The sequence below is a fragment of the Hirundo rustica genome, chromosome 8 (assembly GCF_015227805.2).
Source record: "Hirundo rustica isolate bHirRus1 chromosome 8, bHirRus1.pri.v3, whole genome shotgun sequence".
Lineage (NCBI taxonomy): Eukaryota > Metazoa > Chordata > Aves > Passeriformes > Hirundinidae > Hirundo > Hirundo rustica.
The window spans coordinates 11,115,227-11,187,315 of NC_053457.1; the positions used below are offsets into that span (position 1 = coordinate 11,115,227).

Genomic DNA, 72,089 nt, shown 5'->3' on the forward strand with positions numbered 1-72,089 from the left:
ATGTTGTTCTTGGCTTAACCTTAATCTGCACAGCGCGTTCATCTTTCTGCTCAGCCCAACACCCGACGCACAGCCAAGACACACCAATTATCTCACACACCAGATGCTGAGATCAGACTATCTACAGTATTCTGAGGCTCAGGTCACAAATGCTGTCCCCTTAGCGCGGCCCTGGATTTACAGCTCCTAAAAGCATTTGCGCAAACACAGCCCAGTTTTGGACAGCTTGGAGCTCCTGAAGAACCAGGCCTTAAGGAGGAGGTAGCAAAGAGCAACTGCCGCTGGGGAAGAGGGGAGGGAGCCAGCCCCTCCTGCCTCCACCAGCCCAACACATCCCGGCCACAGACCCTTTGCCGGCCTTAGTGGGTGCGAATTCCTCACTCTCGGCTTTACGTTTCTCACATTAGAGCTCCTCCATGGCTGGGAGAGGAATGCAGTGCAACCACAGAGTAATTTGGACATCCCCACTCCGGCTTTCTGAGCAGCTGCCTGTTTTCTGCTTACTCATTCCACGCTGCCAACTTTTGGTCTGCTTGCACGACCTGTTCCCCAGGCAGGAATAAAATGAAGAGGGAGGCTCACAGCTGTTGGCATCCTGTATCTCAAGATACCTGATATTTCCCTCCCACACGCAGACTTTCCGTGCTCCAGCTATGCCAAGTTTGTTTACGCTTCAGACGCAGGCTGAGAAGAGTAGGGAAATTTCTCTTTATCGCAGGTATAATGTGTTCTGCAGGACACAAACAGTGTCTGCCTTCCAAAGCAACTCACGTCGGGGTCTTTGCTTAGTCATCCCCTGCTGGGAAGGCGCTCGGCACAAGCCCTTGCAGAACAGCTCTCCTGGCTCCCAGCCCCGGGCTGCAAGGTGCAGGAGGAGCCGCTGCTGCCGCAGGTGAGGCTCAGCCTCGGGCCGGCTGTGAAAGCAGCCAGGCCAGGGCCAGAAACAGCGATGATCCCCTCTCTGCTGCCTTCAGTCCCCCAGTCACTAATGGCAGCACGGAACGGAACGGAATCGGGTTTTTATCCGCTGAAAAATCAAACCACTGCACCTACCAATCCCTGCGTACTGCTTCTGGGAGAATGACACATTGCAGCTATGATCCGTGGTCTACAAATAAAGCTCCGTGAGAACTATTTACTTCCCCCCCTTCCAAAATCTACCTAGAGCAATCGGCATTTCACACACGTTTCCAACTATTGCGCTGATCAGCTAAGGCGCAGATCTGGAGGAGGAGATGAATTGCAACAATATAATAAACAGGGCACGGGAATGGATACAAACATCACTTTTGTAGCTCTCCTGTGAATTGAATGGATTCTTGTAAGCTTTTATTTAACAAGCAAGTAGCATGAGTGGAATGAAAAACTATACGATGATTTAACATACTTCTGAAATACTAACGCTACTCCAAATGCTTCCTTTCCCCAACTTTTTTTTTCTTTTCTTTTTTTTTTTTCCCCTTAGTGAGCAGATTTCGGTCAGGTGGATTACCTGGTTTAGCTGCAGGCTGTATTTCATGCTAGAAAAGCAGAAAACACCCAGGATGACGTTAGTGCAGAAAGAAGTGCTGAGACTGTAATGCCCTCTCATTGTAATGGACTATTAGTGCCGAAACATTACCCACTTCCGATGGCAATCAGCCCGTACCTGCTAATTACCGGCACATATGGGTGTCATGTTGGCTTTTGCTACTTGATTTAGTTAGATATGTACACGGGGCTATGAAGGGATCGTTAGAGGAAAACAGCAAAAAGTAAATAAGACGGTTTGTAAACGTTATTTTTTTCTGTTATAGCTCATTGGCATCACCCAATTCTCGTATGTGAGATACGTATCAGAGGTGTCAAAATGGGAGGACGACAAAATTAAAAGCAAAGAATGGCTTAATGCATTAAAAAGGAGAAAAAAAATAACAAAGGCGAGAATAGCTTTAGTTTCACTGTTTTATGTCAATTGTGCCAGCTTTCTTCCCTTCACGGGATATCACTCATAGCTGTAAAAGTCTTTGGTGAGCAGTCCCATATTTATATCACAGAGAACCTGTAAGACACAGCAATCCTGCCTCAATTTCTCACATTTCCTGAATCATCAGATGAAAAGAACAAAACATTAAAAAAATGTGTGAATCCTACCGCAATAAGAAAATATCACAGGACCTCTAACACTAGAATTATTACAGCTGCAACACTAGCTGTTGTCTGTTTACATTTGCAACAGAAAAGGACAGTAAAAAGGAAGTTTTATGTGGTTTTGGTGCTGTTTAGATTTAGGCATGAAGGCTTTTCAGCTGTCATCTCTTTAGAAATGGCCTGTCCTAAAGACTTACACATTTCATTGGGACACAAGGCAGGCCAAGACTATTTATTCTTCCAAAGTGCCACAATACTATGCTGAAAGTAAAGCCATGCAGAAATGGTAACGTTAAATACAGCTTACTGCAAGTGCAGGAAATATTTTTGGATTTTATTATCTGTACCTCTGAGGATTTCTACCAGAAACCTACTGCTAGGAAAAGAGAAAAAACTTGCTGATATATCACAGCATTACAATTGTGTTAGTTTGTGAAGCGTGTTTGGTAACCATGGGTACTAAACAATTTCATAAGGATTTCACATAATCTAGGAACTATAAATAGACTTGGGAACAAAGCAGGAGCTTAATGTAATATCCACAGGTTGGGAAGCAAAATATTCTTTGTAACATCATTTATTTCTATGTGTTCCAACAAGCATTTCTAAGGCATTTCTGCAAATACCATAATTTCTTTTTTGGTGCATATCTTCTTTTCTAGCTTATCCTGCCCTTCACTTGTGCCTGGATCAAGCTAGCCTGGGTGATAATGAACTAGGGAGTAATAATAAAGCCTCACTCAATTTATTTAAATTTTAGAGGAAAGTGTGAAGAATAATGTGTATTAACCAATGCTAAGGAAATTTAACCAGGTGAAAGATACATGGAATAGAGTATTTGTTCCATGTTATAAGTTTGGGGTTTTTTTTTAACTCTGTACACTTCCCTAAAAAAAGAACCGATTTTCTCATGAAGACAAACCGACAAATCAAGTTGGCAGTTCACTACCCAAATTTTGGATGAGTCAACGTGAAGACAATTCAATTAATCAATTAATTAAACTCATGATCTAAAGCATTTTAAGACAAAGCTAACAACAAATTAGTCTCAGCATTGCAGCTCCTGAAGAGAGCTTAGAAATTCATGGTAATACAGAGAACTGTGCTTTAACAGAACAGTGGCTGCTATAATTATGACCTCTATTCATATTTCAGCATTCTCCTTCATCACCTTCACCTCTCCTTTCAGTCTGTGTGCTTTGAGAAGAAAAAGGACTTGTAGGTTTTGGGGGAGATTTTTCTGGTGTCAACAGAGAAAAGTAAAGCAGCATCTTGTTTCAGGGTTACTCTGACACCCCATGATGAAAACGTTTCAGCCTCACAAGCTGAATCTGTTGTCAGCTTTGTGAACGTTTTTGATGAGCTGCTTACCCACATCTTTATTCAGCCTTCTTTCCTTGCAGTATAGCAAAACACATCTATATTTTCTATAAATGAACTCTCATCAAATCACAGATCCCTCAGACTTGATTTTAATACAGGCTTCAAGCCTAACCAAGACAACTTAATGGGGTCTGTGGCATAATATTCAAACTCAGCTGAGAATTAAAGTACTAATGCAGTGGGACTTCAACCACAAGCCACAGTTCAAGTTCTCATAATTCATCATCTGTTACTCAAATCACTCAGGGCTCCAAGGCTGTGGCTAGGCTGGGTGAAATAGCTGGCAGCAACACTTGCGATGAAAACAAAGCCTGGGAACACACAGAGCCAAATCCAAGAAAATGCTCCAGCAGTTCTTCCCTGTCAAACTAATTGGTGTGTGCTCGGTTTTTAATGAGAAATTCGTGATGAATTTAACACAAATGGCTATTTTCTAAAGGCTAACTAGCATATGGATTTATACTTGTAAAACTGGAGCTAATTATAGATTTTTTTCATGGTTTTTGGCTAAATTTGTGATTAAAGTGGAAAAATATGCACAATACAACATTAGGGCAAGAAGTTTCAGTTATTAGATTTCTTATTTTAAAATTAAAGTCAGAAACAATCTTTTCTAGCACTGGCTGGTCCCCATCATCTGTGTAGCATTTTAGTTGTTTGAAGAAGATTTTCATTATTTACCTGTTAGTATTTCAGAAGTTTATAATGTTGAGGGTTTACTTGGACTGTGCCCACAGGGCCAGCCCAGTGGATGCCCCAGGGGCTCCAGGATACACACTGGGGCTTCTCCAGCCTCGGCACCTCAGCAGCCAGCCCAGCTGGCAGGGCTGCAGAGACCCTGCCCAACTGCCCCAGGAAATCCACTCCTGCTGGGCAAACCTCTTCTGAGGGAGAGGGGGAGCTTGCACAGAGTGAAACCTGAGATTTCACAGGAGAAGGCCGGGAGCACCACTGCCATCCCCCTCCAGAGGTGCCTGAGTCTCTTCCCAGCAGCCTTAGTGCTTCCCCAGATGTGCCTGGGATTGAAGTTTGGATCACTAGATCCAAATTGATAAATTACTTGCAGAAATTACTTTTTCATGCAACAATATCTTTGTGATCACAAAAAAGAAATCTTCTGAGAACAAAGGTGTTTAAACAAAATATTTCCATATTTTACTCCAAAATTGCGCTGGCTTTATATTCATTAATAAGCATCCCCATCAAGGGTCGAGCTTGTTTTTCAAGATATTATTGCAGTTTAGTTCCAGGACTGAAGTCCAGTGGATAGAGGGCTGAAAATAATTTTTCCTATTTTTTTCTCTCCCTCCACCACCCTGATGCTGCCCAAAGGAAGTCTGTGCAAAGGACCGGGGAAAGAGAAGAGTATTCTCTCATTGGGGATTTTGCCACTCACAGCCTCTTGGGTTTGACAGGCTATGCCACTACTCCATGCCTCAGAAAACCATTCCTTATCCAACAGCACAAGTGCAGATTTTAAGGCTGACTTCAAAATGTGAATTATTATGAAATCCAAGCATTGTTTAAAAGGAAACACATAAATAGCACAGCTTCCAGTATAGTATCATGAAAATCTGCCTTTCACAGAGCTAAGCTAACAAACCACTAAATGAAAGGAAAGAGATTACTCTCTCAGCTCTTTGACCAGGTACACAAAAGACAGTAACTGTGTGGAAACTTAGGGTTCTCTATTAAAATTTGGTTTTTTATTGAAATTCAAACTCAGAGTTTTCTCTTCCACATTATCCTCCTTGGGGTCTGTTTTGACTCTTCCAAGGGACAAGTGAAAATTCCACCACTGCTCTATTGAATTCCTGTTGCAAGGATGAATAACTCAAAAGGCTGAAGCCGCCTACTGTTGCTGTGGTTACCAAATTTTCCCACCCACTGAATCTGCGTATCAGTTCTGTTCCAGTCTGCATATTTCAAGCTTCTGTTACTGATAAATGTTTTCTTCTTTTCTATCTGCTATAATGCAAACAACAAAGTATTGTTTACCTTTAAAGCAGTCTTTGACTTCCATCCTCTGTGTAGTGTCCCATGCTGCGCTCGCTTCTCACCTGTTATTCATTTCAGGGGGTTCCACTGATTCCATCCAGCTCCATAATTCCAAAACCTACAGAAAATACCCCCATTTCTTGCAGTGTAAGGAAATGAATTACACCCAGCAGAGGACATGGAACACCTTACTACCACACATCTCCAAGGATGTGCACCCTTGAAGGAATGACATAACAGAGAAGTCTGATATACTGAGCATGTACATATTAATTGTGCAAAACTTGTAGGGCTCGTGCTTTAAAGAAGCACCAGACATTCTAAACATAGGAAATTAACTCTGAAATGGGGACACTTTTTCTTCCTCCTTCTAAAAATCCTTTTGGTGAGCACCAACACCAGCAGCAGGATGGCACTGCTCCTCTGCACTGTCTTAATAAAACTGGACATTGTTTTACACAATTCAAATCAGCAACTTTCATCCAGGGCGAATGTGTGGTTGGACCAAAGTACAAAGAAGTTATTGATGCAAAACCATATCATAAGGTCATTCCTAGGTTCCATTTCTCCACAGATGACAGCAAAACCAGTAGAGCAAGATTTTGATGATATCAAATAGCGTCTTTGATATTGTATATGCTTTGTAATTGCTCACTTCTGAAAAAAGCACTGCCAGTCCCACTAGGAAACACACACAAGTATTCATCTAACATAAAAGTGCAACAACTTGGAGACATAAAATGTTTGAACAGCAGTTCCTTGCCTGCACCCCTCCTTGTAATTTTTCTCCATAGGGCATATACGCTGTTTGAAGCACTTTCTTTGGTTCCTTTAAGATTAGCAACAACTGTCCAGAGCTTTTAAAGTGAAGCAGGCTCTCAAATCTTTTCAGGGTTTAATCAAAATTCATGTTACTTAATTTTAAAATACTGGGTTTTAATTTTCCTTTTAAAGCAGTACTTTAAATTTAAGGGTTTAGACCCACAGGACTTTGTTTAAAGATTTTGCATAAATTAATTCAAAGGGAAATTGTTGACCTTAGGTTTTTGGTTTGGCAGAGAAGAAATAATTTTAACTGTCATAATGCAAAACCTATGTAGTTAACTTTAGTGCAATACGAAGAGCTCAGCAAAATGCATTTCTGACTTTGGAATACAGATAAGCCCACCACTCCAATCACGGAAAAACACAAACCAAGACAAAGTAACCCCAAAAAGGAACATATTTTCACCACAAAATTAGAGGTCACAGAACACAGAAGCAAATCACAGAATTGCTGAAGACCTCTGTTTCCAGCACAGCTGCTACAACAGAGAAGGAACCTGGCTGATAAACTCCCAGAAACCTTTGACTGAATGAATTAGAGCCTTCAGGGTTCACACTATGTATAAATTAACGAAGTCTATACACTGTGGGGAAAGATTGGCCTCTGTTTGCCTTCTGTTGACTGAGAGTGCCGACTGTTTCCATAAGGCACTGAGAAAAGAGCACATCAATGATTTTAGGAACCTATCAGTGGACATCCTGGAGCTTCAGGGTCCCTGCCAGGACATCAAAGCAAGCCATTCTCAGGAAGAGAGCAATGAGAGACCCCTTCAGGGCCAGTGCTGCTGCCCACGTGCCCACTGACACTCGGATCTATTTACTGCATCACAGAGCAGATCCTCCACACCTCTGGGGCTTTTGAAAAGCTTGGCCTGGTGAGTTCCTGTAAACCTGTCCTTTCACACCACGTGCTGACAGACTTTAGATGAAACAACATTTGGAACAGCATCGTCATTTCCCTCGACTAACTGATACTCTCAATTGCAAAGCCAAGATGATGAGCAAATGACACAAGGACTGGTCCCAGAGAGTGAAAGCAGCTGAGTGGGACAATCACAGAGAACTACTGAATAGAAATGGTGCAAACATAAAAGGGCATTCGAGGGTTTCTAAACTGCAAAGGCAATGAAACACAAGATTAAGGGAGGTCTGATTTGGAAAATTATGCTGCTGTCATTATGCTACAAGATAAATCCTTGGGATGCTGCTCCCACCTACCTCCCACCCCTCTGGAATAAATAAACCTCTATAAATTTTAGAAACCACGTAGAAGAATTAGCAAGCGTCAATAGTTGTACAAAGAAAAAGGACAGACCAAGCCCAGGTTTCCCAAATTTTCCTAATGAAGCCTTGATTCACTGTATTCAAAGAACAGCTGTCTACTGAAAACTAATAATTTTTTATGTCGTATCTGCCACTGTATGTTATTTCACTGGTGATAAATCAATGCATTTAAGGTGACATTAGCAGAAGACTGATTTTTAATTTCTGTTTCAAAGAAAAATATGCAATTTTAATTCTGTTTATTTTTGCAGTGCCTTTTTAGCTCAGCTCTGATAGAAAGGAAATCAGACATTTGGATAAATGAGCTAGGTTGATTGAATATTGATAAGCCAATTTTTAATTTATCAAGGTTATCTAGAGGAGCTGACCTGACGCTGCATACTAACAAGAAATATCAACACACTAATTGGTGTGTACAGTGAAATATTTCTTTGGGGAAGGAGCTCTGGAAGGACTGGGATTATTAAAACTAGAACCATACAATGGGGATAGGAAGGGACTTCCTAGGGGGAAATTAAAAGCAGGTGACAAGTGTGACAAAGAGACTGAGATGGATAGATGGCAAATTTTGTATTTTGCACGGACTGCAACACAAAAACTGTAACACATGAGTCTGGATAAGAGAGAGATCCTCTGAGATGAGTGCTTCTACTTTGTGAAAAGTAGAAGCAAAATGGCACAAATAATGCTAATGTTTAACTCCTCCAAAATTTCACAGCAAGCCAGGTAATTGTTACAGGCCTGGCAATACACACTCCACATTGCCAAAAACCTGCAAGGCTCAGCAGCCTCCTAAGAAAGACAATGCCCAAACATCTGAGAAGAAACAAGTGAGCATTATTTTTCAGTCTGGGGATTCAAAAACAAGCTAAGTGTACCGCAGCAAGAATGCCAGAGGAATATGTAAGATTTTGGAAAAAAAGGGCACTGATTCCCCTCCTGAATCATAGCAGAAATTTAATAAAATTGCATTTTATAGGAGCACTGGACCAATAGCAGAAATTCACGCTTGTTCATTGTAGATAAATAATTAGAATCCTTAATTTCACAGATTTATCAATAATTTAAAAGCTATATGAGACTCAGGTGAACATCAGTGTGGGCAGGAAATACTAGAAATAAAGCTTTTTACAGGATTTCTTCCTCTTGTGAAGCTAAAAGTGCTGAAACCTAACTTAAGAGCTTTGTGCTTTATCTTCTCCTCGCTCCCAGTGCCAGCAGCAAGCACTGGAGCTGTGGCAGCTCCCCCTGACCCTGCCTGACCCCTGCCAGGACAGTCCCAGCCAAGGTGTCTCCACCCTGACTGCTGGGAGCACCGAGAAGGAATTCTCTGCATTGAGATCTGATTTCACAGATGACTTCCCTTACTCATGCCCTGCATAAAAGAAGAGCGTCTGTTGTAAATTTCCTTTGTTAATATTAATTTTTACATCTTTTCCAGCCCTGCAAGACCTTACTTTTCACAATCTTTCATCTGTCCCATGAAAGCACACGGCAGTTGGATATAGATAGCGTCCTCCAGATGTTACAATTTTACTCCTTTCAAAAATTCCTCTAGTGCATTTCACTAGCATTCTCTCAGTTCCATCATTTGCAGCAGATTAATGCTCTAGCTCCTTTATGCTTCAGAGATAGGTGCAAAAAACATTCTTAGAATTTTCCACCACACGGGAACATCATTAGGCAGGCTCAAGAGGATCTCTGGATCTCCCAGCTCCAGCAGTGCGCTGTTCATGGTTTCACTGTTCCACGTGCTCCTGTCAGAGCTACTCCCCAGTCTGAGGTACATGCTTCATTCATGGCTTTTATGATTCTTCACTGATCTAAAATAATATCTCCAGCCTCTGTTAACTTTATCTCCCGTTAGGAGTTTCCTATTCGCCTTCCAGGGGCAAACTCTTTTACACCTTGTACATTTGTCCTCGGCAAGTTTGGAATTGAATTCTTTCATCTACAACTTCACAACAGGTTACAGTTCAGCACAAGTGACACTTTACCTACTCATACTTTATCCTCCCTTTAGGACACCATCATTTGTAGTATCTGCTCTTTTACTCCCCTCTCCTTTGCACTTAGGGGACCCACCCAGCAGGACACAGACTGATATCAGGCCATTGAAGAGCTACTTTTTGATACTATCTTAGCACCAGACACGATTTCCAAAACAAGTTAAAATAGAGTTATAAATCCACTGTTATTTTTAAAAGCTTACCTTTAGATTTGCATACAGAAAAATTGCATCTCTTGATTTTTCTGAAAACACTGATATGTCAGAGGGTCACAAAGAAACGATCTGGTGTGTTTCCTACCACATAAACCCTGAGTCCACCCCAAAACTCCAAGCCAAATATTTGTAATCAAATTCTCACCTTTCAGCAAATAATTATCAAACAGGTTATTAACATAGGGAAAATTTGAGACAGATTTGTTGCACTCAATGCATTATGAATATACCCATCAAAGTCATGATACCAGACTAAATTAATTATACTATTGTAATTTAATAAAGGAAAAAAAGGACAAAAAAAGTTTAAAATTTTTCCAGTTTCTGTAAAATATTTTATATTAACACATTTTTTTTGTGCTTGCATAGGATATATGTTTTTAACTTTTCAGCTGTGAGACTTCACTGACGTAAGTTTGCATTGTCTCATTCCTTTCAGAGAGAATGCGGTGAGCGTGATGAAGCTGGAACTGACAGAGGCGTAATCTGCATTTGATCTCCTCTGAATGACCCATACTTCTGCTGTGGTTCAATTCCTTTTATCTCTTAGGCCATATTAATTGGAAATAGAAATCTGAAATATTAAATTGATAACGCACGGCTTTTAATTTCCTTCAGACATTATCATCGTGCATCGATGTGCACAGCTCGGAGGGTCTGAGAATCCGTGTGAATTAATGATGCATCTCCATATCCACAGGATAAAGACGGACGGCTGTGACCACCTTTACATCTGATACTATTAGAGCCTCTCCAGTGATAATCATTAACAAGGCTATTAATGAGAGCATATTTCCCTGAGGCCCTATGGGCGCTCAACATTGTAATCTAAATCTATACTCTCCAGAAACTCTATTAGAAAGCAATGAAGTAAGTCCCCGAACTATACAAAGGTTATCAGCCACATTATCTCACTGAGCAGAAAAGAGGAGGAAGGCTTCCTTCGGTGCTGGCAGTACAGAAAATTAAAATGTAGTATTTTCTCTTAACAAATAACTGTATCTCAAACACATTGGCTGAAAGCCGCAGTCCAGTGGCTTCAAGCAACTCATACTCAAACTCTTAACTTTCAGAAGATTGTGTTCAACTGAAATAACACAGTCCAGAAACTCATCATACAGATAAATACAATAATCTAATAATAATGTTAAAACCCCAATCCTGTTGGCTTGAAGTCTGTATCCCAACTTACACAGATTTGATTGAAATAAGAGCTACTGCAGTATTCAATTCCTCATTCGCCGGTAGATAAAACTACAGGTCAAGAAACAGAAGAATTGCTTTCATTTCAAAGTGATTCTATTATAAAAATATACTCATCAATCTATTTTCTGTGAAACTGGTTTCACCTCAGGCCTAACAGGGATAATCATTACCATACAACAGGCGTCTGAGGTGGCAGCTTCAGAGCAGCAAACATTGCAGACAAAAACAGACAGTTCCTCCCAAGTCCTGATTCTTATGGCAAGAATGAAATGAAAGGGCATCACTGCTCAAATCTCTCCCCGATCTAATCTGGGAGGAAGCACAATTTCAGACTCCTGCACTGTGTCCTTCATCTGGGTTAAATCAAAAGTTTGCTGGAATCAACAAAATATGAAGTCCTAATGAAAATGTGCTTTTGAGGAGGAATATTTTATTTCTTAAACTGCCCAAAGCCCATACTTAAATATTCATTTATTATCATTTAAAAGTTCTTCATGGAGGCAATGTTTCCCAGAATGTCAGCATCATGTAAAGCAAAATAAATTATGCCCAAAATAAAAAGGGGAAATGTGGATTGGTGTATTGAAGCCGTGGGTAGACACTACAGAGAAACATCCCTATACCCTTCAAGTTCATTACTAAACTGGCCTCATTTTACCACAAATCTGCCCAGGCCATGGCGGATTTTGCTTTTGCAGAAAAGCATGCATTTGTCTTAAGGCACTACGGAAGCTGAAAGACAACTGTTTATAAATTATGTTTAAATTGCTCGTGCTGCAATGCAAATATAAACACCTCAAGAGTTATCACTGATCATTCAGTGCTTTTAGGATTACGTCTTTTTCAGTCCTAGCAATAAAAAAAAAATCTATTGATATTTAGAAGCTATTTATCTTCTTCACTTTATGCACCATGAGAAGATCTGACAGGAGACTGTTAGCACAGGTATTGAATACTAACACCTCTTCATATTTGCATCATGCCCATAACAAGCTCTGTGCTTTCTTAGCAAACTGAGATGAGAAATAATATAATCTAAGATTCTTTGGTTTTTTTTCTATGTATCCTCTGTTAGAAACAGAAGAGTGAAATAGGTGAACCTTCAGTTCCACCCCATATAGCAATTTCTGTCTCTATAAATAGGATCTAACTTAGAAGGTCTTTAAACCACTTCTGTTTCCTCTTAAGTCTCTCTCAGATGACCTGGGAGATTACACACAATACTTGTGTCTCTACTTAGTTTCCTTAGCCACGTTAAAATTTCAAGACTTCTTAAAGGGGAAAATATGCTTTAAAAATCCACTCATTAAATACTGCTCTAAGCTGGAGGAAAAACCCATTTTGTAAACAGTCGTGTTCAGGGTGTCTTAACTTCTGAGCTATTATTACTTTTTTAGAATTTAACATTTAGGAACAGAGCTTGAAATTTCACATAATATGTTATAATTTACTCAGCGATCATCAAGGTCACTCCTAAGCAACTGCTCAAGAAATATTATCTACAGAAATGTAAAGCAAGTTCTGTGTTATAAAATACAATGAAACATTTTAAAATCCAAATCCCTTCCCTCCCTCTCCAAGGGAACAAATTATTTTTTCCTGGAAACCAGCATGCTGTTAGATTCAGACTCTGTTTGCCAAATCTGAGTCTGAGTGAATGTTTCACAGTGAAGACATAATACCTTGGAAAGAGAAAACACACATAACAAACCTGACAAGAACAGCAGTGCACACAGGGCTTAGCCATGGGAACGAGTACTGTGCCAGAATTAATCTCATCCAGAAAAGTACAACTCCTTCATGTTCATCTCTAGTGCTTGCCAATGATGCTGACAACTTCTAACATGAAGTAGTATATTAAGAGCTTTTCTGAAAACCTGCAAAAAAGATTAAAGGATGGTGATAAGTCTCCTCAGACTCAGCTCAAGCAATAAATGGCAGCGAATTTTCTGAGACACACTGAAAACACTGTATCAGCACACAAAGGTGCTTGATCCACATTTGTGATAATTCACAGGAAAACCTGAATTCCAAGTTCTCAGTGAAATGTATATTTCCTGGTATATTCAACAACCCACAGGGTTTAACAACGCCGGCTCATCCTTTATTGCACAGGCTGAGAAAAGGTCAGGCAGAGCTCTGCACCAACACTTCTGCAAACCCAGTTGAATTCAAAGACTTAACAAAAGCATTTAAAAAACCCCAGCAAAAACAGCCCAGAAAAAAAAACCCAACTTACTCCATTTTTACTATGCATAGCATATAATTTTTTCTCATAGACTGAGTGGTATTTGCTTCTTTTGGAAAATCAATTTTTTTTTATTTTTAGTGGCTAGAGGAGCCTCTGCAAACTGCCTGAAGCAAGTTTTTCCTATGTATAAGCATCAGTTTAAGATCTTCAAATCTAAAAAGATTTATTGAATCATCATTGCAAGATCATTTTACATGCACAAAGGATGCCTTCCAGTTCTATTTCAAGAAAAGCACTAACTATTGTCTGTTTGCAGGACCCAATACACCGCTCAGCAGTCGACCAGTGCATGACTTGTACTACTGAGCCATCTCCTTGAGACTTGGCATCTTCTAAACAAGACAGTCCTTGGCAGGATCTCGGCTTTCAGGGTAATAAAATAACACAGGGGTTTCTAATTACCTCTGGACAGTTAACCTTCATGGATTGTTCCACGACTCCATCACGTCAGTGTTTCTGGAAATCACTCATCACAGACAACCTCTCCAAACAGTCTGACCCTGCAAGACAGGAGAGAGGGCCATTTTAGTGACTTAGCGATAACAATGAGAATTATACAAAGTGCTGGGATGAAAAAGGGGAAAGAAAACTATATATATATATATATATATATATATATATATATATATATATATATAAAAGATGGAAAAGAGGAGAGAACAGAGAAAGTTTAAGTAGAAAGGCAAAACCAGGTAGAAAGCAGCAGGACGGGAAGAACGCTCAGGGGAAAATGTAGGAATAACTCTTCCTCTTGCTTCTCCATAAGCAGAACAGTAGCATGCCAAGTTTTCAAACCCAGATATATACCCACCAGGAAGCACTGTCCAATATCCTGTTCTCTATTCAGGGTCACTTCAGCAGTCAGGATCAGGCTTTTCCAGACTGTAAACTGCAGAGAAAACTAGTTTCCATAGACAATTTTTCCCTTAAGTGTGTAGATTTTGCTATAAAAGAAAAAAAAACAAACCCAAAATAGTTAAATGCATTTCTCTAGATTGGTCTTTCTGGAGCTTCTCACATGCTTTGTGCAAATCACTTGGCAGTCTATTTTGGCTAGAGGAGTTAGCTGGTTTTGGCAGCTCACAATCCCAAAAAAGCTTTCAGTAACTTTTGTTAACTTCCTTGTATGCAGTTGTAAATGAACCTTTTCTCCTCTTCTCAAGTCCCAGCAGTATGGGGGGCACACAGAGCTTCAGACAGGATAATATTTATCAAGGCTGTTGCTACAAATATTACTTTTACAGTCTTAAATGTCATCTTAAAATCTGAACACCTGCAAGTCTCCGATATGGTTACATCAATTTGCAATTCCTTCAGACAATGATAAACTGCCAAATCTGTTTGGTTTGTGCCACTTTCCTCTTATTTTTTGCTTTTTTAGAATCTGTGGCAGCTTTATGGGAATGCATTATTCCTTGGGAAATGTAAGATTTGCACAGCCTTTTCAGTGAAAGACAGCATTCACGAGTTCTATAAGCAGTAAAAAAAGAGCTGTAAACGGACTGAGCAATTTTCTTCCCAGTTTCAAGGTAAATAACAGGTAACAGGAGACGTGCAAAACTCACTGCAGATCCCCACATTGTTTTGCTTCTGGCACACACTTGCTGCTTTGTACTGGGGAAATGAAAGTTGCATCATCTTGAGTGCCTGATGAAATCACAAGGCAAGAGTGGTTCTCTCTTCTGTGCTGGGTTATTGTGATATCTTCCAACTCAGTGGTGGTCTGGAGCCACAGTTTCTGATAAGCTCCTGGCCATCACAGGGTACATATAAACTTTTGAATCTCAGAGTTGCTGCTATGTTTAAGCAAGTATTCCAGTTAAAATATTTGTCTTCACTATTTTTTCACAGTAATTTTCCAGGGAATTTCAGATACTAATGATGGTGCACCTTTCCAAGTCCAACAAAGGGAGATGTCAGACAGCACAAATCCCTCTACCAGATTGTGAGGTATGAAAACTTGTAACAGCCATGACTTCTGAGCCAAGAACTAAGCTGAAGTTTACTTTTGTCCAAAATCCAACCTTCATGGTACCCCAGAACTAAATCAAGTACAATGCCTATGTGAAAGTCTCCTGTGATTGCCCTGAAATTCTGAAATCTATAATGCAAGAGAACTTCAGAGAAGGATTAGAGTACTAATCTGGATCTCAGAAACACACTCCAAATACAAAGAAAAATATTTCCCTGAAGGCAGATGGCCTATTTTTCCATTCTCTTCCCATTTTTAATTATATAACTGATGCAAGAACTGACTCTCAAAGAGGACATAAATGCAGACCTACAGAAAAATGTCTTTTCTAAAACCACTTCTACACTTTTTCGAAGGAATTGGATTTCAGAGGATTTCTAAGATGAGAGCTACTTTTTAAAAATGAGGGGTTTTTTTATTCAACATACATCTAGAATTCTTGAAAACCAATCTTCACCCTAGCAACAAATTGCATCCCAAAAATAACTTCCTAGATAGGTAGCTTCTAGTGTTTCCAAAGAACAACTACAATGTGGCATAATTGCAAGGGATAGTTTGATAGTATACAGGATATAATTACATGGTATTTCATACCTGAGTCATCCTAGGAATAGAAATGGAAGGAAGCAGTAAAAATTATTCAACCACAAGCTTAAAATATTCTTGCCAATAAATTTAAACAGGCAACAATACACTTAACATATATGTGGCACAGGCAGCTCCTGGTAAATTATGAAGGACCTGGCAAATACTGTTAATTCCCTTGCACCTAAGTTAATTGCCGATTCCAGCAAGCAATCAGGTATGATTAAATTACATTTTTGGAAACTACCACATGGTTCAGGCTGAAGGAAGACAGCTTAAAATAGACCTTTGAAAGGTAGCACTAATTAGGCAAAGTCTTAATTCTACTCCTCTCAGCTTCAAAATTGCAGGGACAAATTCTCCTTTCAGAACACAGTGTGAAAAGCAGCTGTAATCACCAGGACTGTAAAGGTATACTGAATGCAGGGTTTAGCAGCTGTAATCACCAGGACTGTACAGGTATGTTGAATGCAGGGTTTATCTTCCATGGGAAAATTTATTTTGACTTCATTAATGCTCTAGAAAGAAGTATTCCATAAGCAAGAAATCAAGATTTTTTTTTTTCTTTTTTCCTTTTAAATGGGGTTTCCGAGTGCCTTAGAGCAGCAATCCTAATTCATTCAAAAGGCACTAACAGAGTTAAGGAATGCTGGAATATTCTGAAAGAAGGATGTCTAAGAAAATAGCTAAGCAAGCCGCATTACTTGCGGAGAGATAACAAGAACAGAGAGTAAGAAGATGGGAGGTCAGGAATCATTTGGAAAGCTGTTGTCAATAACTCAAAATACATGATGCTCTATATCACCCATTTCATAAATTGCCTCATCTCTCTATCTCTAACATCTCTACCAAGCCCGTTTTCCATTTTGATTAAAGTAACCTGTTCCTCACTGACTTTCTTAACACCCATCTCATTCTTCGAATTTTTCATAGTACCAAAACATGCCTCCCTTGGTCACCTCAGATCTCCCTCATATCTCTCATTTCCATTTCTAACCACATCCAATAAACTACTAATCTCAAAAAACCTCAGTTTTCACCACAGGAACCTAACACACGGCAAAGCCTATCCTGAACTTGAAGGAGCTCTTCCTTCTCCTGCTGTAAAAAACCTCAAGCTTCTGTACACACAGCACCAGGAAACGGACTGGAAAAAGATCATAGAACAGAAAAAGTGGGGTTTATGTCACTGAAAATCACGGAAGACAGCTTTGTAGGCCCAAGCTAGACAGTATAACCATGCTGTAATTATCATTATTAATAACAACAACCACATTTTACCCTGACTGGTGCTCCAGGTCACTGCATCCTACCTAGAAACAAGTGGCATGCACCTGAGGCAGAGAGAACTCTCAGTTCACACTCAGAATCTATCTAATGCCATGAGGTCTTTCAGGCTTTTGTAATCGCCAGGAAAATTAAAAAGTATATTTGAAGCCTTCAAAAAATGTATATGTTATGATCAGCAGTACTGTGAACACGGTGAACATTGAAGAGTTATAGAAAAAGCCAAGTGTGTATTTTTAATAATATACTGGTAATACCTTTCCCATTTTTCTCCCTCTGTGGAATAAAAGTTTTACCACACCAATACTTTGAGTAAGAGTTCATATAATTTAACATAAAGAGCTGGGAAATGTTAAAAGAAAACTGAAAATCTCTGGTTTTATGAGTTGTTCTAAGAGCTCAGGCATTTGGAAAGCAGCAGCAACCAACTCATTTACTTCATATTATATTTTCCCTCTTGCAGCATATAATTTGTTCATCAAATTTGTATTACTGAGCCCCAGAGTGGAATATTTCAGATGAAGACAGAAAGGACAAAGCGTGGGTGGATAGACACCAAGTGCTTGTACATGCCAGACTGCCTGATCGGTAAAAAGGCATTACTCATAAATGGGACTTCTGAGACAAATATTAGGCACAACTGCGCTTCCAGTCCTGTTAAAAGACAGACAGCCTCCACTCCATTCCAGGTAGGACTAACCTAAGTAGCACATTAAATTTTTTTCTGATTTCCATGACTCATCTAGCACTAGCAGAGGGCCTGATCTTGCAAGATATATCTTTACAAGCTGTGAACTTCATCCTGATGGGTCACATGAAAAAGCACTGATACTCCTACATTAAGCAAGATCAGTTACTTAACATAATTGATATGCTGGAGAGGGATCTAGAGGAATTCCCACGGGTCCCTTATGAAAATTTATCCATCAGACTGAGGGAAGAATGGATGGTGTCCTTGACTGTGGGTGAATCATTTTCCTTTGGACGCTTCTGAATCTTTTTCAGTACGAAGAATTTGTAAGTCCCATGGGTAAAAAAGTATTTGTGAAGACCTTACTCTTTGGGGTTTTTAATGGACTATTATCATCAAATGCCAGCATTTAGAAGCCAGTTGCTAGGAGAGAAAGATCTAGAGTCCCACAGGAAAATATTTCACCCTATACCTGCCTTATCTGCTAGAGGTTTAAATTCTGATTAGACCAAATTTTGATATTAATGAGGAACTTCCCTACTCGAGAATAAGCGTATGTTATCACTACAAATATATATTGATAGTGTCAATATACATTGATATATGCTAGTCGCCCTTCTTTAAAGGATATATAAATACAGACACACAAGAAATGGTTACACACATGCAAAGATACAAATAAATAGAAATAAACCGAGGGTCTCTTGCAGTGACATCATCTCTTTCACACTCTAAACCATTCTCACTTAACTTGTTGGCTAAACACTGTGAAAGTATTTTGGGCTTTAAAAGGTGTCCTGATCAGAACAGGAACAGCAACAGCAGTGGATGTGCAGTGGCATGAACACCATCACCAAAGAGAAATTAATCAAAGAGTCTGAGGAATAAAATTGATGAAGATATTTATTCAAATGACTTCTCTTTTTTCAAGTGCCTTCTTTCTACCTTCATAAGAAATACAGCATACCTCAATGTGCATGTGAAAAAGGGTGGAAGGGTAAAACATTCACATCCCTTTCTTGTTTCAAAGCCGATGTTCCCACATTAATTTTAAAGAACGCTATATATCAAAGTATTACGTAACTGTGATATCTTCCAGAAACAGCACTTGCTGTCAAGTTTACACACACAAAACACTATGGAAACTCAAAGAGAAACAGACAGAGAACGTTGCAGCTGCCTAATGAACAGGCATGTGTGATGTGTGTGCCCTCTGTCTCGATGAACAGCTCAGCCACAAGAGCATCACCACAGAGCGAGGCCGAAATTACAGAAAGCAATGGTAATCTCCAACAAAGTCTCCTGCTCTTCGAAATGGAAGTGATGGTATAAGCACAAGTTGCCTCTTGCTCTACCACAGTGGCTTTTGAGCCATTCATTGACAGCTAAAGTTAAAATTATGCATCCAAGCCAGTGAATTCCCTCTAATGAACAAACCGGACCAAACCAGCACAGTTACAACACTGTCTCCAATAAAGGCATGTCATAAGACACATAACTGCAATAGCAGCTTTGTGGATTCCAGAGGTACATCAGAAACATTTTAAAAACACACATACATGTTTATATAAATTATTCATCCTGTCATTTTATACCATGGGCTTAATGTTTGCTCTGCAGCAACTTCCTACGTTTTCCATAGTAATCTTATATCCCTATGAGTAAAACATCTCTAGGAAGTGTGCTTTTGAATAGGAAATGCTTACTGTTCTCAGTTTCTTCAAGGAACCCAAGAGACTGGAAAGTTTTACCGCTGAACCATCAGTACACATCTAGATGACATTGACCAATGGAATTTGGTTACCAGGACATTAAGGAAGTTGTGAGTTGGGTCAATCACGTACACACACCCACCCCTGCAGACTGAAAGTATCTGTACCTGAAACCAGGGTGTTTGCATTGCCAGAAAGCCCATAAGTGGGTAGGAATGAAAAACAGCTTGAGTCTTTCCTTCAACCTTATTTACAAAGAACACAGGCACAACAAAGAGGAAAAACTTGAAAGGTTGGCTCCTATTTTAAATCAGATTGTGCAACAAAGCCTGTAGAATTGCTATTCCAGTGACTTTCCTGAACACTGAAGCCTTGCTCTGAAAGTTAAGATCAGTATCTGTAGCTTGTAGCTTTTTTTTTGCAATTTGTGTTCGATAGAGATACCAGAAACCACTGCCTTGAACAATACCTGGTCTTAAAAAGGAGGATAACTCATTTGACACGGGGCTACTCTTCAACAATTTTTCAGTCAGTCACAAGGTTAGTCCACTTTATCTACACAACACTATACCTGAATTATAAATTAGGTCATACTAATTAAAAAAAAAAAAAAAAAAAGGCAAAAAATCTATTTAAAGCTAATGTCTAAAATGCAAATGTAACAGAAAGTTAGACTTCAATCATACATGTATTGTCTTGTGAAATACAACCTCCTCTCAGCAATTATTTTATTTATATTAGCTTAAAACCATTTATTGTGGACAAATTATCAAATATCACAAAACTGAAAGCAAACATTTGATTAAAATCATGGCAAAGAGAACTCTAAACTCTCCTTGCATGGTTTCATTTAAAAGCACTTTATCCCTATAATACAGGGGAATATTATCAGTAGAGCTCTTTGCTTAGGTAAATAACATTATTTTCCTTGAAGGTCCTTTAGGAACACCCCTGAATACACGTACATCCAGAAAGGCTTTTAAGTAAACAAGAGTGTAAGAAAGGAGTGGCTGGTGTCCCATGGCAGAAAGGTGTGGAACTGAACTGCAGAGCACATTTCAGTTCCTTGATGATGTGTGACACTGAAAAATGGCTTGTCTTAGCAAAACCAAGTTTCTTATCTCTTAAAGAAAAAAAGTAACACAATGACTAAGTCATCTTAAAAATTATTATATGTCATCTTAAAAAATCTCCACCAATCTGAAAAATTAGACTTCTGGAGAGGGTTCCAATTTTTTTAAATTCACTTAGAAAACAAACAAACAAAAAGACCACCAAAAAACCACTCCAAGGCACTCTCTTAGAAAACTGCCACCAGCAACTTATTTATCAGAGCATGACAAGAGACAAATACAAATATTAATCAGTATCAGACACTGATTTATTTATGTAGCAGCATACCAAAAAGGAATAGATCACCTAATAGCCACAGGTACTGCTTTTTGATTTTCTCCTTATTTGTAATGCCAAAGAACAGATAAAACCAGCTGCTTGAATCTATGCCATGGCACAGGGAATGAGGTTTAGATCTGTGTCCTTTCTAAAATATGTGCATTTTTGTCCCAGACTCCCATATGCTATCCTATTTGCTACCCAGTTAATCAACAACATCAATATATCCAGCCACCCAAAACTGATGCGTTTGAGAAAAAGAACTTCAGAATAAGCCCTTGAGCTAAAACGTTTGCTAGCTAGATAGTACTACGACTTGACAACCCACACCAAAATCGTGTGCAGTTTCAAGCTCATAAAGTGAATTAATTTCAGAGGAATGAAAACTTCTACGGTGAGAGACATTACAAAAGGCAGAAAATCCAGAAGGGTTGGTTTAAGCCCCAAAATATTTATCTCGCCTAGAATCAAAGCTAAACAAAAGATTTCTTGCCAAATCCCACCATCCAGAATTTGCTTCCTCCACACAACAGCCCCAAATTCAGGACATAAAATTCAGTGTAAATGTGGTTAGTGAACCAGCTGGCATGTGCACTGAGAGCCTATAAAGCACACACAAAGCTAGGCTCGATGTCAGGCAGGTGTAAATCAGTCCAGCACCCAAGGCAGTGGCAGGACTCTGGCAGCAGACAGAAAGGGCTGGCAGTGCTGACTTCACAATCCCTACTTCCTAGGACTGATAAATTCAACTTGTAAACAATCAAAAAATCATCAAACAAGAAATTATTTTACCTTGACAATTTTTCCTTTTCAAGTCAAACAATGAAAAGAACTAGCTGATATAACTGGTTGTATCTATGTTTTTTAAAAATACAGAAGTGGGGAAATCCTGATAAAAAACCTGCAACATATCAAGTGGAAGGGAACGTGCCAAAGAAACACTTGCATGAGTTGACTCACTACTAACAGAAAAAGATCTTTGTCTTTCCCCTCACCACACCCCTTAAAACACATTCCTGTCCTTCCCAGCTTTGTTCTCTCCTTAAATGATTTCCTCCTTCACTGTGGCCCCTGCTAGAGGGGAGTCTTTTATTTCTTCACTGAGATCAGCAGGCTACAAGAGGAAAATGAAGAAGTAAGGGGACTGTTCTCTTCAAAATGGTGAGGAATCATTTCTCTCTGGCAAGTTAAGGAAATGAAGCAGGTAGATTTAGGACATGCTTCCAGCAAGGGCCCAGCTGCTAACATCAAACTGTAAAGGTAGGACTCTGAGGGAGATGTGATCACCCCAAATTATGGGAGTGGAGAAGAAGAGGAGAAGAACTCCAAGGGCAACACAGAAAATGGTTTCCCAGGAGGAAGAAACATTCACAACATATTGACCTCTCCTCCTCCAGCCCACGGAAGGTGTTTACCCAGCTAAATGCCAACAGCCCAGGACTCACTCGCTTCGTGATTCAGTGAAGCACTGATGTCAATATCTGGACTCCAAGTGTGAGAGAAATGTGTGCTCCTTAATAAGCCCGACTTTTTACAGCTGACCTACTGCAAGGTCCCGGAGTGCTGTGCCCATTAGTCTGCAGACAACACGGTCAAAACACCTCTGCTGCCAGCAGAGCACTCACAAATTTCCATCTAGTAATTTCAAAAGCAAAACATTATTTCCTTGAAGCCAGTGGACATCTAATGCTTTGACCCCCAGAAAGCATGGTATAACTAGAAAGATGTAGCGAGAAAACTGGTGTTTCCAGTGCAGGGACAGACTGACCCTTGTCCCTCATGGAAGCGCCTGTGCTGTCCCACTGCCCTCGGACGGCAAAGTGACAACTACATGTCTGCTTGCTCAATTTGCAGTCCCTGTGGCAGCCACTGCTTCCTACTGTATTGCAGAAAAATCATAAAATAACGTGGTAAGTAGGAAAGGCAAGCAGGTTAAAAAGGTTACAGCGTTTTCAACGAAACAGCTTCATACTGTAGCATAAATACATACACCAGAGTGTAAATAACGCAATGAATAATGGAAGATTTACTGCAGGGCAGCAGCAAGGAAAAGGCTATTAGACACTTAGGCGTGACTAACAAACCTCATGGCTTATTCAGGCTTTTTGCCCCAGTGTCAAATGGGCAGGTGTCCACATCTCCAAATTTTTAGTAACTGTTACTCAAATTCTGGGCAGAATTAGGATTACAGCCAAAAGCTAGATGAGCAGGAGGAATACAAGCTCCATTTCCAGTGCCAGAAGCACAGATCCACAGAAGCACAAGGGTGTTTCGGGCACGGAGGCTGCACACCAGCTGACAGTCGCCCCCCAGGGCGCTCAGCCTGGCACCTCCAACGAACACCGAGGTGTCCTGCTCAGGAACAACAATCGCTGGACCACGAGGCCTCTCCAGCAAGCTGAAGCCCATTTCCATGGTGCCCATGCCCAACAAGGGCAGCTAGGACTGCCTCAGGGTCACAGCCTTCGTGAGATGTCAACCCTGGACCCCGTGCCTGCTTCCTTCACAGAAAGGTTTTTGAGAAATACTGACACACAATGCCAAGAGGAGTTTGATGGACATCTACCCCGTTAGCCTTTCTTTGTGTACATTGAGTGGTGGAGAAAGTAGGAAATACAAAGTTCCGAAGACTTTTTTCTATGCAAATCTCATTTTTTTTGTAACTTTAAATGAGTTTTAAATAAACCTGTTATCAACAGGCATATTATACATGAATTAATGCAGAGCATTAGAATTAAATGCAAAATGTGTTTGAAAAGATAAAACAGGGCACTATTGGCTGTCAGTGGTTTCACTGAGATACTGCACTCCTTATACAATACCATCAAAGCTCATCTTCTCATTGCCTTTTATTTGCTTTACTTCCCTATAATACATTTACATAAAGAATAAAATGTCATAACTTCACACATTGTGAAGGGGATCTAGATAACAAGGCAGGGAGAGTACCTTTGCACTTCATAAAGGAGAGCTCAAAAAAGATTTCTCTGAAGAGGGAAGTTTATTGTTGCATAAACTCTTCAAATAAAGTGAAAACAGTATCACATCTCACAGGAAGTGGGCAGTTCTGGAACATTTGTTGGGCTCTGGGCCAGATTTTATCTTGTTCACTCTGATGAAATCCACAGCAAATCTATTTAACTCATTTTGTGTCGCCTTACCCACAATCAAAATTTTATTCAGAGGTGCAAGCTCCTCATCAAAATATACTGACTTCTTTCCTCTGAGATGTGACCTACCAAAGATGACACTAGGTACAGCTTTCAAGTCCAGTACAATGCTTAGGTATGTCACCAAACTCATATCCAATTCAAATTCCTTCTCAAATGAAGAGCCTCTCCTTCTCTTCTTAAAAATTTACTGACACACCAGAATGAGGTGCAATACACTAAGTGCACAAAATTTTAAAACTTAATTATCAACAGTTTTAAATAACACTGTAGAGCCTCACTCATATCTCCATTTGTAAGTTTACAAGACAGTGAAAATAACGGTGCCACCACTATCAATTCAAGACTAGTTTTGCAAAGTGAACTGGCCAATCCCCAGGTACTGATCAGGATCTTGGTTTGACACTGCACGTGAAATGCAATGGTACGAGTGGACATAACCTGGTTTATGGAGCAATATCATTAAACAAAAAAAAAGCATATCAACCTGAATTATTCAACTTCTTTCCTGTAGGACAAGGATGTCCATTCCAGAAAGATGGGAAGCCAAATGTTTCTTTACAGTCTTAGCCACAATGAAGTAAATAAACACTGATAAGTTTTATTTCACAACAGCATAAATCCTTAAAAACTCCGCTGCCTCCAGCTGTAGAAAAGTGACTTGATAACAGAATCTTTTTAGCTTTTTGCAGAGCATCAGTGATAGAGGTCTTCAAAGATTAAAAGGGTAGAATTTTGTTACTGCTTAGCTTGCACCATCTCTGTGCGCAACACTACCCTCTGCATCAGAAGGGATCTTGAGAAAAGCCTCCTCACGCTGAAGAGTTGTGTGCAGTAGATGAATTACACACTAATTACTATGGTGACAGATGAGACACGGGTGAGGTTTGTTTGGTTTTTTTCCACTTGTTCCTAAAAGCCACAATTAGCCACATGTCCAAACAGACCAGTGCTAGACTGTACACTGTAATCGATGTACAGATATCAGCTCTCACCTATGATGCTGGATTTGATATTTCAGGCATGACTGTTTGAATTCCTTCTTTTTCCCCGTGGAGAGATCAAAAGAGTAAACCATTATCAGTCTGGATTAGTAGCTGTTAACTTACAAAAGTATATCCATAGGTTTAAATATGCTAGAAAATCATTTGCATTCATACGATTTGAGGACAAAATACTCTTTTTCTACCTGTGAAAATATGCATTTCCTGAGCTGAGCTGCACACCGGAAAAATTTCCCAGAACCTGCAACTTTTCCTTTTTTTGTTTCTTCTTCCTTTGGATGGCCAAGCTGTCAGTGTTGACTGCCTTGTCAGACAATGAGCAGTGGCTGTGGTTCTGAAGAGAACAATTACTTTGAACCAAGTTCACAGAAGTCAGTGGTCGAGGCTGACGATGCAGAAAAAATGAAGTGAATACTCTCATAAATGTGGTGGGCTTCAAAACCTTTCCCATTCACGAGATATGGTGTGGGCTGGCAAATACATGTACACCTACTTCATATGTCAGCTTTTACATTTTAATGCATTTGTGGCCACAGCTCTGTAGACTCATTTGGTAATAAATGAAAACCAAATGCTTGTTTAGACAAAATTCCATTATGCAGACCCTAAGTACAATTTTGTTTCTGTTACAACATGGAGGTAATAAATGTCAGAAGACTAAAAGTTCTACAGAACAGAGCTGTCTTCAGGCCAACATACGTGTCTATGCCACCAGATTCAAGAGGCGATGAGGTTAAAATAGTTCTAACCTCGATTATCCAAACTGCAGGAAAATGAGTTGGTATGACTGGGGTATTAAGCACTTCATTAAAAATATCTTCCTGAATAAACACATTTGTAATTTTCAAGGCCACATTCTCAGAAGCTTTGCTCATTTTCTTCTACTCTTGCTCCTTTAATTTCCAGCTAGCACAGACATTTTGTACCTACCACAACGGGAAGGTTCGATTCACTAATGAGAATTCAGCTTTAACACATTACCCTTTGTGCTCCACTGCTGGGATTTAAATCCCAGCTGGATGTTCATATTCATGTTGAGATTGCAATTTATGGATCTCTGCTGCCCTAACATGAGAACTTCACTTTAAACAATAAACAAAGATGTTGCAATTATCCCTATGAGCATCTGAGACAGTAAGGCTCCAAAAGAACTGCAGTTGCTCATCATCCATAGGATCAAAAACTCTGCATTCACTTCTAAAAGACATATTTCCAGAACGTAGACTGGATTTTGCAGGGCTTTTATAAATAATAGAAATATTCAGGTGAAGAACTCTTCTATATACAACTCATTGTATGTAATATTTTGTATGAGTATTGCTTTCCAGTGAAATTTCAATAACATGAACTTGCCTGGGTGGCAATGAGACAAAGATGCTCTGAAAGTCTTGGTAAATCCTACAGATCTAAATCTTATAGATTTAGAATTACATTTTCCATAAGGAGAGCTGATATGCTACAGTTACTCTGGCTGACAGCTTTTAAGTTACTGATGTATAAAAGCAGAGTTGTGTTTTAATTTTCAGACCTCACAAACTAAATTGTAACTATAAATTATAATTGGTAAATATTGAAATTTGGGTGATTTATTACACTGAAATTCTCAGGCTGAAACATTCAGCTTAGAGCTCTGTGTTTAAATTATGTTAGTGCTATGCCCTTTCTTCTTGAAAGAGCTGAAGTAGCCTAAAATTAATTATTATGTGAAAAAAAACTTCTCAAATACCAAATATTTGTAATCATCCTGCATAAACTGAAGGCTGTAAAGAATCTGCCTTAATTATGCATCCAGCAGTCACTCGTAAGAGCTTTCAATCAGAGATCTGATTGCCATTTTTTTTTGTACCTGATCCCTAATGACTTACCCTGTCATATGTCACTCCTCTACTCAGTTAATACATCAAATTTACCTTTTCATTTTGAGGATTTAACACACTTTATATCAACTATCTATATGCCTCATTTTACAGAGAGAATCACAGACTGGATATGTTACTTGTGATGAAAAATTGTGACATTTGTGTTTCATTATAATATCCTTGCCAGAAAAGCAGATCTGGGAGCAGAAGTAGCCCAGCTATAAAAACACAAAGTAAATTCAGAGAGGGCAGCAGCAATTACTATGCATAACACAAGAGCCAGTATCTTGTCAGAGCCATGGATGTAGGTGATAAATTACATTACCAAAGGGTTGAAAAATTGCCTTTTTAAAATACAGTAGTAGCTAAAAAGGGAACTGATCCTAACTAGATTAGATCCAAACACAACACTCTTCCTCAAATTAATGATTATAGCAGAACACAACATTATGCTGACCATGTGGACCTTACTAGAAATTAAAACTTTCTGTCTTCTTGCTCTTTAAAATCAACAGCTACAAAATATATTTGATTTCCTCTGCCTAATATTTGCCTGGGTGACAGCCTCTTCAATATACTGGGGAGCTGAAAGGCTGCATCTGAGCTGGTTTCATCTTCCTCTTCCAAAAGCTTCAGTTACAGAACACCCCATTTTCCTCCTTCCTGTCTCCTACGTGCTCAAGATGTCACTGGAGCCTGCTGGGTTTGATTGGTTGGTTTTCCTTTTTGTTAGAGAACCACCTGCCCTTCTGTCCTGACTTTTTTTTCTTTTTACAGAACTGTGCTTTGCATTTGGGCTGGTTACCAGGGTGATTCAGCAGAACATTTCTGCAGAATGTCCCTGGGTCTATTATATGAACTGACGTAATTTCCCATATATCCTTCTGAGCAGAATGATCTGACAGCTCCATGATGGGAAAATGCTGCTCGGTCATCACTGTAGAGTCCCTTACAGAGACAGACAGGTCCAAGCCACAATCCCAAAGTGCTGGTGGAAAACACTGCAGAACTGCAGTGTGTGACCATTCCTAGCTCAAACATGACTTCAGCAGGCGCATAATTTTCTGTCCAAGGAAATCTGCAATTGATTTCCCAAAAGCTGCTTGCAACCTTTCAGCAGTAGTAGTTCAGTACCACTATCATTCTATTAATAATGGGAAAAGCATAACATTGATTTTTTTAAAATAATTTTTGCCACTGCAGGCTTAGTGCAAAGCCCTGGATTTTCTTGGCAAATGCAGAGCATTAGCTTTATAGGGAAACAGTACTGGTAAATTATCAAAGAGAAAAAATGTCTCCCAAATTCTGCTAACTCATCAAATTCCATCCAGTAGGTATCTAAACAAAGGGCTAAAAAATAGCATGTTCACATATGTCCACAGAGCTACAGAGCCTCCTCTGCCATCCACAAATAACAAATCTGCCTGATGATGTGAAATTTTGATATAATTTCATTTGCTGAAAGTAAATCAAAATAACAGTCCAACTATTTCCTTTATGATGTGTGTGTGTGGGTAGGGAGGTTCCTTTTGACACTGAGCTACGCAGTAGGATGGACTCCTAAAATGCTGTATTTTTCCTGGTCTTTTGGAGTTCTGTTTCTGTGTTCTGCACACTAATTCAACCTTCCACCCTCAAAGCTTTAGCAAAGCAATTGAATCATATGGCATATTAAAGGGACATTCCCCAGCTTAAAATACTTATACAGTACAAAATGTCCTGAAAATAGCAATGGTCATTCTTTTTTTTTTTTTTTTTTCTTCATTTTCATTAGGAAAGTCAACTATTCCTAAAGAAAATTCTCCCAAGTACTGCTGCCTGAAATAGAGGGTGTAGAGCATTGTGACCCTGATAGAGTGAACAAAGTTCACAGAGACAGTTGTGATAAATTATATGGATTATAGCAGACAGAGGAAGCAATGAATCATTCAGTATCTTGGATCTTAGTTTCACTGTAGACCTCTTTGCTACACACTTGTGAGATCCCAGTCCAGAAAATAATGGGGACAGTCCTAATGCTCCAATAAAACCCTTTTTTCAATAGCCTTTGCTTCCTCTTCCTGCTGCTTAGTCAATTATACTGAAAAACTGTATCAAATCAGAGAGCATTAACAATTTTGACAACATATATAGTTTTGCCACAGCATGATCAGACCAGCAAAACCCGAACTATTTTAGAATCACACTGAAACGTGCGAACTAGTTTTCAAGAGAACAATCTTAATTACCTACTAAACCAAACAAGCAAATCAGTGCTTAAATGGCATAGAGAGTAAACAAATCAGACTCCTGTGTAAGATGTAGCATGTCCCAACAATAAACACAGTGCAAAAAATAAATGAGGTCACTCAAATCACTCTGACACCACATGGGGTGAAGGAGACCCAAAAAAGAGCTGTGTTGGTTCTTTAAACTCTGCCCATCCTCAAAAATATCAGGGTGCTGAGACAAAATTTGGCAAAAAAGGGTGTATTTTGGACTCATAGACCCCCATTAGTGCAGAGCAAGATGAGTGGCTCTGGGAGGCAAAGCAGCTGCTGCCAAGTCTCATGGTCCATGAGCTGATGGCCCACTTGTGGCTGGGGTACACATTTTAGCTCAGCTTCATCCCAAAGAAACACCAGTTTTGGGTTTGTGACTCCTCTGTGGCATGAATTAAAGTACAGGGAGGGGAAATTCACCTTAAAACCCTCAATACTCATCTCAACTACTTATGCTGACACACCCATAGTGGTATAACGGGGAAAATCCTTTGCAGTTGTGGTGGAATCCAACAACAGCAAGTTCTCCTACGACAGAGCTTCCTTCTCCCACTACAGTTTTGCAATAAGTCTGCCCAGATAAATTCCACCCAAAGGTGCAGTTTTCTCAAGGACAGGAGACACCCATCTGATTTTCTTTCACAGTGCACAACTATTTAGAATTGGCTAACAAGGAAGGGCAAAGAAATAAAATATAACAACTATGTGAAAGAAAACCAGTAACGCCTAACAAAAATTGGAACAATAACAAGGAGGCTATGCACAAATATCATAGATATTTTGGCTGTGAACAGATATGTGCAAAGAGAGGGAAAAGACTAATCTTCCAATGCAGATAACCTCAAATAACTTCGCATTTCTTTAATATTTCTGAGTTTGTGAGTGGGGTAAGCTGAATGCCTCCAATTTTGTCGTGAATATTTCACACATTTCTAAGACTAACAACACTTACATACATCAGAGGGGTGCTATGAAACTTAATGTTTGCAAATCACTGTGAGACACAGATGAAAGGTGCTACAAAACAGCAATATCTGCTTGGTAAAACTTTCAAGCACAAATCTTCAGCTGGTGTTAATTGTCTGTTCCACTCTAAAGTCACTGAAGCTATCTAATTTATAAGCACCTGCTCCTCACATCAAATGAGCTTTGTAAGAGGACAAATACCATTTTGATTAGAAAGATATCTGCAGAATAAAAGACCAGTTTATCAATATTGATGTAGCACTGACTCAGAATTTTAAGATATGCTTTACTTCCGAGAGGTGACTTTCTTAAACCGCAATCAAGGTCTTCATGTTTGGTTTTTAACAAGTGCCTGACAACCTTAAAAATGCAATACTGTAGTTGCTGACAGGTTCTGTCTTGTTCTCCTGTGTATCAGGTATGGAGACAGTGATCACCACCTCGGACAATGCAAGTGCAGAGGAGGAGATGGACCCTTGGTGGCTGCGCTCTCCCCCTGCAGTGGGAGCAGGAGCCCTCGGCCGTGCCCACCCAGCAGCCGAAATAACAAAACAAAGCTCTTCTCTCTTCTCTGTGGCTTTGTCGATGAAGGATTTCTGATGCTCAGGAGACTATTAAAAAAAAAAAAAAAAAAAATCCCCCTCCAGTTCTTCAGCTCTTCTGACTCATTCTTGCAGGTGCTGGTGTTACCAGGGTGACACATTCACAGGCTCCCGGCTCGGAATCCTGTGCGATTTCTTACCACATCTTGTGACAAGCTGCTGCACCAGAAGCCAGGATTCCTTCTGTGAGAGCTCAAGCAATTAACCCAGGAGACGTGCACTGAGAGAGCTTGTAATGGGAGTTAAGTATCAAAACCATGTTGGTTCCCTGCCTGTGTGTTTAATACCATCTGTCAGCATTGGCTATTACAGCTGCTTTCTGAGGCCAGAGTGCTTTTAAAAAATTGCAGTTTTCTGAACAACAGGGAGCACTTCTTGCTAAGCTAATATGAGGATTTCTGTAACGGCCAGCTTTGAAGCATCTCACAAATATTTCTTGAAAACAGTTTTTGTGTTCAGCCTCCCTCACACCTGCCCCTCCACAAGCCAACAAAAACACAAGATTTCTTTCAAGTAGTTACTTTTCAAGCTTAAAAATCAAATATAACCCATAGTGCATTTAAGACTAAAATACCAATCCTTGCACATTAAAAGAACAAAGAACAAATGTAAGAAAGCAGGTGAACAAAACAGACCAGCTTGCCATATTCATTCCTAAAGCTCTTTGAAGACCCTGTGCAACTCTCCTTGGGGACTACATTTGAAAATCTGTCACAGATATTCTGTGATAGCTATCACTACACCTGCAAGCCTAAATTTTTCCCAATTCCCTTAGAACGGCAGATTCAAAACATCATTAATACTGTTATCTAGAAAAAGGTATCTGTTATTTTACTACATCTAAATGCTTCTAAACTGACAGAATTCAGCAACACTCGTGCACTTTAGAAGATTAAAATGATGAAAAAATAAATAATCACATTTATACACACCCTTCCTTAGGAGATCCCCAAGCACTTAGAGAAAATTTGATTTAACATCATTGTGCCTTTCTGCAGTCACATTATTCTTATTTTATCAAAGGAGAAAATGTGTAAGAAGAGTAAGGGCATTCCCTAAGGTCACTCAACTAGTCAGCTGCAGCACAGAGAGCTTAATTTGTATCTGAATTCTAGTTGACAGTTCTGTCCCCCAAAATAACTAAACCCTCCAAGTTAATAGCACTATATGTTCCTGCACCGCCTCACACTTTTCGTTTTGGTGCCATTTGGGAAAATACCATATACACATTTTGACTCATTACAGCACTGTTCTCAACTTCAAAGAATTTTGAGCATAATTATAATGAAGGTGATTGCAATAAAATGCAATGCAGCTAAGAGCCATGGGACAAAAGTCTGGTACCATTCTGTGGAGATTCTGCAGGTTAAGAGAGACACACCAAATCATGATCATAAGTGCAATTAATTAAAAAGAAAAGCACATTTGCATTTGTCTCAAAAGACCATTACGCTAGAGGTACTGTCCCTTTGTGGAAACAGTCTTATCACCGGATTATTTTTCCCTTAAGACACAAATGATAAAACCCCCAATCATTTCATAGATTAAAAGATGCACAAGATGTAAAATACATAATCAATAATCTCAATTATCACCAAAATAAATGCCTCCCCACCCTCTAATTTATTAGCAGAAAACATGCTGTAAAAACCTAGGACAAAAAAAAAACAAAAAAAAAAAAACCAAAAAACCAAAACAGGATAAGTTAGCTGCATTTTAATTCAGACTTTGACAAGTCTTAGCACAGATTGCTTGAATGATTCCTTCTGCTGAACAGGGACATATGCTGGCCAAGAGTCAGAGTGCCAAAATACAGCCCTAAGAGGAGCAGACTCAGACATTCTTGATCTGCCTCATTCAGACCTGCAGTCTGTTTCTTTCCCTCCCAGTCCTAGGCTCCTCTTTGCAGTCCTGGTTTCTGACAAGAAGTAAAAAGATCGGTGCTGTTGTTGTGACACGCTGGGCTGAGGGGAATGGGAAGGATTCTGGGAATCCATTCTATTCTGCCATAGGAACAGATAGAAAGGTTTAGACACACCTAATACCACAATAATATCCCATTTGAAGAGGGGAAACCAATAAACCTTACCTAATAAAGCCAATGAATTCCAGACCAGCCAGGCCGCTTGAATTCATCTTTCATCACAAAACGATGGAAGTCAAGATGGTAAGATGGACATGAGATCATCTTTCAGGAAATCTGTACAGATTTCCTAAAGAGTTGGGGTTTTTTTAAAGCTTGGAACAAATCTTAGCCAGGTTTTGAGCATCCTGGAGTCAGCCTGCAGCCTAGGACTGGAAACACACAGTACTGTAGAATTAGGCAAGCTTCTACCAGGAAAAGTTACTCTGAGGAGGTAAAAGCTTGATCAGAATGCAATTTCTTTTTCCCTGTACAGCTCCCATACAGTTGAAAGAGATGAAGGGATCCATTTTATAAGAAGCCACAGTAACAAGGTCAAAGTTTTAGGCAAACATGTCAACTTCCTTTGACTGATAAATTTCTTAGCATGTTCCAGTTATGCTGGACTCCCGCATGATAATCTTTCAGCCTACAGACAGTAGGCTTTACATTTTCTTTGGGTTTCATTACACTCTTAAAAACAGTCTGCAGATCTGGAAGGATCAAAAATGCCACCAAGGAAATTTAACAAACTCTTGTCTCCTGAGAAGGTAACCAAACAGCTCAAAGCAAAAACATGAAGAGAAGAATTTGGTCTTAGAATTGAAAAGAGGTCTCAATTAGGGCACTTTATAGTGTGACTCAACAGGGCAGAGGTTTCACCTCATGCATACAAAATTTTGCAAAACACTACCCAGTAAAGAGCTTCATAAATGGGCGGCAGTCTCCTAAAGGACAGCCTTGATAAATCCTGTTCACAATACAACACATACAATACAGGACATAAACTGTACCCCCAACAGAACACCAGTGAAATCCCTATTAACAAATCATTTCGATAACATCTCTAATATGGCTTTGACTTTGCAAATCACCTGGTGCACATACCTAACCTTAAATCCTGAAATTAAAAAAATCAAATTAACATATTTAAACCAATGAGATCTTGACTTGCTGAAGCACTTTGGTAGACTCAGGGCTTTACTGTGATTGACATAGGCCTTTTCATTTTTGTTTTTCATAAATACATTTAGTATCAACGTTAGGAAAAAAAAAACCAAAAAAAACCAAAAAAAAAACAAAACAAAACAAAAAAAAAAAAAAAAAACCACAAAAAACCACCACAACAACAAAAACCACCAAATACACAAACCAGAAGAAATTTGCAAAAGAAATCAAGTGTGCTCTACCACAAAGTTTGTAGATAAATCCCTACCGGAATACATTCTGTATTTCTCATCAAAATACGAAATCAAGTTTTTCCACAGTAAATATTTTATCTATAAACAAATAGTTTGACATGTTTTGGAAAGAAAGTACATTTTTTTCAAATTCTGGTTTTGTTAAAAAACAGATCACTGCTGAAATTATGCAAGAATTGCCTCCAACATCTGCTCTTACTGATAAATTTTGAAGGGCTTGCTTAACGTCCTCGTTGCCAGCATAGCATGACCTCCTTGTTTGTTCTATGTTCAGATTGCTTTTTGCTGGAACTAAAAGCTAAAAGTTAGAACTGAATATTCTAAAAGCTTCAAGGAAAGCTAAGATTCCTCCACTGATTCTGGAGCTTTATTCCTTTTCAAATGAAAAGGGAGTAAAGACTGTCCTTTTTAGACAGCATGACCTCATACTACTGACTACTGGTTGACTTTACACATCTTGTTTTTCAACTCTATACGATGGCAGTAGCGTGCCAGGCAGTCTTTACACAAATGAGAGAAAAAGGGCTTGTGTTACTGTTTACATCTTTCAGGTTTGATTTTCCTTGTTGCTGTAGCAGTCATTTGAATTATTTTTACAAGTGCAGAGACCAAAGCAGGGGCTTTCCAGGTATACTTTAAGCACTGTGGGGACAGCCCTCCCACACCAAGTTCTGCTGTCTGTGCACTGCAACGTTGCAGTTCACAACGCTATTGACTCATACAGCCAAGTTCAATTTGATGCTCACCTTAAACTACATCTTCCCTTCCATCCATTCTTCATTTCCATCTCCTAATCAGCACATTCCAAGTTTATATTTATACATTTGATTAACTGCTTCCAAAGGGATCACTGTGGTATTCCATGTTTTTCAGCCTCATTCTTCTGATTTGCCCACTGCCCTCTATATTTTCTAGGCCTCTTTGTCTTCCTCAAAATTAAGGAATGCCTCCCATTATTTGTTTCACGAGTATATTTCAGTGGATTTCCCTGGAAAACTGCATGACACTGAAATAAGAACCATTGAGCTGAAGTTAGAATTTCATATTTGAAGGTTTTTATTCAAGGTTTTAATTTTTGCTCTCAATCAAAGAGAATTTCTCTGCCAGAGGAAGCCAGACGTCAAAATTTGGCTAACTTACGTGCAAAAAGATTTGCATGGTCTTTTCCTTCTTCCCAGAGAAGAGGAAGCCTCTTTTTCCATTATGAAACCACAACTCATGAGAAATGATTCCCCATGAATAATTCAAGACTGTTAAAAACTTTGAATGGCCACTTAGGAGGCCAGTATTTTCCCCAGAAGGATCACTTTTCATAAGGTAGAATTGTTTACTTCCTTGCTACTGAAAGTACTTGTTTCTGTATACATTGTCCTAAATTTATAACAATTCAGGGTATACTGCAAATGTAAATGGGCTTGTACAGGGATCTTTGGTTTATCAGTGATATTTGCCACAATTTGACATTGTTTTTTGTTTTTCAATAGCAAAGCTACCAGAATTTTTGATTAAAATCGATCCATGTCTCTCTGCCTATCTGCTGCTATTGTTTTTTCCCTCCTGCTACAGACAGGAAATGGGTACAGTTACAGTTAATGTTAATATCTTGCCCCATTAGACAGATTGCAGAGCATGCCAGTTCAGTCAGTTTTACTACCCCCCTGTGGGTTACCCACTTCTATCATCCACAGCTATCTGCACCTGAATTTTTCATAGCAGAAGTTTGAAATTCAGTAGCAAGCTGTATAGAAGAGATCTGTTTCTGACAGCATGTACTTGTACCAGAATCAAGATTAAAGATGTTTTGGTGCCTAAAATGTGCCTTGGAACATTCTCAGCATAAAGACACCAGCTAAGGAGAATATGCAAACTCTGTAAGACTCTACTGCCTGGCTCTGCTGGAGAAAGAAAGCAGAATTTTGAGATTATATGTCCATTTGATGTATAATCTCTCAAAGGAGGAGCACTATTAATCACAGAGGTGAAGCATATCCTACCACCTTCCTACCTAAGGAGGACATGAACTTCCTCATCAAACCTTAATGGTGCAGAAATTTCCCCAACTACAGCAGTCCAGAGCACACATTAATTTATTGCATTTAGGACTATAAACCCATGTTTTACTGCTGAAATTAATTGTGCCTGACACTTCCATCACATTAACACACATTAGGCACCATGACCTTTAGATGATCAAGAAAGACCTAATTTAATAATTTAGACACAGCGTGATGTCTGAGTAGGCCCCAAAGGGGAAAGAAAAGTGCTATGAAAAATGATCCTATTTCACTAGTGGGGATATTTGCTTACTAAAGCCTCCAGATGAACTTTGGCTGCTACTTTACCATTTTCTCTGTGGGTCACATACAGCACTCCACGTTCTCACAGTATGTTCCTTCTGATGCTGGTCACGTAATCTTCCACCAAATATCCTCTAAATTCTTCTGCCTGCAAGGCTGCAAACTCACAACAGAAGTTTTTTTAAACAGCAGCTAAAATAGCAAACACACTAACAACTGCAATTAAACAAAGGCAGCTATAATTCACTTTAGGCTTATGATACAAATTTGGCACCTTTAAAGAAATAATTTTGTCATAAGCAGCTAAATCAAACATGGTCATCAATTATAGATGATTGATTCTAATCAGTGTAACTCAGTGTGAAGGCAGATAGAATTCAGTATGAATAGGCAAGTTGACAGAAAGCACGAAGAACTAGGAGATGAGCAGACAGGACAGACAATGTGTCCAATCCCACCCAATTTCAAAATCATGAGGCTCCAGTACAGCAAATACTCATTTTCCACAGGGTACAGGGAGATAAAGGGTCAGAACCTAAACTCATGGGTGTTTATACACAGTATTTGAAGCAAAATGCTCTGCAGTATTAGAGCTTCAGTGACCTGCAAAAACAGGCTGCCAGTGCCTTGCAAGGGAAACTGGAAATCTACATAATTCTTTTTTTAACTTCAATATTATTTTTTTTTGTTGTACTGGCTTTTAAAAATCCTATATTCAAGTATTATTTTAAACATAGTATGACAATTGTAGTATGGTAAACTCTTAACATGCTTTATACTGAAGATTTAACAAGCATCTAAGGCAGAATTTAATCTGTATGGCTAGGAGAAGGAAAAGAAAACAGCCACAAAATAATTTTCTGCAATAAAATTTAATACTCAAAACTGTGTCAGATTAAACAGAAAATGGGATATTATTTACAGACCTGAGATCTTAGGCCACATAACTGTCATCAAATTGCATTTGCAAAATAGTTCCTCCTTGTTTCTTAATTCTGTTTAGCTTTCCTTTTTCATACCTGGACAATATTTTTTGAAAAATCTCATCACAGCACAAATATTAAGTGTCACTTGTACTCAACTGGTCAGCTGTTGGCGTCTGAGGAGCTGCAGCTCTTACCCGTGGCCCAAGAGGAAAGAGCTGAGTTATGCTGCTCCTGCCCTGCCTGCTGAGACCAGAGTTTTAAATAGAGTAAATTGGTGCATCAGCTCCTTCTACCACGAGCTGATTTTCACAGCTGTTAATTGCCAAGCAGACACCAAAAAAAGAGTCATAGATCTGGAAGTGTGAGAGCAGTTTTTCTTTGTCTAAAATCAGTTCCTAACTCTTTTGCCATGAGGATTTTAAATGTGAAATTAGTAAAGTCTGGAGCAAAATAGTTTTCTTGGTATATAACAAAAAGCTCTTTTAATGATTTCTGTGTAAACTAGCACCAATATTAAAAACACGGTCTATTTTCTCCCTTTGCAATGAAGTCAACACTTGTGGGCTGCAATAAGGAAAACATGCTTTAAAAAGTCTGTCTAAAAAGGTAAAATTGCACTTCCTCAGCTGGCATCATCTGCTATTAATCCACTTCATCTGGGTTGGGACAAGAGGATGAAAATGGTTTGTTTACCTTGGTAAAACACAAGGTAAGCAAACAGGTAAAACACAAGGCTAATTCAGTTTCTGACTACCTTCATGGAGTGAATGTACCACGAACATCTTGATAAATATATAGCCTGAGAACAGTAACTTATTGATACAAGAAACAATTCACCATATGAAATGAACAGCAATCAGACAGATTAATTTCATTTCTTCTTGAAAGAATAAAGTTTCAGTCTCAGGTACTAACAGGCATGCATTTACTTTCTGCCGCAGCTGCAACATCAAGGCTCCTCTAAAACAATTAGCAAGGTGACAAGAAAGCATTTAGATTCACTTTACAAGCAGTGGATGGCATTTATACTTATGTCATTTTCACACCTTTGAGAAGAGTATCCCAGTTCTTGCCTCTCCACACTATTTACGATTGTGTCATGCTTCTCCCTCTTCAATGCAAGCAATTTTGGTTTTGACGCAGATTTACAGCCCTCGGCATTTTGAATACTTTCATGAAAAATTTCTGTGCTGGTTAGACTCAAATTTCGTGCAATTTCCTTGTAAACAAGTCATCTTTGCTCACGGTGTTTACTAAAACAGAGTTGCTGAGACATCTTCATTCCTCAGCACTAGAGTGCGAGGCTGTGAGGTGACGCAGGACACACTGCCTTATCATTCTGCTTCTGAGCCCACCCCAGGCCTGGAGAATGAGCACCACCTCCACAGCAGAGGGTTCATTTGTTACACATCATCATGGACGTGTCATGGGCATGCTCCAACTATTTCCCTCCCCTAATTCTTCCTTTTCCCAGCTGGCTGGCTGGGCATTATTTGATTATTTATGCACTACCCTCATACTTTGTAGAAAGAAAACAACTCGAAACTAAGATTTCTACCCTGTGAAATTTTATTTTCTATCATGCCGTGCCCACTACCCCCCTGCTGTGACACCCTCTGGTACACAAAGGCTGCTGAGGAAGAAGCATGGATGTGCAGCATCCCTCCTTTGCACAGCATTTCCCATTTCTGTTCGTATTAGCTGCTCCTGTTTTGACACATCAGAGGACAAGGGAAAGAGCTGCTGCACTTAAAAAGCTAATTGATTCTACTACCACAGACCCTGCAGCAGCTGATTTTTATGCATCCAGATCCTTGGCTTGCACGGTGAAACATGATGCTGTGGAATGATAAAAATACAGACAAAATAGCCATTTACTTCTGTTATAAAAGTTTAGTAAAGGATTTAATTTAAAAACCCATTCTTTTGTCCCTCTTCCCTGCTGTTCTGCTGCAAATTATATCATCAATTCAAACAAACGGTTTTTCTGTCATATAAATTTCTGCTTGGAATGCAAACACTTATCAAAGTGAACCATGAGGTTTCTCTGCGATACAAACTTCTGTTGTAGGCATCTTTTTCAGTGTCTCTGCTCTGTTTTTTTCTAATAGGAAAGGTGACAAAGGCCTTATTCTCATCTCCTTCATTCATCCCACTAGAGGTGCTTCTATTAATTTTTGCATCTAAGAACTCATCTCATCTTTACTGATCAAAAATTCATAATTCAATCAGCTGTATTGAATTATGAGCTGTATCCCAACCCACTTTGTGATGAGTTTAAGAAAGCACATTAACATGCTAAAACCGGAGTCAAAGGGGATGCATGCTCCCTTTTCAGATGGTTAACCTGATTGCTTTCAATGTAACAATACATTTACATTCTTTCAATAACACACAGCAAAATTCCACCTGATGTGGTTTTAAAAAAACACCTGATGTGGTTTAGCATGCAGCACTTGCTATTCTATCACTGGTGTGTGGAAGCACAGCAGCTGTCCCAGTCTCTGCTCCACTGTTTGCTTCCCTTTAGGGTTTGGACCTTCCCAAAGTGAGGCCTTTGCTTTACCAGGGAGGAAATGATGACACAGGGTGCACAGCATGAATCTGTGCAAAGCTCCCGTTGCTGCACAAGCACTCCCTGCCCTGGATACCAGGCGATTAAAAAATGTGCTGCTAAAACTACGGGGCTTGACAAGACCAAAGCAAAATTATATTTCAGTGAAAAGCCTCTTCGTCTTAGGCAGAAATTATCAGTATGTAGCTGTTACTCTTGGAGAGAAAAAAGAAAAATTATAGCCTAAAACTTCAAGACCTACCTCTGTCTCTTGAAGGGAAAATTTAATCTACAATTTAGACAAACCACTGAACAGAACACTATCCTTCCTTGAAATTATTTTTATGTGCTCTAGTGCCTCACCTGCTTTTGATGTGATAACTCAGCCAAAAAGTGCTGAATATCCATCTATAAAGCAATGAAAGAAACTTTGATCCTGCATATGTTTTACAGAACAATTTGGAGAGGAGAACAAAACTGAGTGTGACATTTGGGACCATTTTGTATATTTGCAATAGCAGACAAAAATATCCCAAGGAAATTCCTCATATAAAACTGCAACATGAATTCTGGCTACATTCACCAAATGCTAAGTAACTGGGCTCTAAAAATGGTGATATCAAGTACTTGGGGGAGGAATCAGGAGAGAGAAAAAAGAGTAGGGAAGGGCAAGAAACTTTGGGAGCAAAACCATTTCCATAAATTCATCATTTTGGATTATTCCTTAAGATTTAATGCAGCTAAAAATAGACCAGAAAGCAATTCTGTCCTGCAGTACTACACCGCTCTTAGAGCACAAAGGCATCCTGTCTTGAAAAGATGCCAGCCAGCATAAATCCCTGAAAAGCCACTTAAAACCAAATGTAAGCAGCACTGTGCCTTTCACCCATTCCTCTCATAAACACTTTTGTCTTCCAGGAGTACTGGCAAGACAGTTTCTGCAAGTCATTGCACCTTCACTACATCAAGTGTTTTCAGAAATTCCTTACCATTGGTATATACAGATTTATATTTATTTCACGTAGCGATCTTATGATATAGATAGTAATGAGAGTTCTACATAGAGCATTTGGACTTGACATTGGAGATTTGGAAACAAACAAACAAAAAAATACTGTTTCATTTTCCAACTTCACTCTTTCAGACTTTACATAAGGCCAAAATTTATACACATCTGTCTTGGAACAAAGAAATGTCGCAAATTTTCATTTTATTTATTGTAAAATATAGAAAACGAAAAAATGTGGCATTTGTGCAAATATTTTCATTTTCCTCCCAGCTCTGAAAAGTATCTCAAGAACAGAAAAGAGTTGTGCTTGGGAAACAAAAATAAAGAAGAGCCAGTCATGAAACAAGTATAAGCCCTTATGGTTTGCTTGATTTCAGTAGCAGGGCTGAGCCAGGTGTCTGCAGACAGGAGGGATTCCTCCCATCTTGGGACAAATTCCTTTATCACATAAAAAAGTGAGGCTGAAAAAATTACCTTACCCATAAGAGAAATCCCGCGGGATTTCCCGCTTTAGATTCCTTGGTGTGTTATTTACACACAGCATCAGTTCTAATCAAATACGCAGTTACTAAATTGTGAGAGTTTTATTGAAAATCAGAAAGTTCAGCAGCTTGAGGCAGAGCCAAGGCTTGCCACGATTGCAAGAGGTTGCCTAAGAAACCATCACGAGCAGTTTTATGGAGACCCTGGTGTGAAAACTTTTTTCATTGGGGTTCTCTGCGCCTCCCAGACCACTTCATGTCAGATATGGTCACACAGAAAACATCTGAGTTTCACTGAAGAGATAATGCTTTGTGTAAACATACAATCACATCAAGGACAAGAAAACCTTTTTCCAGAATGACTAAGCAATGCATGAAATACGTTGTCAAGGAAATATTGCATGCAACAAATCACCATAGCTGCACTGTGTGTATTAGAAGTCAAAAAAAGTACATGATAAAATTTAGATTTCAGTGTGAAATCCTTGAATCTAAGTCAAATATACACCTGACTCCTCACCCTTTCTTACCACTCTCTACAGATCCTCCCCTTGCCCTGTACCCCTTCTTTTCTTTGATTTTTTTAAAATATATTTGATTCAATTTACAGAAGAATTCCACCGACTCATTTTAAACAATTACAGTTCCTCCTTCAGCGCTACTCATTTTCCTGGTAGCTTTCCAAGATGTTGTTTCCAAGCGTTCTAGTCATGTATCAGGGAGAAACGAAAGAAAAACAAGATAGAGGAGCAAAGAGGTTTTCTTTTAGCAGATATTTGGAGTGACAGACCAATGCAGGTGAAGACAAACAGGGAGCAGGGAAGAGCAGGGAGAGGGAATTCTCTTCCTGGGAAATATCTGGGACCAGTGAAGAGGCGAGGGCCACAACAATGCCAGCCCAGCCTGACCAAGGAGAGGTTTTCCCCATTTAAGTGTTTTAAAGTTATACTTTGCTGCAGCACTGCTCTTACACAAACACACCCATGTAATCCTATTTATCTTGCGTACCCACAGGAACCTGAAGCTCACAATCATTTTCTAAAAGTTTCTGCAGTTTCTCAAGTGGCTTTTATCACCAACAACGTGCCTGAACTCTTGTTCCTCCAGAGCCAAACTGGTTTTGAGCTGGATCTGCTGCACTTCAGTCAGTGCTTCCTGGACCAGCCCTTGGAAACCCCTCTGTGCAGAGCATCTGGAACACATCAGGGCTCTCTGTCAGCTCACACAGCTTTGCTCTCACCAGCTTCTTCCTTGGGCTAAGCTATGTCCTACAACTGTAACTATTTCCATTGAAATAGATCCGTTAAAGTCCTACAAATAAAGGAAAACGTGGAGTTCATTACCTTCCAAGTCCTCCAGCAACCGAAAGATAAGGAGCCAGAGAGTGACATCTGCATATACCAGAAATGTAAAAAATACACCAAAATAAGAACTAACTAGGAGACTTTCAGCTTTACCTGTTGGGTTTGTTTTGTTTTGTCTTGGGGGAGATTTTGTTTGCTTTCTTTTTTAAAGTTTAACAGAAACTGTCGGTTTGTTGAAATCCTAAACTTTATTTATTTAGTTTATAAAGTTTATTCCATGTTCCATACCACCAAGAAAACAAAGTACACCATCAGAAGAACAACAACCTTGAAAAGCCTGAAAAGGCTGAAAAAGTTAATAAATACCCCATTTAGAATAAGTACCTAGCAAAGAGCTCACATAGTGACCATGTTTAAAAGGATGTGATTAACCTTGCTCAGTATTAATCGTTTTTTAAAACCAGACCTCAAAGATGTTTCTGATCTGGGGAAAGTCAGCAGTGTTTATTAAAAGTGCTGTATTTTGGTATTGGCATAAAATGCATTGTTGGACTTGAAGTTGTTTAAAGGGGAATTCAGCTCATGGCGGAGAGTCCAGGCTTAAAGTATCACCAATTCTCATGGGAAGGACTTTTATGAGATAAACAGCCATCTGAATTTTTTTTTTTTTTTTTTTTTTTTTTTTGGCTGGAATACACACCCTCTGGTTTATTTTGCTTTCCATTTCACATATGTGGCTTTGTTTGCTTTGGTGCTACATATAATGCAAATTTCCCAGAGTTTGCTTCCTAATGTAGTCAAGAGTATCAGCAACTCAAGTGACAGAGAAGACAGCTCACACAGACTCTACCACACTCTCAAAACCAAGCAAGAAAAACAAAACAAAAACCCACCAAGTTGTGTGGTACATAACCTTGGTTTTAAGAAACCCTGAACTGCTCCTGCACCTGATGCTTTAATGGAAAATTGTTGTAATCTGCTTTGACTAGAATCTGCTGTTCAGATTTTACCTGGCCCCTCCCTGTGGGTAGCTGACAAAGTGTGAAACGCAGAGGTGCAAGCAGCGTGCTCAGGAGAAGACAGCACCCTAAGGAACCCTCAGCAGAGTGCAGGTACCTGTGTGCCCCTGTGCAGATGCACCAGCCCTGCCCCTGAGCAGCAAACATGAGCTTTCCTAAGAGGATCGAGTTTACTTCTGAGCTCATTTGGCAGTCCCTGAGAAAGCCTTGCTGTGTTCTACAGAACTGTATCTTTTCACGCTCCACATTGAGGAAAACCATCTAGAAAAGCAGCTCTAACCACAGACCTTCAAAAATGTGTAGAGGCTGCCAGTTCATTGCACAAATTCAGTCCCATGCAAAGAGCAGAGCTCAGCTCTCTCCTGCTCTGGCCAAAGGCAGGCAGCTCCTGTCAGTGCCACAGCAGCTTGTCCCAACCACAGTGGCAGAAAGGAGGCTGATCCACGTGGGCTGCAGGAGCAGGGTGGGCACACACCGTGCTGCACACGTGGGTTGTGCACAACAGGAAAACAGGAGCAAAAGCACACGTAGCTGTGGCTTTTCAGTCAGAAAATTATCTGTTTATCTGCTATGAGGAAACCTGAAGGAATAAAGAACAGCAAGCTCGGTTTTGAAACAGGAAAAAGGAATGTCAAGACATAATTTAAAATCTGTATTACTGTCAATTACCCACCAAGAGAAAAGTCCCTCAGGCTTCCCTTTGGTATTAATGTAACTATTAAAATATTCATTGTTCTTTTCATATACAGCATGTTTTCTTTTGTTCTTTTCTTCAAGAGAGTTACTGAGATAATTACTTAATTACATAAGCAAGAACTTTAAATTCATAAGGGCTCTATTCTTGCAATGTTAATGTGGGAGATAATCTCTACTCTTTTGTCATAATATGTCAGTATTTACTTACAAGCAGCTATTTTTTAATCAATTAATCAATTGTATTTTAATCTGTCACATCATTGGTTTATACAGGTTAATAAAATTCCCCATCAGAGATCAACTAGTCACAGAGCTCAAATTAGGAACCTCGGCAACAAAACTTAATCCATATGTATATTCAGCAAAGCTAGAAATGTTATTAATGTAATCGTAATCAGAAAGTAAAATGTCCAGAAATGAGTGTATTTTAGTCACTCATTTGAAGAGATTCCATTTATTCAAGCAGACTCGAAAAAAGGGTTGTAATTTTCAATAGGAAAAAATTTACATTTTCACCAGTAAAGTAGTTTGCAAAAAAATTAAATTTTAACATTGCTAAAATTTTGAACATTTCCCAGATAAAGGACTTTTCCTAATACTTATTCATGTAAGACCAATCCAATTAAATTTTTAAATAAAATCCAATTTGCTGCAATGTGATTGATTTGGCCTATGGAGTGCTTCAAAAGATGCACAGCAGGATGGCAGAAAACGGGCACCATCTTTACTGCAACATTAGCACAATGAAAACAAGTCTGTTTTCCCCTCTTTATCTATCCCAAGTAAAGTTTGTCTCAATCCCAACACCACACCACAAACACCTCTGTCTCCCAGTGAGGTTCATCAGTGTGCCCCAGCTTATTACCTTATAAATCCAGCAAGCACAGAATGCATCACCAAACCGCAGTACATTGCACAGCCAGTAATTGAATGTCTACTTAGAGCAGGTTTGCTTTGTCCTAATACGTCCTTGTAATGGGACAGAGAGAGTCAGATAAAGGCAGGCTAGAACAGAATGATCTTTGAATTCAGTAATAAGGTCCCTGGTTTTTACATGCACGCTCTAGAAGCTTTCTTTAGTTCACTGACAGATGACATGGCCGGATGGCAAACATGGTATAATTACCAGTTACTAACCATCTAACCTGAAAAGAGGGTAATTTTCAGTTTATGGGTAATCACTGCAGACTTTTGCAGAATGATGGTGGCTACCAACACAACCAGGTCACACCCGTTGGGCCCTTCCATCTCACACCCCTCTGACAATCAGTTCTGAGCATGACTGGTGCTTCTTTATTGCAGTTTGATTGCTACAGCACCAAGCCAGCGCAAGTAGCACCAGGCTGCTGTTCCTACTCTTGAAATACTAACTGAGGAGATGCAGACATTCCACTAACTTCAGCAACATTGTTAGATATTCTTAATATTTTATATAGCTTGCTTTACTTAAAGTTGTACAACCAAGATAAAAGTAACTGCAAGGGAATATCAGCTCCATTTAACAGTGGGAGTGGTGATAAGGAAAAGCGTATTTCAAGGGAAAACTAGAGAGTGCCCAGAGCAAAGCTAACAGGTGCTAAGAAGGAATGACAAGAAAACCCTAAAGTTTTATAATTGTAGATTACTTTCAAGGTGTTTATTGATACCTGTGTGGGATGTTTTTCATCATACTCTCTGATCAAAAGCATCTTTTTTAAGGCTGACTATCCCCTTTATCCCGAGGTAAAAGAAGCAGTTGGAGAGAACAGAGGGGGTAAGGGAAAAAAGGAAACCCTGAGGTATTGCAACACTGGCAAATATTCTGCTAACAAAAATAATACACACTTAATTTGTTGTCAATGAAAAGAGCACTATCTTCCCAAAACTCACTGGGTTTTTGTTTTGGGTTTTTTTTTTTGGTGAGCTATTTATTAGGCAATGAGAAAAAAGCGCAAACCAGACAGACAGGCATGGAATGACATATGAGCATCTATATAAGTGGAGTAGATTGAGAAGAGGAGATTTAGTGGTAGAACTCAATGGCAGCAAAATAAAAATAGAAATAAACCAATCAGGGGGAAATATTTAAATTAACCTTATTTGCCAAATCAGACCTTGAGTCATGGATCCCTATCTATGGCAGTACTGGAATGCTGTCTTGCATAGAGGCTTTCTTCGAGAAGTGTTATGTGCAAACAGCCCTTTTCATGTCTTCCACCCTTATTTCCAGAGGTGGCAGTGCACGTAGCATTTCCCAGTGACACCACTAACCTGGCAGCAATGTCCTGCAAATAAATGCAAAGCCACCAAATTACTTCTCTGTACAGAGAAGAAGGAACAAAAGATAAAATGTAGATTTGGACAGGCTTAAAAAATTGGCAAGTGAGGATGAATGGATTAGGCAATAACAGAATATGTTCTCTGCTCCATTAAAGCACACCAATCCACAGATGATTATTTCAAGCTGAAATATTCAAATAGCAGTTGGAAGCCTTGGTAATATCTTGATTTTAGTATCAGCTACTGATTAAAATTCAGGAATATTGCACTATTTAGAAAGACTGCAAGATCTAACAATCTAACAAGATAATGCTTCAATTCTTCTCACCCTAGCAGTCCAAGGGCAACCGATTTTATCATGGGAGGGAAGAATGTGACCATATGCCCCGAGGGAAGAGTCCAAGATAGAACAGAATATTTCTTTCAGAATCACATGAGCTAAAGAGGAACAGAAGATAGGATATTTTAGTTTAAACAGATAACACAAATTAGTGAACTGAATTTAATGTAGTTTAAAGTCCTGTTAGAGCTCCAAAGATAAAGCTGCCCTAAACGGATGCAGCTTTGTATGTATTCTGTGTTTCTGATCTCTCCAGGACAGAAGTAAGACACAAGCATAAATATATGTTGATTTTTCTTATTCAAAAATTGCCCAGTATTGGAGCAGAATGCCAAATTGGATTATTATTTCTTCCAGTATCAATAGCAGCTTCTGAAAACCAAATTATTGTTCTAAGTTTTAGCTCTGCGACAGGGCTGCCCTTAGCGTGTACCTTGCTGCTGCAATGGTATATTCTGCTGGCAGCAAACTGCCACAGCATTACTAAGCATGTAATTTGAAGCCATTACAGTTCATCAAGCTTTGGATTGAAACATTATTAACACCTGAACGGGTAAATCGTTACCACCAAGGCCTCTCTAGTTCACCCAGCTCAAGGTCTGCTTATGCAGGGCTGGCAGTCACACATTTCATTTTAATGACCATTAGGGTGGATAATAACAACAGACTGAGGGGACAAGCACACCAGCTGAATTCACAGGTGTTCAGGAGGATTCTCCTCTTTCCAAGATTCATCTTCTCTCTCACAATGCTCACACCTAACGATAAGAAAAACAATCCATCTTTCATCAGGCCATGGAGAAAATCCTTCTCTGAGTGCTTATGGCAAACCTTAAAAAGCCTGTTCTCCTTTTAAGAGTAAGGCTTCTGCTGTGCACACTATTTTAAAACACTGCATTCTTGAAAATAAGTTTGCTTCTTGCTGCAATATTCCAGATTTAGAGAACTACCAGGCCTCATCCTTTCATGCCATAACTGCTCAGAAGGAGGCACAAAGCAGTGAAAATCTGGTACATAAAGTGTTCTATTTGTAACTGATGGGATGTTATTTAATTACCAGAAATATAAGAGAATTATGATTAAATTAGAATATTCTTCAGGGTGGGAATATCATATTATAAGGGAGATGATGTTTTACATCACAATAAATCAAGATGTATTCTGTCATTTTGAATTAAAATTGATAGACTTTTTATTAACTCCTGTATCTCTCATAGCTCCGAGAGTTATTGCTGGTGTATCAACCTAGAAGTTTTATTAAAGGTGAAAGTGTGTAAATATTATAAATCAATTTTTTTTATTTCTGAAACATAATTAACTCCTTCCCCAGCTAAAAAATTTATCAGAGAACTGCATGTAGGGAAAAGATATTATACTGATGAAAACCAGATTCTTTTATGTGCTATCAAGGTACACAGGAGTTCTGTTTCAATACATTTCAGTCAGCAACAAACCCCTCCCTAAATTTTTTTTTACAAAGTTCCTTTTAAAAGTTTTAGTATTTTAAGGGGGGTGGATGGAAAGTGTTCCACAGATGAGGCACGACTTCTCCCTTGCAAAACTGTGAAGGGCAAAGTAAACTGCTATTACTCCATGCCTGACTTCACTCTTCCAATTTTTTTTTCTGTATCCTAAGAGATCACAGTCCTGGTCTACTGATCAGGAAGGGGCTTATTGCACAATTATTTGCTTTGGCCTCCATCCTCGGGCACAACATCTCCACTATCGCATTAACGTACGTTAAGATTTCATTGCAGCAGAGATAATGCAAAAAACATAGAGCCATCTAGGTGGTTAATGAGTTCTCCTTAATATGCAGGCTATTTATCTCTAATGACAAACATAGATAATTCACTTAGGAGAAGTGTGACAAGATGCAGGATGATTTAAGTCCAGTACAACAACACAAATTGTCCTTGCTGTTAATCATCCAGCATCTTAATGCCTTACCCATTTTCACACTGGTATTTCAGTAGCTCAGTGAGATTGGCTGCAGGCAACCAGCACTTGCAGTCATCCCAAATATCCTGTCCACTGACACAAATCTGTCTAAACACCCTCAGCAAGAGATGTGTCACCTCTTGTTAAAATATTTCAGTATTTCATTGATCTGATGTTTTAGATCATGAGTAACAAAACCATGGCAGATAAGCATACCACTAAAGCAGACTCCACAACAGGTTTTTCTGCCTAGTGTTTCAAGGAAAATGCTCACAGCAAAACTAGCTTTCAACACTACTGACCATCATTCATTTCAAAGTGTTAACTGAACAGACTTTTAAAAATGAATGCAGATTATCACTAATATCAAAAGACCCTCCAAGGTATAATTACAACAGCTATAGGTGTAAAACCAGCCTGCCACTCTAAATTCAGACCAGACTCCCTCCTTTTCATAGGAACTTCATCTAATACAAAAAAATAACCAGACATATCTATTTTGAAAAACCAGTTTGAGTCTCTGCAAGGAGCCAAGAAAATGCAGCACTTTCTGAAAACTTAGTTTTTTAAAACAATCTTTTCCATGACAATTGAGATGAAAGCAGTCATGTTCACCAAACACCTTTTTAAGTCTTGCCCTTGAACCTACAAAGACACAGTACCACAAAAATTCTTCTGCAGTCACAATCCAAACTGAAATTCTGATAGTACAAGGAATGTTTAGGTCCTGCTGGACCTTCTGTGCAGAGATGATGAAGCCACTGCCTTTGTCAGTTTGCTCTGGTAAAGTTTGTTCCAATTTCTAGTGAAGGTCACTGTCTGTTGGCAGGATAGTAATGCACATGGGGCTTCTCCAAGGTGTGCACAGCATCCTACTGAAAACTGCAAAGCTCGCTCCTGCTGGGTTGAGATCTTCTGTCTCAAAGCTCAGCAACATAAACAAGACCATAAAGGAATGTCTTGCAATTGAATATTGTTCTTGAATAAATACACATTATTTGATTTCCAGTACCACAAAACTTATATCTTTTTGAGGTAAAATGTTAAAAAAAAAAAAAAAAAAAAAAAAAGAGTAAAAAAAGAGGCATCTCTCCTCTCTAAGCAAAGAGGAATTTCTCAAAGATTGGCATAGTATATTGATAGGATTATTTTCTCCTGGGATTTTTTTTAATTCATCTGGCCTACAGCATAGTGCCTTCAAAGTTCTCCACTTCTTTTTAGAACATCATCCATTCTAAAGCATATTTGTCCTGTTACCTGATATGTGTCCTCAAGCTAAGGAGTCAGAAAGTATTTCATCTAAAATATTCTTCTTAGTCATTTTTTGCTGCCAAATTGTACAATGTCTGGCTTTAGCATGACTCACATACCCAGAACTCCGCAGTCTGGGTTGTACTGTCGCTGCTAAGACGATTACAGAGCTGCAATATTTTGGATGGGACCATGCTAAGGTCAGGAAAGCAAACTTCTCTAGTGTTACACACTAGAACACACTTGTCAATGGCCCAAAGATTCCCACGCAAAAAAAAAAAAAAAAAAAAAAAAGAAGTACTTTTTTTTTGTTTTTCTAACACAGTAGATGAGAAATGAAAGTGGTTTTTTGTTACAGGAATATTGTCTTCAGGATGAAGAGATATTGACTGCATAACCCTTACATCTCTTTCATGCAGATATTTGTTTTGGGGCGTTTTCTGCTCCAAGCATCACCTCTCAGTATTGCAAAACAATTTGCTTTTTCTCAGACTCCACTATAGCATAGGAAATTGAATAGATCTGGGAGATCAGGATGCTAAAAATCTGAATAGAAAGATTTGTGTAATATTAAATACTGATTTAAATGGCACAATTTAAACAGCCTAGTCAGAAAGAAGCTGAAAGAGATCCATCACCAGCTGGATAACAAAAACTTCTTAATCAGCTATTTTGATTAAACTAATGGTGGATCACCAAAGGCTTTGACACTTATGGCTGTTTTTGTGTTTCTCCCCCATCCTATGGTCGGAAAATGTCTTATCTCAGTAACATGACATTAATTCCTCTGTTTCAATTTAGGCTTCACTCTATCTGTCCAAACACTGGTTCTGCAGCACCTTTTGAATTGTTTTCAAATTCTCCACTTGTTAAATAGAATTCATTGTCAGAAACCATAGAAACTCCTCTGATAACAGCTCTGCTGAGAAAAATGGGACAAGTTTTGAAGAGAAATGCTAGAAGAAGAACTGAAGTTGACCATTGGTTTTGCCTTCTCACTTGTGACCAATACATTTATGCAGCAGTTAGCAGTAACCCGGCTGCATGAGCGTTGGGTTTTGAGTTACGTGGAGAGTTCAATGGTTTTTTCCAAAACATTCCCGCATGTCCACCTGAAAGAAAATTTAATTCTCTATTGAAGGACAAACTATCATTTTTTTTAGTTTTAAACCTTCCCTCAACTATCATCCTATATATTTGCAAGTAATAAAGAGATTAATGGCTTCTTAATTCAAAGAATTTAGGGTGGAGGAGATCTAATCTCTGCACATAGAAATAAGAGAGAGTGTTTGGACATGTGTCATCTGAGGACCAAAACTTCTGAAAATTCTCAGGCTGAGGTACTGCTACCCTCAGATTCCACACATAAAACCAGGGAGCCACAAGTGGCTTACCTAAAGATGATAGGGGGAATAACCATTAATAAATAAATGCCAATGCACAATGCAACAATAAATCAACCAAAATGTGAAAGCTTAGGCTTGCATGTTCTGTTTGAAAAGCAGGGATATCCAAGAAATACTTAAGAGCTAAATTGCAAGGTCATTATTTACAAGAAAGGCAACAGATTCTCCTTTTCCATCCAATGAATAGCTGAGAAAACCCCCTCACTCTAGGGCATATCCTCAGCTGCAGTAAATTAAAATAGCTAGGGGGGCACAGACACAGATTCAACATAATTTTAATTTTTCCCCATTGGGAATTTTGAATCCTCAAAACTCATCCCTCTACACCCATTACTAAGAGGGTTCCTGTTATAAGTGTATATTATAAAGTTGGCTTTCCTCAAGATGCGTGCTGTATGATTAATAACTTTGTTGTAAGGATATAAGTTTTTATTTCTGCTATCAGTAAATAATTAGGCATAGTGGTAGTATTTGAAATATCATGCTTAAACTGCCTGTTTGGTCAGGATAACATCCAGTGAACACGTAAAGAAGACCCTGCTATTGATATACCAACCAGCAGCATCTACCATCTGAAGAAAGTATGGACCAAGGCCCCAGCGGGAGGTGATAATGAAGACACAGCCAGGAAACACACATGCTCTAAAAAGGCAGACCCAAGGAGAGACCATGCAAAACAGTTCCTGAAATATGGAAACAAGTGTATGGAAAAATATGAGTATGCAACAGACTGATGCAATAGAAAGGGTATTTAAAGAACATCTCTGGAATAGCAGGTTGTGGACATGACTGAATGCCAAGTCACCTGGCCGGCCATGATTTTGCTTAATCTGTCTCCTAATTGTCTTCTTTTTATTTTATTAAACCTATTTCTTAAAATTTACCAGGAAAGGGAACCTCGATTCGCACACTTCCCACCAGTGTTCTCTAGAGCATGCGTAGCACAAAATATGCATCTAACATTTAATTCCTAAAGTTCTTTCAGCCCAGAGGTGATTTCTGCAAAGGAAGCAGAAGTCTTGAGGTCTTTGGAAGAGCTTTCAGTCAACGGAGGAAGCAAAACTGGACTAAGTGAATGCCAAGAGGACCCTGACAGGACTGATACTGCATAAAGGATCCCTCCCTGACTGGGCAAGAGGAACATCTGCCCAAAGAGTGTCTAAATCCATGCAAACAGGAGTTAACTTCTTGAGAGCCCAAAGCGCTGAGATGTGCAGACAGCAAAGTGAACTGCTGGGGGTCACAGAGAAAGCAGAAATTCATGCACACCCAGGTCTCCTCTGCCTCTGGACCAGAAGAACACCAGGGAGCCTCTCAGGGCTTAGTGGAAAATGACACTGCTTCTGAACGAGCAACAGCTCCTCTTTTTAATTGCTGACATTTGTTAGCATGGTTAGAGGCTTATATTTGACCACGCGGTTTTAAATCGCTACAATTTTTTGTTTGAAAAATAGCACGGTAATGTTTCCCAGGAGCTGCAGAACACAGAGCTCAAGTTTTAAACGAAAGTCAGCTTCACGGATTTCTTCAGTATTTCCCTCACATAACAATTAAAGCAAAGCAGAAAGCTGCTTGCGTCTTTAAGCAAACTGCTGCGGGGGAGGAAGGGAAGAGGAAACCATGTAAACACTCTTTAAATGTTAATTCCTGAGTTTAATTGTAGCCCACTGCAAGCCTATTAAACCCTGACTAAGTGCACCTGACAGACTGACAACAGCATAATGCTAATGCATGCCGGTGAAGAGCAGTAATTAGCTTCTTTAAAAGGGTGAGATTTGGGGGAAACTGCTCACAGAACAAAAGAAAATGGGGGGAGGGAGAAGGAAAGGAACGAGAAGTTTTTTCCCCGTTATACCTTTCTACATCTTATGTAAATCTCTGTAGAACTCAGGTGCCTCTCAGAACTGTGCTCTGAAAGCTTATGAAATGGCAAAAATATCTCAAAGTGCTGCGCACAAGTCAAGGGCTGTTTGATTTTTACATCATGATTTTTTGCATGGACTGTGTGAACAAACTAAGGTAACAGTGAAAGTGATGTTAAAAAAAGACCCAGGAAGAGGGTGACTGGCTAGTCTGACATTTCTGCCAGCTCCAGAGTGCTGGAAACTTGCTTATAATCTACAGAGCAGTCTTTCTTTCTTGCTACCTCTCCTGTGTAAATATCAACAGACATCAACAGACAGAACTCCTTCACCAGAATGGAAGGGAAGCAGAACTGGTTCATGTCAGTCAATTAATATCTCATAGTAGGTAATTTATTTTCCCTGAGTAGTTACATTACATTTAATTGGACATCCAACTTAAAAGCCAGTGACTGTGCTTTACAATACAAGCTGATTTGTCTAATTCTAGCCAAAGATCAAATCCCTTCTCCAAGAAAAGGCTCCACAGGATTAGAGCACCAAAAAAATTTAGAGCGTTAAGTGTAGCTTTTTAAAACTATACAGAAGTATCCATTGTTACCTTCACATTGCATCGAGCCTGCTTTAACATTGAAAATGTGGCAAATTCTAGGAGTCTGAGCTAATCTTGTTTAATTGTACGTTTTATTAAAACTTTTCACTCTGTTTTTATTTCAGAACAAGAATTGAGAATTTTATATTATATGTGTGTTATTTCTTTCAGACTGGCCATTACAGCCTTCTTCTTATTGGATACACTCTCAGGATGCTATAACTCTCCATAGATAACAAATACTCCTATAAAAATCCATACCACTTCCATGATTCCAAATACAAGAAGTATTCTTGGTCCTGAGACTGTTTAAGGCTACAACAATTCAGTCTCAAATCAGTACATGAGTGGTCTAACAAAGTCATCAAGCTATTTTGGCAAAAAGCTGTGACAGAAATCTGTGGCCGTGAAGAAGCTCCAAAAAGTCAACAAGCTGAGACCAATGAGAGCATAATTTATCCTCCATTTACAGCAAATATTTTGTTAAGACCAAGGAGCATATCTATGAAAAGCAGTTCTAATATCTTAAACCACAGTAGATTTCCCGCTGCATGAACATTTTTGAGCATTTGCTTCCTTATTTAGTTACCTTAGTGGAATAAACTTAAACCACATTTAAATGAAAGAAGTTAGACTCCATGAGCATTTCTACCTTTGTTAATCCTGCTCTAAATTCTTGCACATATCAAAGCAAACTGTCAATGAACCTTCAGTATCACAAGTTATTGCTCCTCTAGACCATTGTCTTTTCCCTGGCTCTGAGCTTCAGAAGCAGAATGAAAGCAATTAGCTTGCATTTCCTTGGAAGAGTACTTTGTGCACCTGGTGGGAGACCTGTCTCTTAAACGGCTGCCCCAGGAAAGGGGGCAAGTCCAAGAATTAAAGTGCCTCAGTGGCAATAACTGCACAAGCTGTTCCATTGGCTCTGTGCTCGCTCTTTGTTAGCTACAATCTTGCAAAAGAACAGAAGGCAGCAGAACCCTAAGAGATTAAAAATAGTAAGGAAATAAAGACCTAGATTGTGTTCTACAAGAGGGGATACTAAAAGCTCGTGAAGAAGGGTTTCTGGTTTGTTATTTTTAATACCCCACTCTACCTGTTTCAAATTTTTCAGTTCACTGTAGGAATTCCACATTGGAAGATCTGTTTCTGAGTTTGAGAATTTTTATACCAGTGGATAATACATGTGTAGTTTTCTGTGAGATGTACTGCACACTGAAAGGCACTGAGATTTTTGTGGGTCCATATGCCTCCTTCTTTCTCTGGTTGGTGGTAAAGCACATCTGTAAGCAGGAATCAGAGGACATAGTCTGCTTTTAGTCGTAAAGAAATTTCCTCTAAAACTGATCCTTTTACTGCTGGACTCATTTTATGTCCTTAATGACGCACTAAAAATTTTTGGAAGATTTTGTTCACAGCTGCCTCTGTCCCTGAACCTGGATCTCTTCCACCATCTCAGATACCTTGCAGGGGGCTGTGGTAATTCATCTGTTCATGCCAACTTCCTCACTGTGTCACCATGTGCCCATGGCAGAGCTGCCACTTTGCAGGCCTGGGGTTTCTCTCCCAGTTATCACTGGAGCCACGTGGCAAATTGGCAGAAAGGTGAGACATCCAGCCTTAGGAGAACCTCTCCGTGTCAGGTGCTCTTTGGCATGGGTCACCTCCCTAAGAAAAGTCTGTGCAGCTGCCCTTGGGAAACTGAAAGGCTCCCTAGAAACAGGTAGAGAAATTTCAAGTGGGGTGGCAAGGCTGCCCGCTGCTCCTTTTGTCCCTTGCTATTATTCCTCGGCATGATTACCATAATTCTCTCCAGACAGCAGCATTCAGTGCCCCATCCTAAGAGCCAGTAACCAGCTTCTACTTGTCACAGCTAGAGGGTCTGATCAGCAGGGGCACCTAATACTTCCAAATGGGAACTCTGCAGTAAATTACAGATCGCCACAGTAGACACAGCCATTCTGCCAGATTTGTGAACATAACTCCTGATCAAGTCAGCTGACTTTCACCCACCATGTGCTGTACTCTCACTCAAAGCACCAAGCTGAGAAGTCTCACAATCTCTCATTTCCTATTTTATTTTCCCATGACACCTGGGAGGGCAGCCAGAGAAATCTAGCCAAATTACTAGAACTGTACAGGAATAGCACTGAGGAGTACTGCACTTCTCCAAAATATGTCTAAGGACAACATGTTACAGTTTTCTGAGCATGAAGAACTTAGGAAGCTTTGCCTTTTCTCTTCCTCCTGAAGAATTTCCCCATTTCTTTTTTATTTAAAATCACCCCTTTAAATAAGCTGTGACTTCTAGCCTTAGTCTTGTAATGAGACAAATCTCTTGCCAGGTTTTCCTATGTACACCACATATTTATTCAACTTTGTACTTTAGAGACCAAGGAAGAATGCCATTAAAAAAAAAAAATTAAAAAAAGGTACCAATCTGAAAATGAAGACTATAATCCTTTATAAGCATGAGATCTGATTTCTGATATCACAAAGTATGATATCGTCTGGGAAAAACTGACAAAGTGGTTGATGAGAACATAGTCAGTTTGGGGAAAAATGTCTTCTAGATTTTTTTTTAATGAGCTCTGCCTTTTAAAAAATATTTTTATAATGCTCTAGTGCAATTTGCAGACAATACTAAATCAGAAAGAGTTGTGAATATCAGTCAGAGCTGAGAAATGTTAGTGACATTAGTGACTCATGACACAGTATAGAGCCAGAGGCACTAGTGGGCAGAAAATGACAGCATGAGTTTCAACTTAGAAAAATGCACATAAAAAAACACCTAGGGCCATAGAAATCAACGTGTGGCTGGCTATTCACTGAGCAGAAGAAATCTAGAAAATATAACAAAAGGGAAGTGTGAGTTATAGAAACCCCCACATTGCAGAAATCCCAAAAAACAACACAGGATTAGTGCAGTTGCAGATTAAAATCCATGGAGACAATGCATTGCAGAAATGATAATTGCTTGACCTTTGGCCAGTTTTTTGGCATGAACACACTACAAAGAATTAATTCAGTGCAGGAAATAATGTTAGCTGTAAGACTGACAAATCGCAGTGTGTTAAGAAAAGACCAGCAGAACAGATTAGAGCATGGAAGAAATGATTTATGACAGAAAATTTATATAATTAAATATTTATCAACCTGGGTAGCTGAAAATGGAGACAGGATGGGAAGACATAACAGCCTGAAATGGCATTAACACTGAAAAGAGAAGATGAATTACACGCTCCCATGTCCACAGTATGCTGGCATGTGGGATTGGGTTCCAGCATAAGTTTTAAATACTGAGCCCCAGGCTGCTACTTAGTGAGGCAAAGAATCCCTCATTCCTTGAACTCCCACCATTTGTTTTCTCATCTCATTCCTCAAACTTCATCTAACACCTTCAGCCCTGTTCCGAGTTATTTCACTCTCTCTCAACTCTTTTGGTCCCAAATTCCCAAGGCTTGACACTATGGACTGGGGTGGAGGGTTTAGACCCTTACAGCTCAAAATTTGCTCCATTGAAACTGCAGAGCAAACTTCTGTAAGGCCTCTTCAGTCCTGTCCAGATGGGATAAGTCTCTCCATAACCAAGTGCAGGAAGGACCCAGGCATTTTCCTGTCCCCAGCAGGTGACCCAGCAGAGCAGAGTGTCTGAATAGCGCACCTGGAGATGAGAGGGGGCAGCTGTGGCCAGTGTCACGTGCAGCCCCTGTGACAGGATGACTTGCAACAGATTACTCAGTGGTGGGCACAGAAGCCATTGGCCCCAGAAGACAGTGCAAATATAGCACAATTCCATTCTTCTACCTCCTCTGGTAAACCTTTAACCAGCTGATGGAAAAGCTAGGAAAGGTAGCCATGCCCCAAAACCTTCATCAGATGCTACATTAAATGTGCCAAGGCTGCTCGACTTGAACATTTCTGATATTACACTCCAATATTTCAAGTTTTCAATTATTCTCACATTTAGTGCTTTCCTGTGATAATTCAGATGTACCTTCTCAAGGTATGACACTAACTTTCTCGTCTTCAGCTGAAAATCCCCTGCATTTACACATATATCTTGGAGATGTCCTAAAATAATTAGGTTTATTGAAGAATTTACCCAGGGCTGATAATATTTGCTCAAGAGTCACAAAAATTTCTGGGAAACTTATATTCAATATCTGAGAAAACTGAGAAGTGACGATGCTATCTTCAGAAGGAGAAGAAATTCCTGTTTCATATAGAAACTACAAAAATCCTTGCACTACTCCAAGAACTCTCATAATGCTCACAGTTGCAAGTAACAAATCCTCTAATGACATATAAAGTACTTTTGATTATCTTGCTCACTATATATAGGATAAATAATGTCCCAGATTGTAATTTCCATTTTTTAAAGGCTCCCCACAGACATATTCCTTGGCCATCTGTTCTCCTCTGGACCTGCTGTAAATGGAAGTCTGCACCGTGCCTGACCTGCTGAGACAGACAGCTACCCCTGGCTTCATGGCACTGCACTTGCCTCCCAAGAAGGGCATTTTTCAAGGAATTAATGACTGGGAACTGTCACAGAAAGCTATAAAATTATGAATAACACCAAGAAAACAAGTGGGAAATTAATATTTACTGCTTCCCATCATACAAGACACACAGGCAAATCAGTGTTATTGTGAGGCAGCTCGCTAAAACAAGCTAAAGAATGTACAAAACATGAACATTTTGAAGCTCCTTATTCAGATAGCACCAAGACCCAAGATACACATTGATCCAAAATGGAAGGAGAATAACTAATGGAAAACAACATCCATAAAAAGTTATTCACATGCAGCTTCTGATTTGAGATATCCCAAAAGTATTTCACAGAAGCAAGAAAAATATCCCAAAGACACATTTTTATATACATGTAATGTTTCTTACCTTCACAGGTTGCTGTCACAAGCAGGATGCTGAACAAGGAGAACTTTTAACCAAACCCAGGATCTCAGCAATTATATTCTGTTTGTTCTCAAAATCCTATACTTCAGAGTGAAATACATTAATTATCACTCCATCACCCTCCTCTGTCCTGGGAGTTAAAGTGCTTTACCATACAATTACAGAAGTATCAATCACTATACAGAACCACTGTATTTAGCCTGGTTTTGGGCAATTTTACTGATAGTATTTGACTGATTTCCTCCCTTTTCAAGCATAACCAAGGAGCTCTTTCCTAGTCACACAGGCCACGTTAATTACAATGTCCACACCTGAATTCACAGCTGAATCCAATTCAGAACTACATTACTGTTTCCAGACCTCTTGTTGTTTCTTGGATTTTGAGTGTATCTTAGTCTTCCTTTGATGCACTCTATTTTCTTTAGCATCTGAACCTTTTCCACATTTAAGAATTTGTCTTTTGTTTAATACCTTGAAATTACCCACTTCCAAGTTCAATCCTATCCTCCCTTATGCTTTCAGCCTACTGTTCTTATGCTTTAAAGAAATTTGGCCACCAGACAACTCAGATTACTGAGGCTAAGAAGTGAAAAGAATATTAATTCAGCAGAAAGTATCATCCTATAAATCTAGTTGTCACTTGATAAAAATCATCTGGGGAAGAAAAAAAGCTGAAAACACTTTATTTTTTTTTAACAATAAAAAGATTAATCCAAATGATAATACCCACTGCAATTTATGAACTAGTATTATGTCAATTGACAGGAATTATTTTTGAAGAATACAATTTTTATTAATTACCTTTTAAAAACTACTATACATGTACTAATTATTAATTATTGTACATTACTAAGTTATATTAAAATGACAACACAATCTCTTTAAAACAAAGGTCAAACTCGGTTTCTTGCCTACTACTAAAATTACATTTCACTTCATATGCAGAACTGTAAGAGAAAATTCTAAATTACGTGTTCCCATTAGCTGCAGATGCTGATAGATTAGCACTATCAAAACAAGAAATAAAGATGTCAGTGTTGCTAGACAACCACTTCTCTTTTTAACCCTACCAATGACGCAAGCTGTAAGAGCAGAGGGAAAAATTTGCTGTCATGCTTTAGGAACCTCTGCAGTTATATATATGATGAGACTAATTTTTCTAGTTTTTTAAAATGTAAGAACAAATATTCATGATCATCTTAAGTGACACCTCAGATTTGACACTTACTGATAAAAATGTTATGCATAAGGTTTCTCTGCTCTAACAATTTTAATATGGTATTAAATTGATGCACTACCAATTAAAAAGTATGGTGCTTAAAAGTCAGTTTAAATCTATTTTTATTAAAACATATGTATGGGACTGGAAAACCTGTATTCTGTATCTATCTGTACTATTAAATCTATTTTTATTAAAACATATGTATGGGACTGGAAAACCTGTATTCTCTATCTATCTGTATTATTTCTGATTATCTAGCTGATAGTAAACTACTGATTTTGCTAGTAGCCTCTCTCAGTAGATAAAGAAGTGTGCTAAATTCATAGGTAAACAGAAATCCTGACACTCTCCTGGGTTATCATATTTATTTTTAGCTCCCTTAATAAAAACCCTGTTAATGGAGAAACCAAATATTCAAAAGCCAAGGAATGTTAAAATTCCATCATAATAATTATTTTAACTCTTCCCTGCTTGGGTGAAATTTCTACTGGTACTATATACTGTGTAATCATTTAAACAGTGGTAAATGTATTGAGTAAACAGAGAGTCAGCTCTGGAGAAAATGTTGTATGTGATCTACTACCACAAAAGATTCAAGTACAGGTATTTTGTTCTGTGGCATAGCTTTTTATACATCACTAAAAATTGACTAGAATTTTCCTTTTTGCTGCACTCTATCAGCAGAGATGTGTGAAAAAGGTGTCCTAGATCAGTAAACTCATTCCTCTACCCCTCTTCCAGATTTACACTGATTACAGTTATTACTGTAGGTACTGGATAAAAAAGCACTAACACTCCTTCTCTCCCACAGGGACACACAATAAAAATAATTATTTAGGTAACTCAAATGCTGATGTGGCCCAAACAAACTTTTAAAAACAGATTAAGCAAAGTATTCAAAACCAAATGATGCAGCAAATGTCTCACCAAGCTTGACAAATTCTGTGTTTCAGCCTTTTACGATGGAACTAGAAAACATTTTACACCTTTGAGTAAATGTGAGGGCAGAAAGGATTGCAAAAAATTGGTTCAAAGTCAGACAACTTTTACAGCTTTTGCAATACATCTTGAAGTGATAATGGGGGAATACTGTTCAAACCCCTCATCTACAAGAGCAGATTCCCTTGCTGGTTGGAATCTAGGTAGAAGGAGGCACAAAAGCAAAAGGACGGTGAGGTCAATTTCGGAGGAGGTTCTGATGTCTCAGACGAGCGGCTGAAGAGTCCAGCACCCAGCCATGCTCAGGCCAGTTGTACAGAACCAAAAGTTTGGCTTTTTCAGCTGAATCAGGTCTCTGTGCAGCTGAGGGCAAGTAGCAATACAGAGGAACTCAGAGCAGTACTAAAAAGATGGGAGAAGAGACCTCCTAAATGGCTCTTAGTTTCCTCCACCCCAACATTTGGCAACAGTGCAGCGCACGTTCCAGAACAACGTGCAAAAGGGAAGATGTAAGACAGTGCTACATGGAGCCTATGAAAAAATTTAGACTCTGTGCTTGTGTTTTTTCCCCAGTCTCATTTTGCATTGAGACTGGATTAATTTGGTGCAGGTCAAATCATTCAAGCAAGATTTTATCATCTTGCTGCTCGTCTGTCTCATGAAAATACTGAACACTTACCTCTCCTGCCGCAGCATGTGAAATGACCCCAATGAACAGTTTAGAAAAAGAGATAAAAGTGCATTTTCATCTTGAAACTGGCCAAGCAAAATCAATTCTGCATAGATCATGTTTATTAGACACTGGGAAACTGATAGCCTGTGGGTTTAATCTATGAAATGATACGCAAACATGCATCCTCAGACAGTAAAGCAGCTTGGCCAGGGTTCACAAGTGAGATTTGCACATGCAGATTTTAAAGTTCTGTGCTCATATCTTCTTCCATAACATCAAAGAAAAAAAAATGTTTTCGAATTGTAATCCAAGAATCTATCAGTTATTGCAGTTTCCAGCCCATATTCCAGAGTTGTGGAAGGTTTTTCACAAGATCAGCTAGTCGGGTTTCAGCTTTCCTTTTGTGAAGAGCTGCATGCTCGGTACTAATGAGTATATAAAGATTCAAAAATTTCATCTGGCTGAGACAAGCATAGTAAAAAGAGAGGTAAGCAGAATTTTGTAATAAAATAATTCATCTATTGAATTTCCAGGGTTATTTTTCCTTGTGGAAATAGAAGTGAGGGGTTTATTTCTCAGCAGGTAATTCTGAGATGCTTGTTCTCCCCCTATATTCTGGTTCTGTGAGGTCACTGGAAGCCCTGCCAGCATCTTTCATAAAAGCAGGTTGTCACCTTTCATGTTTAAACTGATGTAATAGAGATAGCAAATAAGGGTCATTCATTTGACTGCATGACTGGAAAAATGAACATCATAGCCTGTAAAAGGCTTAATCCCCTAAACATCAGGTACCATTTTCAAACATATAAATTGGCCTTTCAGTTTGAAGAAAGGATTTAGGTGTTGATTTCCTCAATATTATTCATAAATCACAAAGCAAAATTCATTACAAAAATCAAATTCCCAAATTTAAGATTTAGTGCAGTTTACATCTTTTTTCTATATATTTCTTTAATATCATATATGAAAAAAAACAAATTTTCTTTAAGACTCTTTGATAGTTTTTAAAAATCTGTATTCAGATGTTTTACGCTGTTTGCTGATGAAATGGAAGATATACATTCTTGTGAAGCAACAACAACAACAAAAAGGTAGCTGACCCTTAGATCTTTTGGAAAAATCTCTTTTGTTCATCAAAGAGATTTTGAAACAAAGTGAAATTGATAAATAAGCAAACCAAAACTATTGCTATTTTCTGATATTATTAAAATGAATTGAGCATTCATGTATTTGAAAAGAAGCAGACGCCAAAAGAGAAATAAAGTGATGGGGATTCTTGAAACCTCTGATTCAAACAGGGAAAGAATATTGAAGCAGAAAGAAATGACAAAAACCTCCCAGCCAAACTCGCTAATCAGTTAATTGAGAAATACTCACAGAGGAAACAAATTATTCCTTCTAATCAGACATCATTTGCAGAAGAAATGAAATCACATTTAACTGAAAAATGGCACAAAACCAGGTGAACAAAAAGATAAATTTGAGATAATTGAAAAGATAACTGCAAAGTCAGGGAACAGAACACAGATTTGAGGTCTAATCCATTTCTTGGACGTTTTGAAGCATGGAAGAGTTGGTTCAACAAATTAACACACTAAGGTGAAGTACATGGAGGCTAAGATTGGTAAATTTTATACCAATGTATTTTAAAGTTTCACACACTTTAAATTCATACAGGTCCTATTTGGGAAAATGGCAATATTTATTGTACAGGAAAATATGACCATATTCTTCCTTTTCTTTAGGAAGACTGTGTCTCTGAAGTCTCAAATGCTGATATTGTAAAGAAAATATTAATGATATGTTTTGTTTACAAAATAAATTTTCTTTTTAGTAAACAGATTAAAACTTTCATTGCATGCTGGAGAAATAATAGCTAGTTGGGGAATAAAGAAAAAAAAAATTAAAAAACCAAGCCAAACAAACAATACCACAAAAGCAAAAGAAAGAACTAACCTCAAGTCCAGTTTCTTTGGGCTTTTTTAGAAAGAACCTCTCCTGATTTATACTAACTTCAAAGCCTCTCCTTTCTGAGCAGAAACTGTGAAATAATTTTTAATGCAAATGGACTGAACCTGGAATTCAATGAAACAAAGTATCAAAGAAAAGCAATGAAAAGGAAATGCAATAAATTTTCCAAAAGCCCACCCTGAAAGAGATTACCCATGCAACATGTTTAATTAACTTCTTTTATGAAGTAAATTTACTTAATAAAGTGAACTGTTCACAGCTACTGCGTGCCCTGTTCCCATGGGATGCTGATTCCTGTGCACAGAGCGAGCACAAACAGGACAGCAGGCTGGTGGCTGGGGCTACAGCCTGTCTGTCTGTCTGTCTGTCTGTCTGTCTGTCTGTCTGTCCCTGGGGAGCAGCACAGCCAAAATTCATCAGGACTGCTACAAGCCTTACAAACTGAGCTGATGTGTTCAGCAGCTCTAAGCACAGATAGTTCAGGTGGCGACACTAAAAGCAGCACTGATAAAGGGTTTTTCAGCAGCCACGTGCTTTGTCTGTGGTTAATGAAAGATGGTTTGGTTCAAGTGGTTCCCTGGGTGCCCCCATACACCTGTTCTGAGCACTCCCTGCAAATAAAAGGCCTGCTGACAACTGATCTTATCAGCTGGGGTAGCAATACCTTTTTAGCCATAAACCAGTCAAATTAATACCTAGTATTTCTGAGTTATGCGCCAAATTAAAATACTATAAATCTAGCACACGGAGCTGTTGAAACAAGTCCAGAGGAGGCCACAAATATGATCAGGGGCTGGAGCACCTCTCCTGTGAAGACAGGCTGGGAGAATTGGGGTTGGTCAGCTGGGAGAGAAGCAGGCTCCAAGGAGACCTTATTGCAGCTTTCCAGTACTTAAGAGCAGCTTACCATTAGAGAGGGAGAGAGAGAGGGATTTTTACACGTGCGGATGGTGACAGGACAAGGGGGAATTGTTTAAAACCAGAAGATGGGGGATTTAGATTAGAAGTAATGAAGAAATTCTTCATTCATATGATGAGGTCCCAACTCTGGAAGGGTTCAAGACCAGATTGGATGGGACTCTGAGAGCAACCTCATGTAGTGGAAGGTGTCCCCGCCCATGGCTGGGGGGCTGAAACTAGATTATAACTTTAAGGTTCCTTCCAACACAAACCATTCTATGATTCTATCATTCTATGATAGCTCTGGAAAGAGCTCTAGGCTGGCCAGACAGAAGGACTCCTCAAGTAGTTCCCAAAGCTGGATGGAAGTCCAAAGTTACTAAGTTTTAGTTATTCCTAACCAGAATAGTGAGAGGAAATGGGAAATATATGCCTCCACTGCAAACTTTGGATTAAGAATAGCTCTATGTAACACTAATGTTATGATTATTTTTCCGCTACTTGAACTATTTTGGAAAGAAAATACAATGTTGTTGCAGAAAGAGTGGACAGATGTTTGGGTTAAACTTCTAAGACATTGAGGCATGTATAAGTTATCAACATTTAATTTTACCGTTTATTTTTGTGATCTTTATTTGCATGATCATCTCAGTGTATGAAGGACCAGGACAAGACAGAATTCAAACTGCTGGATGCCTGAGAAGAGTTAATAATTGCTTTGTTCAGTTTTAACTGCTACATCAATACCAATGAAAGGATGCATTTTAAAAATTATTTCAACAACATCTAAGCATGGACAGATTTCAAATTCTGCTGATATCGAAATTAGCACATGATCTGAGAAAACTCCTCAGGTTTCTGCTTTTAGGGAAATGATCCAGATTATTTATTTTTCAACTTTAAAATCTTACCATACTTAGTAAAACACTGATTGCAACTTCTGCATTGAAAAAAAAAAAACCAGATGCAAACTTACTCAGCAGCCAGGGGAAAATACTTCTCTCTGGCACTCAAATATGCACGACAGGAATACAATTGCACTTAAATATCTCTCACCATTCAATTAGGTAACTAAAAGGAACAGCCGGGGTTTGTCTAACAGATGTACAGGTCTGGTCTTCATGAGGTTGGAAAGACTCACACAAACAAGTCTTCTAGTTCAAGTTTGTGAAAATTAAAAATGACATCCAAATGTCATAATTGGGCAAAGCTAAGAAACAGCACACTCAGAACTGTCATCATTAATCCAACTGTGGCCCTCTTTACACCTCTCTCCATTTCTTCCATTACATAGAATTATATTCCTGATACTACAAACCATTTCTGACTAATGTATGTAACAGTTGAGCATGAAACCTTTCAAAAAGATTCACAGTAAAATTCACAATTCACAGTAAAAACAGATGAATTGCACTTGGTTTAGAGTTAATTGCGTAAACTCTTACCAACTTTTGCTGTCGTTCATATTTGTAATAGGGTCACTGACTTTAATGCTATATTTTAGAGGAAAAATTATTAGAAAGACAGAAAGAAAGTTTTCCTACAATTCTCTTTTTTGACTTTACCAAGTTCTAAACAGCTTGACCATGATTATCTAGGCTGAGCACTTTTCTCATACAGAATTAAACTTGTGTGTGTTCATATGTAAGGGGGAACAAAAGGAAAACACAGTTTAGGATTTACTACCATATAAATAAAAGCTAGAAGTTCTAATTAGATCATTCATTAATCCATTTAGATTGTTCTTGAAAGATATTTTAAGAGCATGTCCAAGGAAGTTTTCTCCTTACATACAAGTTTATTTAGGCTTAGAAACAAACTCGTGAATTTGCAATGAACAAAATATGAAATTATTTTGACATAAATATCAATACCGAAAAAGAAATGATGTAAAATATTGCAAATATAATTTGATTTGTAAAAATATTAAGGATGAGGCAGCATTTCTGCTTGTAAAACCACAGTATGGGTACACCAGAATCAATTTATATCACAGGCCCTTAGGGAATGATTGTATAGAGGTGCTTCCAGAGGGAAACTGAGACAGCTTCACATATCATCAGGACACAACATAAGCAGCTGGATATCTCTGGTTTGTAACTACAGACACAAAAAGAACCAAGATTCCTATTCTAGAAGAATAATTTTCCAGGTGGAAAATAAATGAAAGAGCGAGGAAAAAAGGGGAGGGGGGAATTAGCAATGATAATATAGACATTTATTGATTTTGAAACTGAAAAATGCCTTTACTTTTTAGTTAGACTGGCTTTGGAGAAAAGCAGTCTTAGGCTGGAAAATATTATTGGACAGAGTAATAACAAGCTGGTTTGGAAAAAAAGAAACAATAGTACACTTTGGATGTTAAAAAAAATAGAGGCAAATACCATGTATATTTTAAATTGCCACGGGAAAGGTAATAATTGTTGAAAATCAAGCTAGCAGAAGTCTGGAAATTATACTGAAACAAGTATCAGTAGTCATCACACCTTTGGAAAAGTTAAACAAATCCTTTGCCTTTTTTCCATGCAAGACTGATGAAACAGAAACTGAAGGATCTGTGTTCTGAAATGGAACCACCCACATGGATGTGGAAGCAAAACTTAGAAAAGAAGCATGAGGATAACAGTCCAGGATGACCCCTGGCCCAGATTGCAAAGGAACTAATACGTGAAATTATAAATGCATAAACAAGGTTTGCAAATAACATTAACTGACATGCTCTACAGGTCTCTAGCATGACTAGAGATGAGAAAAAAATCATACACTTAGCAAAGGACATGTTAAGAAACTGAGATTGCATAGCCTGGCTTCAATAAAATGTAATCTTCAGGGGAAAGTAGATGGATTTAGGAGAAAATCTATAATTTAAAAGGGTGAATTATTTCAAAATTCAATTTTTACCCTAAAACCAAAAAACCTTATATCACTGTGACTTCAAGTAAGCTTGAGAAAATAATCACTTCTTTCATGAATACATGAAACCAATTCTAAGATATCCCATACTCCAAGCAGAACTTTCTCGGTCCTGTGTTTCCTGTTCAAAAATCAGATTTTAAGCAGGTAAAACCAGAAGTATCTAGCACTAAAAACTTTCCCTGAAATTTTACGTGCACTGAAAAGGATAAGCCCGGAGCCTGATGCCACGGTGACTGGGCTGTGCTGTCACTGTGATGCCCAATGCATCCAACAGGAAGGCAGGAAATCTTTAAAAGGCTGAGCCGCTGGGAGGGGTGGAGGCAGGGGCAGAAAGGGGATGAGTCAACAGAAAATAAATGAAGGACAGACAAGAGAACCAACGTGAACTTCGCTAAGATTTTAAAACATAGTCACAGGTAAGTTTCTTTATCATTACGAAGGATGGGTTTACTCAGAAATAACAGCAAGCTCTAAACCACTCCTAGTGTTGTAAAAATAGCATATCTCTTTCTGCTGCTTTCCCTGTTTCTGGATTGTCTTTATTTTTTTTTAAACCAAACCCAACTGTTCTGTATTGCTGTGACCTGAGAGGCCGGACTTCAGTCAAATCAGGAATCCCTGCGTGATTGCTCGAGCCCTCCTCAAGTCTCATGCAATTAAAAGCATCAAGACTGACACACATTAATGACAAAAAGTTAATGCAAGGGCTAATTGAGACCATCTCCCTCACAGGCCATTTCACAACATTAATAGCACGGAAAGCAGCCGTTAATATGTAATTAAATTTCCGGGATGCATGGGCTATCAAAACCAGGGCGCTGGAACCCTACTTCACACCTTTTAACCTCTCGTCACCTCTCGAGCCCGAAATAGCCACCGTGCTTGGCAATGCTGTGTTAATACCTTCCCCTACAAAAGCAAACTGGCTGGCACCAAGGACCAATTCTGCCAGCAGCAAAAGCCAGCTCAGCGAAGCAAGCTGCATTTTCTAAGATTTGCTCATCCTGGAGGTACCAAACAGCACATTACTGACCGCCCTTTCGGGGTAAAGGTATATAAATGTTCTGCTAACAGCAGATACCAACCACTCTGGATTTCTGGGCTCTGAACAACTTTATTCTGATGTACAGATATATTCCTCTGACTGAAAATACCTGATTTTGTTAACAAAACAAAACATTGAAATTTTAATTCCTTTTGAATCTTATCCCACACCGCATGAATCGAAAATGATTCCAAGTGAGAATTGCTAGCGTGGGATTGAGAAAGAAACTTTCACAGTGTTTTAGGGAAAATACTAAGATTTTGAGAGGCAGGCCCTCGTGTAGCTCACCATTACATAAAAAGGAAATCAGAGGTGCATTTTCCCATTTTGAGCACACAGTTTGAGCTACCTCAACTTTCTGGAACATTTAACACTGCCTAAATATCAGTCTGGGCGTTCGTCAGTAGGAGTGCACTCGCCACAGGGCACTTCTAATGCTTTTGAATAAACAGCAGACAATCACTCATGCCAGCCTCTGATAAGAGCAAAGCCAAGGTGTACTGCTGAGAAAAAGCATCCAATTTATCCCCGAACCCACACAAATACTCCTTATTGAACTATCTGTTCCCCTGACAGCAGACTCCTCGGGCTTTTGGGCTTATTTTAAACTTAAAACTTATTTGGGTGCTATGGCAATCTGAAATGAAAGCTTTTAGTATTCCAGAATAACAATTGACATGGCAGACTTGCCAACTCCTCTGAGTCAGGGACGGACCCTTTGTCATTCAATTTAAGGTATAAATTTAAAGTTGGTTTCCAGGAAGAGTCTTAACTCCAAATACTGCCTGCATCTGAATCCATCATTCAGCTGAGGCAAATTTTCATTCATCTGGGCTAACTGTTTCACCTGTTTTCAAACTGGACACATTTCTGGTGGGATAGGAGGAGGAAAGAAGTGCTAGCCTAACATTTGAATGGACTGTTAATTTTTCAATGTAAAAAATATTTGTTAAAGAACTTTCAGCCTTAGAGATTTCCATCTTTCTAAGTTCTAGGTAAATGTTGTGAGTTTTGGTTTTATAACCACTTATTAATTAATCTTCTAAAAGCACCAATGCCCGAAATATTTTTGTCCCCATTTAATAGAGAAAGAAAAAATAAAATGAAGGCTTAAGTCCTTAAAAACAACCAAACCAAAGGAATTCTTTTTTTCAGGAACGCTTCAGACACCAAAATACTTCTTCACAATGGAAACTGCAACTGAACTAAGCCACAGTATTAAAAACACTTTATAAAATCTGTTTTCAAGGGCTCAGCATCCTTGTAAAATCAGGTAGCGCACATTATATGTCAAGGCTATTGCTTTAGAAACCCGAGATCATCTCCTTGATATGCCAGGATATGGAGTCTCTGGTACAGCACTGAAGAATGAAGCTCACTTGAATGCTCTGTAGGAAGGAGCATCCCTCTGTTTTCTAAAGCATCCTCTCATGTGAGAACAGGGTGAGAGGCAAATGTTTTCCAAGATGGGTTGCCCACCTCATAAACTGAGATGTGGGCAGACACAACAATTGCTCAAAAAGCTGCTGCAGGAACAGAAAAGAATTAATCAGCTCCACTTACCCATGATGAGGACAAGCAGAGGCAGTCAATGTATTTTGTCAGGATTGTCTTCATGAGGCATTGTGCTAGACATCAGGTAAAGAAAACAAGCAACCCCAAACTTCCTAATAACAACAATACTGAACTAGTGCAATAGGATGGCAACAGCAACTCACAAATCCATAGCATTGGAGCATTCAGAGAGTGTGGGCAAAACCCCCCCAAAACCATAGGCTGAGCTGCATTGTGGAGTAGGAATGCAATCAATTCCAATTCAGTGCCTTTTTTCTAAACTGCGATTTTGAGAAGTCTTCACCTTTTCACAAAATGGAGCTGGGGGAAAAAAGTACAATTTTCAGCTTTTCCACCAGCTTCAGCAATCACCAAACATTCTCCCCAGTTAATAGCACAGTCTATTTATCTACAGACAAAAAGCCTTTTTTTTTTTTTTTTCCTTTTTTTTTTTTTTAACATGGTCTTGTGTTCTCCACAAGGTTCTCCACATTTCAAAAGCAAACAGAAACAGAAATATCTAAACAGAGCTAATGGCAGCTGTGTGCAGCCACCTTTTCAGCCAAAGCAATAATTCATACCATTTAATTGGTTTTGAAAACATCATTTTTCATAGTTATAGACATATAGACATAATAATTGCCATTCAAAAAACCTACTAGCATTACAGTAAGTTCAGTTTCTTGAATATAAATACATTTTTAACATCAAATGTAGTATTTTTGGCAGCAAACCGAAGAAAGAAAAGATACAACTTTTGTAGTTGCTTTGCATTCTGGAATTGTACTTTTTAAGTCAATGATTTCTGTACATAGCAGCTCGCCACTGAAGTGGGTTTGTCCTTAGCAGTCAAGGTTAAAATTTCTCTCAAGTCGATTTTACTTTCCATAACTCAAATTCCGTTACTTTAACCTCAAAAATAACACTTGAGAGAGAAGATACAGCAGGTCTAATGCTTGGAATTTGTTACTGGAGTTTAAAGTAACAGAATTTTCAGCACCTGAATTGAAGAGCAATATTTTGAGTTAAGTGTGGAGTCTTAACAGCGACTGAATGCAGAAGCATATGTCTGTAAAAGAAAAAGGCAAAATAATACGAAAAATGCTTTGTTCTCTCCTTATTTGTAACAAAGTACGAGGAGGTGTGAGGGGATGAAATTTAGCAGGAGTAATGGCTTGGATATGGGAGGGTAAGAAATAAGTACATGGGTTAAATTGCTTCAGAAGAACTCAGGAAAAGAGCTGCTTTCTTTGGTCATTTTTTGGAGGGTGCCCAGCCACTCAGCAGATAAAACTGACCAGTCTAAGGTATGATTCTGCAATGATGTGATTTTCACAGAATCACACAACTAAGTCAGAAAAGACCTTGAGATCATCAAGTCCTTTTTGTTGCATTCAACGATAAGTCGAAGAAAAGGAACAGCTCTGACCTCATTCCATTTGTATATTCAGTGACTATTTAACACTGAGAATAAAAGAAAATCAAAGTAACCATATTCTAAGTAAAAATACCTTTTTTTTTTTTTTTTCCCCTGGATGCCTTCTTGTATTCTTGTGTTTGTCTGAGATGGATTTGAATACTGCAGTGGTAGGGATGTCCCAGCTTCCTCAGGCAGCCTGGCCTTTATGGCAGCTGCAGACAAGTGCAATTGCACTACAAGTCTCTGTAGGCAGCACTGCCAACTTCTGACTTATAATTCAATTTGATTCTTGACCTGCTCATTATCTCTTCAGCAAGGACTCCCAATTATTTTGGCAATAAGTAACCTAAGGACTACTCTGGCATATGCAAATCTTCACTATCTGATCTGAAGACGGTTGTCAATCAGCCTCTCCAGAAAATAACACTCCTGTCATCAGCTAGAACTTCAAAATAAATAGACATC

The 72,089-nt window shown here is 38.9% G+C and overlaps 1 long non-coding RNA gene across 1 annotated transcript; it reads right to left on the bottom strand.

The window, feature by feature from the left end:
- Nucleotides 1-5,512: 5,512 nt before the first annotated feature.
- Nucleotides 5,513-59,204, bottom strand: LOC120755949 (uncharacterized). The gene is made up of 5 exons (XR_005701946.1): nt 58,967-59,204; nt 14,113-14,245; nt 13,704-13,801; nt 12,762-12,927; nt 5,513-5,629 (listed from the first exon to the last, which is right to left on the bottom strand). It is a non-coding gene; the product is annotated as an uncharacterized LOC120755949 (long non-coding RNA).
- Nucleotides 59,205-72,089: the final 12,885 nt, after the last annotated feature.